Source organism: Dipodomys ordii, unplaced genomic scaffold, assembly GCF_000151885.1.
Source record: "Dipodomys ordii isolate 6190 unplaced genomic scaffold, Dord_2.0 Scaffold204, whole genome shotgun sequence".
Lineage (NCBI taxonomy): Eukaryota > Metazoa > Chordata > Mammalia > Rodentia > Heteromyidae > Dipodomys > Dipodomys ordii.
The window spans coordinates 2,899,335-2,971,423 of NW_012267420.1; positions in this window are offsets into that span (position 1 = coordinate 2,899,335).

Consider the following 72,089-nt stretch of genomic DNA (forward strand, 5'->3'; position numbering starts at 1 on the left):
TTTCTCTCAGAAGCAAAGAGTGGCATTTTTGCTACTAGGCCTTTGAGCAGTCATGGCAGTTGAGAGAGTCTGGAAATAGGATAAAAGGTCCCTTTATATATGTGTTGGGGTAAGGCCAGCAGTTCTGTCTTCTGGGGACTGGACGGAGTTAAGTGCACCAGAGTATGTTATTTAGAAATTTTATGTTGCCCTTAGAAATCTTTTGACTAAATCTTAATTTAGTCCATTAAGTGGATTTCTCTTTTTCTGTGCTTAGTCTTTAAACTCTATAGATAAGGGGAAATTTTATGGCTATATAAAACAGTTCTTTCCTGCCTGGACAAGGCAGTATACTGATGAACAGAGTAGCTACTCCTAATGTGGTCACCACAGACCTATTTTCTCTAGTGTGCATTGTTCAATTATCATCACAGCAAATGTGCCAATTATCATGAGTGTGGTCTCCTCAGAAACCCATCTTCATTATTTTTAATAGTATCAAATGTGGAATCCAAGTACTTTAAATATTTTTGTCTTATCTTTGAGAGTATTATTGCTTTTTCTGAATGTATATAAATCAACATGACATTTTGTGTTTTAAGTAATAAAGTATACTCAGGGATGTATTGATTAAAGTTAACTTAGACCATGAGAAATAATTAAATTTTTACCAGAACAATAACAAAAGTGTGTTAATATTTAAGTTCTTTTCACCAACTAGGGATATTCTAACACCTTAAAGCACACTTTTGTGTTTAGATTTCTGTTATCATGTCCTTTTTACAAACAACTTAAGAAAATATTTTTACTATTGGCATTGTCATTTTATTGAGTCATTGAAAAAACATCTTTCAGTTTACATGTATCTATTCCCCTTAATAGATTCTATGGTAGGTCTCATTCTGTCCATCACCAAACTGATGGATGTCTTCCAGAGCTGGTTATGTACATTGCTAACCTGTACCATGAAATAGCGAAATGATACCGGGTTTTGATGGAAGACATGAATCTTCAGATTCACAAAATAGATGCTTCATCAGCATAGTTTAAATAAGCAAATACTCCAATTGGTCTGTGTCCTAAACAAATAATTAATATCTCACAACTTAAGCTAGATGTAAAACAATACTGTAATAAATAGAAAATAATTAGTTTAGCAAATGACTTCAAAATAAGAATAAATAAGGTAATAGTGATATCATCATAACAATTTTTGCTGATAGCAAGAGCATTAGAATTCAGAAAGTACTGAGTTAATGTCTTAAAAGCACTGTAGCAAAATAATTATGACTCTAAAATTATATATGACATTAGCTTATTCAAAAGAAAGGATAAAACTAAATGATTTAAATAGGTAAAGTATCACATAAAGAACTAATAATAATAATGAAACTACAAAGAAATGAGAGATGTAGAGGAGACTATTGCATAAGGAAATTGACAAACATCAATAAATCAATAAAAGTGTTGGATATTATAATTGTAGTAATTATGGGTACTTTTAGGTATACAAAATCAAAATAAAATAATATTTTGGCAGTATCATACAAACTGGAAGATTAGTGATAGAATTTAAAATATTTATAAGTTTTTAATTTTTCTAAAGGAAGATAAATTAATAAACTAAAAAGCTGTGGATATTTTTTAATTTATTTTTTATTGTGAAAATACTGTACAGAGGTGTTACAATTACATGGCAAGATCATGAGTACATTTCTTATCAAGCATTGTAGCCTCCTCCTTTGTATCCCCTTCCCATCCCTTCCCATCTTCCCCCCCCCCCGCGCCCCCTACCCAAACTTCCCCGCCCCCCCACCAAAGTTGTAAAGTTCGTTTTCAACATAACGACTTGTACTTCTCATTGTTGCAACGGGTCCACCTGTATCCCTATTTAAACTACTTGTTTTTCCCCTTCCCTTCCACAAATTATACCAACATCAAATACAGTAAAAGCAGGGGTTATACTGTGGGGGAGGGACATACAAAGCAACAAAGAAATAATCTTATAAATGCATTAGAAACAATCGCATGAAAGAAAAAAAGCATTTGAATACATATCTTAGGGTTCATTTCCCTAACTTCACCTTATCTGACCTTTTCTGCTTGACTCCGACATATACTAGATATTGCAGCTAAGGGAAACCATGGAACCTATGTTTCTTTGGGCTTGGCTTACTTCACTTAATATAATTTTTTCCAAGTTTTTCCATTTCCTAACAAATGGGGCAATGTCATTCTTTCTGATGGAGGCATAGAATTCCATTGTGTATATATACCACATTTTCTTGATCCATTCATCTACTGAGGGGCATCTGGGTAGGTTCCAGATCTTAACTATGGTAATAATGCTGCAATAAACATAGTTGTGCTGGTAGCTTTAGTGTGGTCTTGTTTATAAACATTTGGGTAAATGCCCAAAAGTGGGACTGCTGGGTCATAGGGGAGCTCTATGTGGAGTAGCTGTGGATATTTTTAAAGTATACAAATAAAACAATGTGGACTTTGCCTACTATACATCTTCAGGTTACAGTGATTGACTAAAGTTAATTGCTTGATTACCAAGATAGATACATAAGTTAGGCCATAGTATACATATACATTGTTAGAGTGCTGTGTACTACATAGAATGACTGTTTTAGACCAAATTTATCACCCATTTAGGAAGACCAGTTTAAACCACCTTACATTTATTCTCTTGAATATAAGATAAAGGGACCAAAGGAATCATCCAAACTTTTAGTAAGCATATAAAAGAAGGTTTTTGAATTATTACTGGTAGAAACATCTTAAATATCATATTTTTTTCAGTACTGGGTTTTGAATTCAGAGACTTGTGTTCAGTTGACATTTTTGCTTGGCTTACATTCTAACACTTCAGCCATATTTTTAACCCAGATTTTGTTATGGTTATTTTGAAGATAGAACTCATGGACTCCTCTGCTTGGTCTGGCTTCAAAGCTAAATCTTCCAGATCAGTATTACAGGTGTGAGTTATAAGTGCCCAGAAAATATCTGTATTATTAAAATCTTCAGAATGGCAAGTGAAACAACTAGTGGAATCAGTGAAATGTCCTCCATTAAACCAAAATGACATTCTTCACAAAAATTTAAAAATAAACTGTAATAAACATGTATATGGAAAAACAAATCTGAATAACAAAAGCAATCTTGAACAAAAGGGGCAATATCAATGGTACCACAATACCTGACTTTAAGTTATATTATGCTGCCACAAAACAGCATGGAACTAGCACAGCAACACATAGACCAGCAAAGCAGATGATCTAGAAATAAGCACACAGTTTCAGTTACATGATTTTTAAGATAAGGAAACTGGCAAACGTAACAATAAATATAAAATAATATAAATATAAATATACACTGGAGAAAGGGCAGTCTCTTTAAGCAAGTGGTGGTGTGAAAACTGCAAATAATTCCTGTCTCTCACACGTTACAAAAATCAAATTAAAATTCATCAAATACCTTAATTTAAAATCTAAACTTTTGAAACTGCTCTGTCCAGATAGACATAATAGAAACATTTCAAGGTGTAGGTACAAGGAATGTACTTCTGAATAGAGTTCCAATACCTCAGGAAATAACAGAGTTGACAAATAAGATTGCATCAAATTTAAAAGGTTTTGTATAATGAAAGGACAGAAGTGTCAGAGTGAAGCACAGAGAATGGGAGAAAATCTTTGCCAGAAGCTCAAGTGAGAGGGAATTCTTAACAACAATATATAAAGAACTCAAAATTAAACAGCATAAAAGGTAATTATCAAATCAATAAGTGGGACAGTGAACCGAATAGACATTTTTTTAACAGTTGTTAGAAATCACGGAAACGGTGGGACAAAGGGTGAACCAATGCAACAGTGATACTCACTGGACACTATGTTGGAAATAAACTTTACAACTTGTGGGGAAGAGGGCTGGAAAGGTGGCTCAGTGGTAGAGCACTTGCCTTGCATGCATGAGGCCCTGGGTTCGATTCCTCAGCACCACATAAGCAAAAAGAAAAAAGCTGGAAGTGGCGCTGTGGCTCAAGTGGTAGAGCACTAGCCTTGAGCTGAAGAGCTGAGGGACAGTGCCCAGGCCCAGAGTTCAGGCCCCATGACTGGACCCCCCCCCAAAAAAAAAAACACAGCTTGTGGGGAAGAAGGGTCGGGGAGAAGTGGAGAAAATAAGGGAGGAGCTAACACTGTTTAACAAGAAATATACTCATTATCTTACTTCTGTAACTGTAACCCGTCTATACATCATCTTAACAATAAAATAAAAATTTAAAATTGTTGATAAATGCGAGGAAACTCTTCAATATCTTTGGCCATTAAAGAAATATAGTCAAAATAACATTGAGATTCTATTTTACCCCAGTCAGAATGGCTATTACTAAGAAATCAAAAACAAACAAACAAAAACTAATATGGGTAGTATTCAGAGAAAATAAAGAATATTTATATTTATATACTGTTGGTATGAATATTAGGATATCCACTAGAGAAATCTGTATAGAGCTTTCTCAAAATTAAAAAATTCATCTATTATACAATCTAGTTATATCACTTTTGGAAAATACCCTAATGAATCAAAGTCATTTTATTATCTACATCCCTGCTGACCCATGGTTATCATGGCAATATTAACAATAGTCAAGTAAAGGACTTATCCTAGATGACCATCAATAGATGAATGGATAAGGAAAATGAGGTATATATGCACAATAGAATGTTATCCTGCAAAAATGAGAAAACTATGTTATTTTCAGGAAAACAATTGGAAATGGAAACTATTGTGTTGAGTGAGATAGTCAAACTCATTAAACAAGTATCACATACTTTTCTTCCATATGTGGAATTTAGGGGGAAGAAAGAGCAGGGGATGTGGAAGGGTAAAGGGAAGAATGAGGATAAGAGAGAGTAATAGGTGGGGTGAATATGACCAAAATACAATATATGCATACATGGAAATGTCATAATGAAACCCATTGCTTATACAATTGATACAAGCTAGTCAAACAAGCAAAAATAAATGGAAAATTATAAGAAACAGATTTGTTGCTAAGTTGATTTAATCATTCTACAATATGGGCAATAAAAACATTGTATTATACATATCATATTTATATTGTTAAATAAAAATTAATAGCCAGGAGCCCATGGCTCATGCTTATAATCCTAGTCAGTCAAGGAAGTCCATGAGACTCAACCCCCCCCCCCCACTCCCCCTGCTCAGTCATGGGGCTTGAATGAACTCTGGGCCCCACCTCTGTCCCTGAGCATTTTCACTCAAGGCTAATGCTCTATAATTTAGAGCCACCACACTCCACTTCTGGGTTTCTGGTGGTTAATTGGAGACAAGAGTCTCACAGACTTTCTTGCCCAGGCTGGCTTTGAACCGTGATCTTCAGATTTCAGCCTCCTGAGTAGCTACGATTACAAGCATGAGTCACCAGCGCCTGGCTTCCATGAAATTCCTATCTTCAATGACCACACCTCCTCTCCCCAAAGTCAAAAGTGGAGCTGTGGGTCAAGTGGTCGAGCAGTAGCTTTGAACAAAATAGTTCAGAAACAGTGCCCAGGCCCTGAGTTCAAGCCCCCAAGATTGGCACATGTACGTGCGTGTGTACACACACACACCTTTTAAATTTAAAATGAAAACAATGCGGAAGTATTTTCCTTATTACCTGGTACATACCTCTTAAATATTGGGAATTTTCACGTTTTTCAGATTGTGTTTGCTAAAGGAAACATTTTAAAAATAAGGAATTGGAGTCGAAAAAGTACAGAATGCATTTTCAACTTTTACTGTGGCCAGAAAATGTTTAACTTACTAATGAGTCAAGAGGAATTATTCTATGCCTCAACATTTTTCAAGCAGTAAAATCAAGAAAGCTGAAAGTATCCTCTGCAGTCATGGGGGCTGACGAGCACTGGATGATGTCAGTGTGGAGACAGATTTCCTACATTAAGAAACAGCTTCCCGCCAAGATGAAATAAGCTAGACTGTATTTACCCTCCTGCATGAGACAAACAAAGTCACGGCAAAAAAGCATGAAACAATGGTTTTCAGACATTAAAAATCAGGTAACTCAGGATAGCAATCACTGGATTAAAAACAAAATAACGAACTTAAAATGTCCCATCTTTATTGCCAGAGAGATATTCTAGACCACAGAATATGAGGAAAACAACAACAACAACAAAAACAGGCAGTGCCCAGAGTTGTCTCATTTGGGATCTTGACCTCTTGACTTCGGGGTTTTTGGACAACTGTCAATTGCTACTTTATCCTCAGGTGTATATCACTAATTCTGCCTTTTTAAAATTTATTTATTGAGATTGGATCTTGCTAAATTTTGCCTTGGCTTCCATTCTCCCATCTCTACATCTAGGATAACTAGGGTTATCTCTACATCTAGGATAACTAGGATTATAGGCATGAACCACATGGCCTGACTTTAATCTCATTTGTTTTAAATATTCATTCAGTGGTAGCTAAGCTAGATTAAATGTTTCCTTACTCTCAGGGGAAAAAAAATTGAGTGTAAGACCCACTTAACCTTAGTTTACCAATGAAGGTCAATAATAATTTTGTAATATTTTATTTGAAATACTCAGTCTGGAGGAGATTAAAATACTTAATTTAAGACTTCATTGCTTGGTAAATAAGTATCTTTCCCTGACTCCTATGAATGAAATTACATCTTAAAACATGTCCCTATTGGCCAGGCACTGTAATCCTAGCTACTTAGGAGGCTGAGATCTGAGGATTGTGGTTCAAAGCCAGCCTGGACAGGAAAGTTCATGAGAATCTTATCTCTAATTAACCAAAATAAACCTGGAAGTGGCACTGTGGCTCAAGTGGTAGAGTGCTTGCCTTGAGCTGACGAGCTTAAGGACAGCACCCAGGCCCAGAGTTCAAGCCCTATGACTGACCAAAACAACAACAACAACAAAAAAAAAACAAAAACGTGCCCCTATGTCACAGTTCATAACTTCAGATTTCTTATCTGCTTCCCTACCATTTTTTCAATCAATTTTGTATTTGCACTATAGATCAATTATGTTTTTCTTTCCAATTTCCATCCTTTTGAACAGGCTTATCTTCATTTATAGTTAACATAAGTCAAGAAAATCCTACCTACAAATATAAGAATTCACAATAATTGGGAAATTTATTTTTCTCATGAAAAAACAAAGACTTTATTTACATCACATGTTATTCTTGATCAGAGTCAAAAGTTCATGACATTTGAACATGTCATTCTTATGCCTGGACCCTGATGTCCAAACAAATGCTATATGAAGAATAGAAGCTTCTATCTTAGGATATTGACATTTGCTTTTACCCACACCTGAACTTTCAAGATCATCCTTTTGCAAAACCATTCTTGCAAACACTCAAGGAGATCTTTCACCAGCAATTTCCAGTTGAAGACAGAATGTCTTGTTTGTGCTCCCATAAAAGTTACTCTTTCGAGTGTAACAATGTAGCTTAATGAATTTTTAGTCTCAATTCACTGAAACAACAAATTATAATCAGCTCAAATAATACAGCAGTTCCACATTTTGAAAATAAAAAATAGTTTTTAGACAACTGTGCAAATCTTCAGACTCAATTATGGAATGAATGCTGTGACAAGGAAATCAGTATTTATCTCAGGCTACAATTCTCCTAACTATTTTAAAAGATGTGTGAGGGATTGCCATACCTTAATTACTATCACACAGTGCATTCAAGTGTAATAAGAAAATATTAAAAATGTAAATGTTACCTAACTGAATAAATGCTTAAAATAACCAAATAACAATACAAAAGGCACCTATCAGGAAAACTTCCTGTCAACAATGCCACTTATAATTAAATAGAATACCAAATGCATACCTGAGAAATAGGGACCTTGTATTTATGTTATATCACCTAAGGGGAGTTGGTTTTCTGAATCATGAGTCCTAGTTCCATTGATAATTCCTACACACCACTGAGAATTTAGACTATGAGTCATTAACATGATTTAAGTAGAGAGCTCTTCATAAAGAGAATATTTGAGTTATAACAAGCTATGCTTTTTACTAGTTTCCTATGAATATACAGAAAAGTAAATTATAAAGTGCTACTGCTCTCATGACTCTCTTAAATTCTCTATGAAATCACAAGATTCTTTCAAGGGCTCTATTTTCTTGTTTGCCTTGAAAACACTGATATGTTTCACCAGACATTCTGTCCCTCTTCATTCTGTGTTGTAATAATTGCTCTGGCAAATTTCATCCACAAAATCACAAACAGAAAAAAAAAACAACTTTAATTATTGTTGATATTGTGTGAGGCCCAACTTTTGAGTAATGGACTACCTTTAGCCTTGTATTGTTGACATTACAAAATTACCAACTTGCCTTTGTTTATTTTCTCCCTTTATAAAGCCAAAGCCTGCACCTTTTCTTCTTGGCTTTCCTGTTACAGTGTATCAACAAAATTTGTGCTGTCATTCAGTTTTCCAACTACAACTTATCGCTCAATATCTCCCTTATATCCATCCAGCTAGTAACCAGTTCTATCTCTTTTATTATTCAGTGTTTTCAAACTTACAAATAAAAAATTTTAAATGCTGTTATCTAACTGGTAAATGTTGAAAATGAACAGAAGGTTAAATGGTACCTACTAGGAAAGATTTCATCCACAAATGCACTGTACAAATCCTTATTTCTATTTCTAGTTGTAGTGTCTTGATACACATCCCTTTCCTCCCTTACATGGGTTGTAGCAATGGGAAGTAAACTGTGTCTGTGCCAATTTATTCATTTACGTACCATGAGTTCAAGAGGCACCTATATTTCTCTCTCACAATTTGCACAAAATGGGTGAAGAAAATAATAAAGCCACATCTGTATCCATTGTTAAAGCTAGTGTTTTCTAGGTGAAAACAACTAGCATTTACTGTCTAAGCAATCAAAACTGGGCACCTTACATTTGTGTTAATCATCAGGACAATGATCACAATCATGATTCAACAACTAGCCATTATTAATCTTTTCCTAAACAGTATTCACTGTTTGAACAGTCAAACCCTTATCTGGCTCCAGTGCCTTTGTCTTCACACTATACCCTTCAAGTTCAATTTACAACATGTGCACATGCATTTGTATTTTTAAATGAAGCATGAAGGCATCCTGGGATCCCTAGCATCCTATTGTTCATCTCGTGGCATCTGATTGTCCTTCCTAGCTTAGGCTATATGTCATGTGCTCTAATTAACCTTCCATGATTGCCCCAGGATAATTTATACATATTCTTCTAAGTGTGTCCTTGGAATTTGAGCTTGCAACCTAGAAGAAAACAGTATCTGGTGTTAAAATTATGCTTTTGTTTCTCTCATTTGCAAGCCATTGAACTCTAGGAAGAAAAAGGCATTTATAGATTTAACTCTGTATTCACACCTCCTGTCATGGAGCTCTTTAACAAATTCTTTCAATTGAGTTTGAGCCAAGTAAAGGCATAGTAAAATGCCCACATTTTGCTTTGTGTCTACTCTATTGTTTCTCTCTCATCTCTGGCTCTCTTCCTCTGCTCACCTGACCCAGCTATCTCAGCCCTTTAGTTCCTAACCATGACAAAGTCTCTCTTCCTCTATGGCTGTAGCATAGTCATCTCCCTATAGTATTCTCCCAATTCAACCTTTTCAGTCCATTTCCCTTTATTATTTATGCAGATCTATTCATGCTAACTTGGCAGAAAAACCCCACCAAATACCTTCCACATTGCATCATATACATTTACTTCCATCTTGCTGTAATCCAATTCCAACACCCTGCTATCACATATAGTGATATATATATATATATATAGTTTTTATGAATTTTTCACCTTTCTAAACTACATGTAGGCATGTCCCCATGCCCCTCTGAGGCAAGTGCCCATAAGGTCTTTGTGTTACAAGAATGTCAGCACAAATAACCAAACTTGGTCTTCGTATTCTACAATAAAAGAATTCAAACAAGACACAAATAAAAATGACAGGAAAGTTATGTAGGAAAGAAATCTGACAGAAGATCATGTGGACAGGAGATTATATGAAAGTAGGTTATATAGCATGATATTAATGGGAAGATGCCACTTTAGTTCACCTTTAAGGTACATAAATGATCATTCACTTAAGTGGAGGAAGAATTAGGGACAGGGAACAAAGGTATCTATAGTTTATCTGTTCCAGTTACTGGTGTGAACTCACAGGTGATTATCTTGGTTCTGGTTCTCTCAGTCTGGAGAAGTTGTAGTTGTCATCATTTGAGGAGAGTATCTGGTTCCTATGAGATTATTTCTCTAGCACCAGTGTACAGCTAGATCATTATAGGTTAAATATCCAAAGTTAGGGGTGGTCTGTTTTTCAAGGCTCTGCTGTTTCTTGGTTCCTTCTAATAAAGAAATGTTACCAATCAGTCTTATCATTCCTGGAATCCAAGATGATTACAATGTGACTTTGGAGAGACTGGCTTAGAAAAATAACCAACAGAATCTGGAAACAGAGATGCCAGGCTTTTCTCCTGCTTTTGGTTAATCAATGGCAACACAAACAGCTTAAGTACCGGTTACAAACACAATTTCAATAGACTGAAAGTGGGTCATCTCTAGCCTGAGAACAATAGCATTAGCCCTTAGAGTTTGAGTACTTATTGAGATTGTGAGAAATTGAGTTTAATTAAAATATTATTCTTTCTCAGAGATCTTGTGTCATTCTTCATTGTAGGCTCCCTGTTCATTTCACCATTGCCTCTGACTGATTGCTAGCTATCTTTTGGTCTTATTGTTTACTTTTCGATTGTTAGAATTGACCCTAGCAATAGTAATCCTCAGTAATAATTGTCCAATGAATGCTGAATAACCATACATGATACTCAGGCAGTGACCATACATTTTACCATGCATGGTTTACATGGAAAGCTCCACCACACACACACACACACACACACACACACACACACATATATATATACATACATACATATAAGGATGAGTTTTAGAGGTGTGGATGTACTAAAGGGTAAGTCATAAACATTCTTCGTATTACCCAGATTCTACCAAAAAGTAGACTTAAGTTGAAAGAAAGAAGTTATGAGATTAAATCCTTGGTTTTTAAATCCTCTTTGGTCCACAATGATATACAACTGCTCATATACGACTGCTTTCAAACAAGAGATCCAAAGTTCTTTATAGGAAAACATTCTGGAATTCAAAGGTCTCCCTTCCCCCACAGGGTTTCCTTATCTATATGCATGTTTAAAGTTTTCATGAGCTCTTTAGTAGAACAACTCTGTGGCTCCAACATTTATCATCTACAATCAGAATACACTAATCATGTATAGCCATTGTGCTTTTTTGTTACACATTATTTAGCATTTTTCCAATGTACTTCATAAGATTAGAAAATCCAATTGGAGAAAAATAAATATGAATCTTGACTCATCTTGCCAAGTGCTTTACAAATACAGGAACAGTGTGACCATGGGGCCTGTGCCCAGTCCTCTGTTTTTCTTAATTCTACTTCAGACGTGGAGAAGTAAGCAGATGAGTTTATAAATGTAACCTTGCTTTGAAAGGTTAGAGTTCAGGAAATGAACATGTAATATTTTTCCCAAGGAAGTATTTATAATAAAACCATTTGTGCCTAAATTAGCCAACATGTTTGACAAGTATAGAAAATTGTCTGTTCAGTTATGTCCATCTTTCTCCTTGGAAAATCATTTTTGCTGTTCCATCATTGCTCTGACTGATAGAATTATTAAGAAGTTTCCTAATTGCAAGTCATCTGGACTTGCCCCTAACACATGACCCTTGGCTCAAAATTCTTGCCTTTTACACAGCGCTTCATCCCTGTTTTAAGGAATGAATGACAGAACTCCTCACATTTTGTGCAATATCCTGCACTGATTACTTGAACACAAATTGGATGTTAACTATTGATTCTCAGAGCTATCTTTTGTGTGGCTTTGTTGGAGCAACTAAAGTAGTAAGTACTTGTCATGCCATTTCGTTCATGCAGGTACTATAATAGCAGTGCAGGTGAGATTCCCTTTTCGGTTATAAAATACAGGGTGAACTAAAAAGAGTCTGAAGGACATTTCTATGGTAAAATGAATGCAACACATATAACCTCTCTAATTGCTTCAGGGCTGAAAGCAAGGACAAATAGCACACATCTGTAATTCTACATGAAATGTAACTCATGGTGCAATGTAAAACCAAAGTGGCCACACATTATTTCCATTGAGAGGATTGGCAAAGACAACAGAGAGCACTGGCCTTTTTTTGTCCATGATAACTTCCCCTGGAGTAGAGTTCACCGGAGGAGAGTCTCCTCTAAAGCACAGTGCCTTCTCTTTGCAGCCAGAGCTGGAGAAGATTGCTCATGCTGGGTTGAAAAGCATTCACACTGGTTGCTTTCTTCATCTCCTTCAAAGCGTTATTCATTTTTACTCTTCACAAGCAAAGAATTTCCTCAACTTGATTTATAAAGAAAATGTGAGTAGATAAAAATGTATGGGTACAAAAAAAAAGAATTGAGTAAAATGAACTTTTCTTTCTGATTTGAGAGATCTTTTCACTTGGCATTAAAAGAAAAAGGGCTTTGGAAATCTATTTTGTCTGTCAAGGGTGAGTGCAGTTTCTTTTATTTTCTTCTCTCTCTTTTTTTCTTGTGGGTTGTGGGACTTGTACTCAAGGGTCTGGGCACGGTCCCAGAACTTTTTTGCTCAAGGATAGGGTACTACTACTTTAAGCCGCAGCTGCCACTTCCGGTTTTCTGGTGATTAATTGGAGATAAGAAGCTCACGGGGACTTTCCTGCCAGGGCTGGCTTTGAACCACCATCTTTAGATCTCAGTCTTCTGAGTAGCTAGGATTACCGGTGTGAGCCACTGGTGCATAGCTGAGTATTGTTTTTAAATTTCAAAATACTCCTTTCCTCTGCTTCAAGAAGACCAGATACAACAGAGGCAGACCAGGTGTGAGACAGCATCACTCCTTGTCTCTGTTAGCCCTTTTCTGTACCTGCGTATCTGAGGAAACTGAGGAACTAGAGATGTCCACAGAGGCTTGCAATGACATATGTAAAGTGGCCTCTATGATTTCTTGGTTGGTGCTACCCAGTCTTTCAAAATGGATCTGGAGATTGATATTTTCATGGAATAAATTGTATGGATATTTTTGATAAAAAACATATCAGGTAATACATCTTGGGCTTTCCAATTTCCCTCACCAGTCTTTGTATCATGTGCAATAACTTTTGGAAGATTTTCTGAACCATCATAACCATTTTTTTCTCCACAATAAAGACCATCTCATATATATGGAAAATAACATCATAAATAGAAAACACTTCTACCATTGAACAAATATGCTATATAAAGTGATATAGTGAGAGTGGTGCAGTGGGACTGGTCTGCCATAAAGTTGAAGGAAATAAAGGACTGAGTTGCTCATAGAAACAACAAACAGACCTACATCAGTATTCTTAAATTGTTAGCATTGTAAACAATGCCAGTGATGATAACATCTTCCCTTCAAATATTTAGGAAGTAACAGCACTCCAAGTTCCAACTCCAAATGGGATGTGATGTTAACTCTAAGTTCAAATTCCAAATATTTAGGAACTTGTGATCTACCTGCATTGGCATCCCAAGTGCTAGGCTTGTAGGAATGACCATATCTGACACATACTCTAGATTTTGATATGACATCAGAAACCAAAACACAAATCATAGATGCCCTTAGGAAACGTACACTATTTTGAGTGGGAGAGGAAAACAGAAATACTAAGTGAGAAAACACAATAAGGAGGAAATGATATCTCACTTATTAAGTAAAAGCCACTGTATAATAATGTGAAGACATTTGGGAGAATGGCTGTAATTCCAATGTGGGAAAGCAGATAAATGGAAATATGAGCAAAGTTTAGGAAAAATCAAGAGTATGGTTGTGAAGGCTGCATCTGAAGGATACAATGAAGCATTTACCAGTTTGCAGGGCCATGGGTGACATTTATCTGCTGTATTTAAATCCAAGGAGGTCCTATACTTAAAGCAGAATGAACAACAAAGGAAAGAAATTGATTCAGAAAATAGTATTTAGCCAGGTAATACATGGCTACTTAAGATTTTATAAGAATGTTTATATTTACCCTGTGTAAAATGGAGAGGGTTGGAGGGTATAATTATTCTGGCTTATCTTCAGGATGGGCTCTTAGGAAGCTTGGAGGCACAGGAGGAATACATTGAGGTGATATAGGCAAAGGATGAGCTCTTTAGAATAAGAGAGAGTGCATTTGTTTTCATTTCTGAGAATGTTTTCTTTATCTATTTTTCTATTGGCAAAGATAATATTAGGATGCCATAGACTTCTGTCATCCAAAATAAGAGCTGTAATTGAATAACAAATTATTGTTACCTCCACCAATGAGATTACAAAAATGGGAACAGGATTGTTTCTAAAATTATGGGAACTCTATATTGTTGCTATTAAAACAAAAACATGATTAAATACGCAACTTTTAACTAGTAATATTTACAGCAAATAATGGATGTTTCTAGGACATATTAATTAAAAAAACACTTGAGTGTTCCTTTGCAGGATTTAAAGAGCTATTTGTATAGCATTGAAAATATGCAAAATTAAAGTTGCAATCTTGTTTATTAATATTTAATTATATTGCAATTTTCAAGCCATGTCTCTTCTTTGTAGCTGACTTCCACATCTAACAGAAAATAAAATGATGTTTGAGACACATATACTACATAAAGATGTCATATTATGAGATACAGATATAAATTTATTTTGGGAAGTTGATTTACATATTTTCAATGTAGATTATTGGCATAAACAATTGAATATATATGTGGCTAAAATAAATTAGAATTAGCTTTCAGTTTTCCAACATTAATCAAGTATGTGATAAATGCACTAGCCAGTAAACATGGACAACAAATACCTATGCATGATATTTTGGTTATGACCATGGTAGTTCTGAGACTTAGGTGGTGTTTAAGGAAAGTACAGTGTAAGGAACATGTTGCTGTTGAGAGCTATATGGGATGTAGTTAGAGAAGTGATGAAGAAGAAGTACATGGAGTGATGATCAGGGCATTCCTGTCTGATCAAGCAGCCTACAAAAAGGGTATAGACCACACTTTGAAGTGCAATATTGCAAAACATTTTGATGAGTATGAATTGGAAAGACACAGCCAGTTTTAATGATTTTATTTATCGATGTGAGAGTCTTGGTCATCCCATTTAAAATAATCAGAAGATACTGAAAGATTGGGTAGTGTGTAAAATTATAGGTGAAGAGACTAGAGAGCACTGTAAGCTAACAAAACAAGTAATGTTGATGGGACTGTAAAGTTTTTGAACCACTCTGGAAAGCCGTATGGAGGTTTCTCAAAAGATTAAACATAGCGCTTCCTTATGACCCAGCAATCCCAATCTGGGGCATTTATCCAATTGACCATAAACCAGGCCACACTAAAGCTACCAGCACAACTATATTCATTGCAGTATTGTTCATTATAGCCAAGATTGTAATCAGCTCAGATGCCCCTCAGTGGGTAAAAGGATCAAGAAAATGTGGCATATATACACAATGGAATTTTATGCTTCCATCAGGAAGAATGACATTGTCCCATTCATAAGAAAATGAAAAGACTTGGAAAAAATTATATTAAGCAAAGTAAGCCAGACGTAAAGAAATATAGGTTTCATGGTTTTTCTCACTTGGAGTAATTAGAATGTGCCTATAAATCTACAAGTAAACCCAATGGATGGTAAAAGAAAAAAAATTACACCTACACTTGTATATGATAAATAATAATAATAATAATAATAATGTGGGTTCACAAAGTCCCAGGATTTTATATGTTTCATATAAAATGCTTATCAAAATGAATTCCAAGAAATGAAAAAAAGAAGTTTTTTAATTTTATTTTTTGTATTACATTTTGCCTTTTGTTGCTGTTTTTGAATTCTATGCTTTTTATTTTGTATGCATGCTTATCTGTTTGGGAGAGAGTAAGAGGGGAGTACAGAAATAGTGTTAACTGATGCGGCAGTGTTACTCACTAGACACTCAATTGAAAATGAACTATACAACTTGTGGGGGAGGGTGGTCAGGAAGGAAAAAATTGGGTGAAAAATGAGGGAAAAGATAACACTTCAAAGAGAAATGTACTGTATATTGAAAGTGAACTTCACAGTTTTGGGGGGAAGGAAGAGTTGGGGAGGTGGGGAGGGAAGGGATTGTAGGGGAAAAACAAAGGAGGGGATAACAATGCTCTATAGGAAATGTACTTGTTACCTTACTCGTGTAACTGTAACCCCTCTGTACATTATTTTTACAATGAAAAATATATTAAGAAAGAAATGTACTTATTACTTGACTTATGTAACTCTAACTTATGTAACTCTTTACACATCACCTTTTCGATAAAAATAAAATTTAAAAAAGTGTCACTATGCCCAGTAAAAACAAACAAAATCAAAAGAAAAACCAAAAAAAAAATCATGGAGTAGGCATTATGATACAGAAAGAGCAATCCTGAGTTTGAAAGGTAATAGAAATGATGGAATAGAGACTAGATGCAGATAGTAAAGGGAAAAGATTATAGCATAAAGAATAAGTTTGATTGCAAATTACAGAAAAGCTGACCAACTATGTCTAAAAGAAATAAAGATTTCTTTTTCTCATATAATGTGCCTAGAGATAAGGATTATTGAAGTTCAGCCATGCCATTGGGGATCCAATTTTCTCCAGCCTTGAGCTTTAATGATCCTTGTCATGATTACTCTCTTCTTTTAGGCCTTCTAATCACATGCTTGCTGCATTCTAGTCCCTACAACCCCTTTTGAAGCTGGAAGAGGAAAAAAGTGAGAAGTGGCACCTGAGAAGTCCTTCTTTATCTCACTGACTGGAACTAGGTCACATGAGCAATTGATATTGATAAGGAAGGTTGGAAATCAGCACTTTTAAAGCCTAAAAGAAATATTTATGGGGGCTGGGAAGGTGGCTCAGTGGTAGAGCGCTTGCCTTGCATGCATGAGGCCCTGGGTTCGATTCCTCAGCACCACATAAACAGAAAAAGCCATAAGTGGCACTGTGGCTCAAGTGGTTGAACACTAGCCTTGAGCTGAATAGCTGAGAAACAGCAGCCAAGCCCAGAGTTCAGGTCCCATGAATGGAAAAACAAAAAAAAAAAGGATGATCAAAGAGAGTAGAATTGGAGATGACATTTGCAAACTTATAGTATCTTTCCCAGAGATACACAGGAAAATGGCAATCTCTGAAATGCCAACAATGAAGACTGGAGAAAGGATGAGTGAAGATAAGCAGATCAATCTTAACATCATGAAGAACTCATGTTCTATCAATGACTAAGGTGCTAAGAAGGCAGGCTAAAGAGACAAGAAATCTAAACCCCATGCATGTTACAACCTCTAACTACACTGAACATCTACATGTGTTGACTATTAGTTTTGTCATTGCTTAGGGAATGAATTTATTGCAAAGCTTCTATCCTTGTGTTGTTTTCTCTACAGTTACAGTGCAGTTGTGCTACTCTCCGCAGAGAAAACTAAAGTAATACAACTTGTTTTCACCTCATTACACATGTAGAGATTATGCTTCTAATATACAGCACTTGCTGTGCATAAAACCCATTTTATGCAAATTATTACATACAGAACATAAAATGTATTTGGAGTTGGAGTTGAAAAAGGTCATACAAGAGCCCAATGTGCATTTCACTCCTTTGCTGTAAGCACAATACACATAGCCCTCCAATGAAAAAAGATCCTTGCCTTTAATTCCAAGAATTTCAATTTTCATTTGGCTCAGCTCTTGTTGTTTGATAATATTTGTATTATTCTCTTCATTTTTACATGATAATTGCTAGTATTATGCTCACCTTTGGTCCTCAGCTCCACCCAGACCTGTGGCCTTCTCCCAACCTGGAGTTCCCTCCGTACAGCTGGCTCCTCCCTCTCTCCGCCCAAACCCACCTGAACTCCCATCTACCTCACTTCCTATCCCTCCCAGACCCTTCTGCTACCTGAATGGGGATGGGGCCCATGTGCTTCCTCTTAGGGGAAATATGGCTCCTCTAATGAACCTTATAATCATCTTTCTCCTCTGCCTGCCTGCCTCCAGGTGGTCCCTTTGTATGGATGTGTCCGATCCTCTTTCAATAATTACAAGAAGAAATCTGTTTAAAGACATAAAAAAAAAACCATAGTCCTAATATAATGGATATTCACAAGCATGCATTATTCCAAAGATTTAAAGATCCTACTAATGTTTGCAACATAAAAGTACACAGGGACATTGCTTGGTAATATGAACAGGAAAGTATCTTTTTGAAGAACATATGTCTGAGAATGTTGTTCAATTACTCTCACATGTGGCATATGCTTTACTTTTCTAGCATCAAGGAATATCTAAGAAGTAAAATATATTTGGGGTCTCTAAGAAATTAAAAATTTCAAAACTGAAATGGTATAAGATATAGATGGTGGGCTGGGAAGGTATCTCAGTGGTAGAGTGCTTGCCTTGCATGCAGGAGGCCTTCGGTTTGATTCCTCAGCACCACATAAGCAGAAAAAGCCAGAAGTGTGGCTGAGGTTCGAGTGGTAGAGCACTGGTCTACAGCTGAAGAGCTGGGGGACAGCATCCAGGCCCAGCTGTTCAGGCCCCATAACTGACACACACACAAAAAAAGATATAGAAGGTCTACAATAGATCTTAAATTGATATTACATATGTAACATATATTTATACATATTTATATATGAGCATATATTTTGTTTCTTCTTTGAAGAAATAAGTTATAAGTGTAATAAGGGACAATTATTAAAAATGTATTAAATTAGAATTATTCTACTGTTTTTAATATTATATTTTTGTAGTATTCTTGAACTGTCATATATTAGTATAAGTCACAGGATATTACTCTGTTTCTTTACACATTTTAATATGTGTAAGTTGAAAGTTATACTTAATTATGGATTTCCAGGTATGTTATAATGTTCATGTGTTATTATTGCAATCATTTATTTACAAAGGCTTCTGAACTTGGTTTTGGGTTCAAATTCCAGGAAAAAAAGACTCAGAGGTGAGAGTTTTGTGTGAGAAGAATTAGTGCTGGTTGAGGAAGGAAAGTAGCCTGATTAGGTAGAGGCAAATGTGTCTGGGAAGCAGTTACCAACAGTAGACTCAGCTGACTGTATGGAGCTCAGGGACTGTGATGATCTCATAGAGCCGAACTGAGTTCAGTGACAAGGACCTTTATGTACTCCTCTCCCCCAAACATTGAATATGACTCCCTGGGAAAGAGACCTTGGATAGTGTAGCTCTATCAAGCTGAGGGTTAGTCTTACAGCAGAGTAGTTTTGCTCTCAATAACACCAGAAGCTGGGGATGAGGACTTTATTCTGGGTTGAGGTTCTGGGACTTCAGATTCAAACCACAGCATTAATTTTAAGTGTTAAAATCTTTGTGCGGTCAAAATAAAATAATAACAATCCCTCCCCTCGTGGTGTTTTCATTCTTGCATTTCTTTTCCCTTCATGATTAAAAATCTCATTATTTCATGCAATTTGCTTTGCAATGTTTCACTTCATTTCTCTACATTAACACTGCAGCTATTTGGTTTTATTAATTATTTTATCTTCTATATTTATGGTATACCTTGTTGTGTTTTTATTTTGTTTAAGGCCAATTTATGTATGCATATAATAAACATAATATATTATATATATTATAGCTAAAATATAGTAATATCTACACAATATAAATTATATGGATGTAAATATGTATTTATATATATTTATTAGATAGGACTCAGTTTCTAATAGAAAGTATACCAGGGAGTTACATCACTGAAGTATACTTTTGTGTTGATCTATATGTATATGTATACATACATAATTACGTGTATATACATATATGTATATATAAGTATAAATGTATGTACATACATATCCATATATATGTTTGTCATTGTGAGACTATTTGAAGGGATTAGGGAAGAGAATAATTTTAGAGGACTAACGATTTCAAAGCACTTCATATCTGTGAATGGAAAAACCAAGAGGAAATTCAGTGAAATCTGTGGGATGATGAGCAGCAGGGGTGGGGGAGGGAGAGTGAGTGATGGAATCCTTCTGAAACCACAAACATGTGAGTCAAATACCATTGGTAAATCCTTTGGAAAACTTAACATGCACTAAAATTAAGTAACAGTAATGCAATACAGATTCTTTCAGGATGTGGGTCCTTGTGGGGATAAGGAAGGCAAAACTTTTCAAAATGATCCATGTATATGTGTGCAAATAGAACAATGAAGTTGTTGAGATTGTTTTGAGAAGAGCTGGGTAGTGGGATGAAGAAGGATGATGGGGATATGAGTGTGATTAAGGTACATTGCACACACACACACACACACACACACACACACACATATAAAGATGTCAAAGTGAACCACCTCCCATAAGTAACTGATACTGATAAAGTTTATTTGTGTTTATCATCTGTAAGATTTGTAACATCAAAGTCTTGTTCTTAAGCAAACATAGGAATATTTAGAACTCAAATATAGGAAGTCTTAGAACTCAATTAATCATATAATCATATAAAGTATCTATAGATACTCTAAGATTCCTACATAGATACATTGAACAAATTTTAATGATTTTGTCACATTAGGACAAAACAAAAGTTACACATGGCACTTTTTACAGGAGGTGTGTCTTCATCTGTAATTTGGGTGTCCTTGAGTACACATGATCATTTCATCACTTTCTTGATGATCATATTACAAGCCCAATTTTAATAGAATAGGAAAAATCTCATGTTATTCTATTTCATATTAATTTTATTATAGAAAATTGTAACCCAGTAGCCAGTGGAGCTATGAATGTTTCTGAGCTTTTAAACTTAATTCCACTCTGTTTTCAAAATCACCTTGATATGTGGTCTTGGTATTTGATGTTCATTTTGGTGATTAACACTTAACTTCCTACAGCAATAAGCAATCCCAAAATGAAACAAATATATTAATGATTAATATTTTCCACAATTTTCTATCATTTAATGAGCAGATACTTTTGTAAAGAGATAACAGAAAAAAGAGAAAAAAAATTTTCCTATTAAGACATGCTTTTGAATAAGACTGGAAGATGGAATTTTTTTAAAGATGGAATTCATCAAACTACACTGCAGGCCAGTAGTTGAATATTGTAAGTTATCTATACAAAGTTATAAGTGAAAATAATTTATATATGTGTTATGTAACATACATAATAGTTTGTCATTTTTTATCCAAAATATTAAGACTTTTCAGATAATAATGTATCTATAAATAGCACTAATGGGACCACAAGTTATTTCAATTTACTCATTTAACTTGCTTAGTCAACAATGTTTCTCTCATTAGGCCGATATTTGTATGCATCTAAGAACATCTGTCCATACAGAACAAAATTTTTGGACCAGGATTAAGTGATTATGCTTAATTGATGGAATTTATACTCTAAATTAATGAATAATAAACAATGTCACTACAAAATCTACTAAAAATCAAATCATCATGGAAAAATTCCCATATGCATTTACTTAATTTCTTGGTTTATGAGATTCTTAATTATCATTTATCATAGACTAGAATAATGAAAACATGTGTGTGCAAGAGAGTCGATAATATTAAATTTTGATTACAAATTTGTCATTATGTAAAGAGCTTGGAAGACCTCTTTGTCTAATTTAAAATAGTCAAATAAACAAATATGGTTGATTACTATGTTTCTCTTCTGCCTGATCTAATTATTCTTGAAATTCTGTTCTTTCTGTTCAAAATCATTTGCATATTTACAAATGTGATTCTTAGTCTCCATTCACTCTGCAACAACTTTCTTTCAAGCTCTGGCTGAAAATATTCAGATATTTGTCGTAACTGTTCAGTCTTCTTCATGACTCCCAGCTCTCTTTGCTTTGTCCCCCACAGACAGATTTAATTTCCTAAAAGTTTCTGGAGTAAATACTATCTGACTCAGAAGCCTTGAGTACTTTTCGTTTCTCTTAATACAAATTTATTCCCTTATTCTGATAGAAATCCTTTCTCTGGGATTTTGATCTTTTTTTTCTGATGGATTGGTAACTCAGTGTTTTCCTAGCATGAATTATTCTGAGTTCCCCCACATAATTAATGAAGTTAGACTACTTGTTCTTTCTCTTTCATTTTCTACCTTCAGGACCATTCCCTCCATTTTCCCCCAGAAATATAGTTCCTGGCTTATGAGAATATCTGCCTACTTTAATTCTACTAACAAGTTTTCCTATAAAAATGTCCATCTTTGTATATGAAATGTTTTTATTCTTCTAAAAATGCATGTTTCAAATTGCATGTTTCATAATTGTAGCATCATTGGTCATATATTGAATACATTAAAATTTAATTGTATAGCCTATTTTATCTTTAAGCACAGTAAGGTCAAATGCTAAAATTTATATTATTTATATCCTCCAGTGCTTAGCACTAATATATATATATACACATACATATATATATTATATTATATATGTATATATATAATGCGAAATACACTATTGTTTTCAAGTTTCATGTTACAGATAACCATTACAAGGTAATTAAAACATTTTTTAAAAAGGTCTTTAATAACTTTTCATACTAAAGAATATTTTAAAAGTATATCCCAAGGATATCCATGTTCGATGCATATATACATGTTAAAGGACAAAATTATACATATGAGAGAAAATACAAGGCCTTTGTTCTTCTAAGTCTATCTTATTCATTGGATCTGATGAGCTTAGGCTGCATCTGTTTTTGTGAAAATGTCATTATCTCATTTTTCCTTATGACTGAATAATACTGCATTGTATATGTACATTATATTTCCTCAATCTACTTTTCAGTTGTAGGATATCTAGTCTATTTTGATAGCTTAACTATTATGAATATTGCTGCAATGTTGTGCTTATACATGAAGATGGCATGCAGAAACTCAGAAAGTTATTGAATCATACAGGATTAAGGAGACTTGAAAAGTAAGCTTTAGAAGGTATTAATCTAAAATATAATATATTCATCCACAAAATATCACAGCAAAACATCTTAGTATCATTAATATGCACTAAGCAAATGAATGACAGGAATATATAACAGATTCTCCTAGGAGTGAGTGGAGAGAAGAAGAATGGAAAGGGGAAATGAAGGTAAATATGGTCATAGTACCTTATAGCATGAATGCAAATAGGACAGTGAAACCTGTTAAAATTGCTTTAAAAATAGGGAAAAGGGAGGAAGGAAAATGATAGAAAGGATAGGATATTGTATCTACACATAAAAAATGTCAGAATGAATTCTCCGCACCACAGATACATGCTAACAAAAATAAAAATAAGTCCATAAAATCTGTGTTCCCATTGTTACGTTTGTATCTTTGAGCAAAATGTTAGCTTCTAAAACAGACTTCCAAATTTCAGATGTGTACTATAATAAATTGTTGTGTCTTGCTCATGTAGCATTTCCATTTAACAATACTTATAACTTAGTGTAGAACTGAAATGGAGAAGAATTTAATGTCTTCTTATGGGTTTACCGTGGCCCATCATAGTAGACCATTTTGGATACTGAGCTTCTCAAGTTTCTTTGGGTATTGCATTGTAGCTAGTAGAAGTGTGGGGCTGGGGGATGATGTAGCAAAACACTGAGGACATACTTACAGACAAAATCTAGAAGTTGTGGACAGAAATTCTGCTCACATTATTTTGTGCTGGGCTCAGACACATGGCTATATTTTGGTCTGAAAAAATATATATCCTTTTGAGATATTTATCTCCAGAAGAAAATCACTGCACTTCTACCCACGGAGGCAAGAATTTTTGCATAACATTTTTTTCTCTGATAACTTCTATCTTGTCTAAACCATCATCTTAGAATATATATATATATATATATATATGTTTAAATATCTAGGAATATTTTAAAATTAACAGTTTTATAAAAAACAATTCCACAGGTGCAAATATACAAACGTTATACCAATACCATACATTTTCTGCCATTGTTACAAGAAAACTGAAGAATAATTATTTTGATTTTAACTTTCTCAACCTCCTACAATCAACAAACTTCGCTTTGTTAGAACTGTTTTATTTAAAATAGGATGGAGCATATTTGTGGACTTTTGCTAAAATAGATTTAGTTACTGAAGGGTATAAAGTACATAAACTCCCACTTGGATTTAACCCACCTCCTTTAGAAATCAGAAAGAAAGCTCTATAAACAGTCAATTCTCCTGTATACTCAGTGGGGGCTCATTCTTCAGCCCCTTGGGAAATTACTTTCTTGTTCTGCACTGGCTTCTTAAGCTCTGTTAAAGTTAAAATAGTATGTGGCTCTTTAGAAAATGAAGTCTAAAGTACAAATACAACTACTTCTAAGACATAATTTGCTTTATGAGGGTGGTTTGATATACTTGGCAAATAGAGTGAGATAAATTAGATTTTTATTAAGCTTTTGACGATCAAAGCTCACAAGCACACAGTCTTGTAGAAGACCACAGGAGGTCTGTATTTGATATTGGACACTGTTCTCCACACACAATTCCAGATAACAGCTGGACAAGCATGGTGTTCAAATTTGACAGGAAACATGAATGTGCCTTATTTGAATACTTCAAATAACTGAGATTCTGAAATCATACATTGAGATTTTCTGATAGGAAGTCCAAATTAAATTGAGGAAGATTAAATAAGGCAGATTTGAGATATTTTGAGATACGATTATATACAATTATTATAAAGTCAAAGTGATAACTTGTAACAAACTAAACATTCCAATAGATATTATTACATCAAGTCTGATTAATGATGTCTTTACTTTTGGACTTAAAAAAAATCAACTTTGTTTATATTTATTGACAGCTAGTTTCACAAAAAGAGGCTCTATAGACGCAGAATACATGTTCTAAGATGACTTGTTTATGCTTCGGGTGCTTCAAATTTCTAATATGTAAAATAGTAATAACATTAGTATTGCTTACAGGTTTAATATGTGGATGAAATGAGTGATAATGGCATATTTAGAACAGTATTTCTTTCATAATATGCGATCTGGTGTCATTTGATGCTGCCATAGTTTATTCCATGTCTTTAGAGGAACAATCAGTTTCTCTCCTTTTGGACTGGGTTTTGCACCTTTATTTTTTCTTTTTCACTTACAGGTATTGAAGTATTGAGCAACATAATCATCCAGTTTCATTCCTGCATTCTTCAGTGCATCCAAGTCCCATTCCTCGAAGCAACTGAATTTCTTTGACCTTTTTGGCATTACTGGGGTTTGAACTAAGTACCTTTCATTTACCAGGCAATTCCTCTCCCATTTGAGCTGTTGTCTCAAGCCTGAAGTAGCTCTTTGAAAAAGAAATTCTAAAAACTCAACCCTTGCAAGTTAACTCTTGTCAATTGTACTGACTGAGTGTGGTGAAAGACTTATTAGATTGATTAAGGGTAAAACTCTAGTAAGAACAAGAGAGAAAATTCCCCAAACTACTGTGGGTTTTTGTTGTTGTTTATGTATGAATTTGGGTTACATTTGTCTTAATTTTTCCCCTGTGTAAAACGACTTGAAAAATTGATTCCTGTAATTTGCAAGGTTTAAACTCCATCCAATAAAGGTTAGAAGGTAGGTTATGTGAAAATTAAACGATCCTCATAATGTTCAGAAATCAATTTTATAAACCTCAGAAAAGGAGATTATTCTTACATTTTATTCAGAAAATAATTGGGTATGGAGCATCTCCAAAGAAACAATGATTCTTGGGAAAAAATCATTGTTATGTAATGAACATTTCTGTATCAGGCATGTGTAGCTTATAACTAGATTCCTAGCTATTCAGGTTACTCAGTAGGCTGAGATTATGGATTCCTGTTCTGAGCCAACTGAGGTAGACAAAGCAGAGAGAATCTTCTCTTTAATTAACCAGTGAAAAACCAGAAGTGGAGATGTGGCTCAAGGGATAGAGCTCCAGCCTTAAGGGAAAGAGCTGAGAGAGAACATGAGACCCAGTACCTGAACAAAGAAGAAAACAACAGAACAAATCTCTAGAACATCATTCAGGGAGGTCCTGCACAGTGCTGGAACGGGCACATTGTCCAATGTCTCTCATGTCTTCCATGGAAATCTGACCCCAATCTATCCTCTCATGCCTAGGCACCAATATATGGGACTGAAGAATCCAGTACAAGGGCTATCAGATCAGAGACTGGCTTTTGATGCACTGCCAGCAGGAGCTGACAATTGAGTATATGAAAATAGGATCAATTATCTGTGGAATTTGCATTAGAAAGTTCCAATTCAATTGTAGGCTAAGATGGAAAGCTGAAGTTGTCGGGAGAGTTTCCAGGACCCACTTGTCCCATGATGATTGGATGTTTTGTTCGGTTCCAATGCCCACCTCTCCTTAGAAATGAGCTTCCAATGGGTCCACCTGTATCCCTATTTACGCGGTTTGTTTTTGCCATTCCCCTCCACAAATTATACCAACCCATTGCAACAATGAGATGTACAAGTCGTTATGTTGAAAAACGAACTTTACAACTTTGGCCCGGTGGGGGCAGGGGGGGAGGGTTGAGGCGGAGATGGGAAGGGATGGGAAGGGAAAACAAAGGAGGAGGCAACAATGCTTGATAAGAAATGAGAAACTTCTCTGAAGACGAAAGAAGGATGGCCAATAGACACATGAAGAAATGCTCAACCTCCCTAGCCATAAAAGAAATGCAAATCAAAACAACATTGAGATACTACCTCACCCCAGTTAGAATGGCAAAAATCAAGAACTCTAATAACAACAGAAGCTGGAGGGGATGTGGACAGAAGGGAACCTTACTGCATTGTTGGTGGGAGTGTAAACTTGTTCAACCACTTTGGAAAGTAGTATGGAGGTTCCTCAAAAGACTCCACATAGAGCTCCCCTATGGCCCAGCAGTCCCACTTTTGGGCATTTACCCAAATGTTTACAAACAAGACCACACTAAAGCTACCAGCACAACTATGTTTATTGCAGCATTATTTACCATAGCTAAGATATGAAACCAACCCAGATGCCCCTCAGTAGATGAATGGATCAAGAAAATGTGGTATATATACACAATGGAATTCTATGCCTCCATCAGAAAGAATGACATTGCCACATTTGTTAGGAAATGGAAAGACCTGGAAAAAATATATTAAGTGAAGTAAGCCAAGCCCAAAGAAACATAGGTCCCATGATTTCCCTTATTTGCAGTATCTAGTATATTTATGAGTCAAGCAGAAAAGGTCACATAAGGTGATGTTAGGAAAATGAACCCTAAGATATGTATTTTAAATGATTTTTTCTTTCATGTATTTGTTTCTAACACAATTATAAGATTCTTTGTTGCTTTGTATGCCCCTGCTTTCACTATATTTGATGTCGGTATAATTTGTGGAGCGGAAGGGGAAAAACAAGTCGTTTAAATAAGGATACAGGTGGACCTGTTGCAACAATGAGAAGTACAAGTTGTCATGTCGAAAACGAACTTTACAACTTGGGGGGGGGAGAATTGGGTGGGGGGGGGAGAGAGGATGGGAAGGAATGGGAAGGGTAAACAAAGGAGGAGGCTACAATGCTTGATAAGAAATGTACTTACTATCTTGCCCATGTAATTGTAACCCCTCTGTACAGTATTTTCACAATAAAAAATTTTTAAAAAAGAAATATACTCATTACCTTGCCCATGTAATTGTAACCCCTTTGTATGGTATTTTCACAATAAAAAAAAAAAGAAATGAGTTTCCAGCCACAATAGTGGACTAGAAATCTCCGCTTCTTCTATAGCTGTTTTTACTAAACTGGATACTCTCTGCCAAATCAGAATTAGAACGGAGGGAAAGACAGGTTATTTATCTTGTCAGGCTGTGAAGGTGGGCTTAGGAACTCAGGGAGGACATATTTCATCTTACAGACAAGAGAGCACAGAGAAGAATTGTCTACACAGAGAAAAAAAGAATAAAGGAAGCATACAATGAAAAGCAAGATGAATGTTCATGGAAAAAACACTTTGTTTCCTTTCTTGAATACTAGGTGTATCTCTTTCCTTGGGGTCTCATTTTACATATCTTTAATATCTCTGCTCTTCTGAAATTGAAGCTCTCTATAGTTGGGTCTTATATATGTACTTAACATATATGCTAAGTTATAAAAGCAAAAAATGTGGAAAGGGAATTATCAATATCAAGAGTTTAGAGAATTTGTACTGAAAAGCAGGAATAAGTTCACAAATGCCATTCAGTCAAAGGGTGAATAACAGGTCCACCAAGTTATCTCATTGCACCCAATTTTCCTACTGCACTTTTAGCCCAGAGATTGTTCTAAAACATTTGCAGCCTTTTTTCTGAGATAATTTTAGGAAGAATAGTTTCATTCAAGGCAAAGTGAGTAACAAAAATGTTTTCAGCTGTAGAATGATTACTGTGAAAGGACACTTGTTGAAGAGCATTGATCTTTTACATTTGCCTCAGTACACTTACCAAGTTGGGTATATAAGCATTAATAGTATGTATTCCTGATTGTATACATACATCTATACAGAATTATTATGTTTAGATACTCTCCAAGCAAAACATGCCACAAAATGTGGAGACTTTCTCCTAAGAAGACGCATTTTCAGATTAACACAACAGAAACAAATTTTGCCGTCTTGAACCTTGCTCCCTCAGGACTTATTTCATGTACTTGCTCTCGCATTTCTGACTAATAAAAGTGTGTAACACTGTTAACTTCCTTTTACTGTTGGAAAGAAATATTGAAAAGTGTTTTTTACAAGCAATTTGAATTCCTTTACCAAGAAAGTTTATATTAATAAGATAAATATGAATTTTAAATGAGTTGTATCTTTTTCTCTTACAGGTTCAACATTTCCAAATGTTAGTTTCTAACAAAAGAATAATACTCTGTATCTGAGGGTAGATATAATCACATTCAATTGTATTAAAACACAGAGCTAATTAGGTTTCTAATTGTTGAAGGATCTATTTCTTTTCCTCTAAGTCTATTGCACCCTGTTTCACACAATATTATCAACTCAAAGTTTGCCAAGGAAGAAACTTTCACTTAGTGATGGAATTATCTGATGTGACAGCTATGCCTTGAACCTGAACTCATGTGACTTCAGATTTTATACAACATTCAATTTTTCATTGAAAAGTGTTTTTTTTACATAAAACACACATTACTCAATCATTGCTTCACGCCTGAATCAACTTTTGTTTTTGATTTCAGATTTTTTTGTTTTGTTTTGTTTGTTCTTTTGTTTTTGTTTTTACAAAGTATTCTCCAGTTATGAATGTCCCTTTCAAAATCCATATTAAAATTTGGTTGCCAATGTAATGGTGTTGCGAAGTGGGAAATTTAGAGGTGTTGAGGTCACCAGGGTTCTGCTCTGAAGAGGAGAGTTAAGTTCTTATTACAGCAGTGGATGACCTAGTGTGAGAGGGGACTGTTTTAAGCATGTCCAGTCTCCTTGACTTTGTCTGGTTCCTGTTCTCTGTCACACACACACTCTCTTACCAGGTATAGCCTCTGTCTTCTTACATGACAGCAAGAAAGTTCTTGCCAGATGTCAGCAACCTGATAATGGACTTCCCAGATGCCAGAGTGCTGAAAAATATATTGCTTTTGTTTACACATGAATTTATCTCAGGTGCTTTGATATAGCACAGAGAAATAGACTAAGACATTATGTAAACAAAAGTCATGTCAAAGTAGACTACTACTACTTTTCCCCTTCAAATCCAACTTATTCAACTTAACTCCATAGATTACTTTTGACTGGTTTGTTGTTATGGAAATAGAACTCTATACTTTATGCCTTTCTGTATCTGACTTTTCTCCCTTAAAAATGTTTATGAGATTTATTCATTCATGAATTCATGAACTCATTCATTCATCTATTTTTTCCCATTTCAGCATAATAGCTTATCATAGAAATATTCCACAATTTATTACCCATCTACTGGTGATGGGAATCTCTTTTATTCAGATTGGGAAGCTATATGGACATGATAATCCAGAATCTCATTTTTAGGCCCAAGTACAAACTAAAAAAAAATTATTTGGTCCGAAACTGAGACTTGAGGTTGGCACCTGACACTTTTGAACATGGGGTAGCACTTTACAAACTGAGCCATACCTCCAATCCCAAAAATTTCTGAGTATCTTAAAGACTGAGCAGATTTGATAGACAAAAATATATCCATGAAGAGAAAAATATATCCATGATCTATGTGAGTTTTGGTTCAGCTTGCCAAGCGCTCACTCTGACTGTCTCATCAAGCTATTTCTTTCTGAAACAAAGTAAAATCAAAACATCAAACAATGAGCCAGGTGCCAGTGGGTTACACGTGTAATTCTAGCTACTCAGGGGGCTGAGGTCTGAGGCTCATTGTTCGAAGCCAGCCTGGGCAGAAAAGTCAATGAAAATCTTATCTCCAATAAACTACTCAGAAAAATCTGGAAGTGATGCTGTGGCTTAAATGGTAGCACACTAGCCTTGAGAAAATAAAGCTCAGGGACAACATCCAGGCCCTGAGTTCATACCAGTTCAAGGCCTAGGTTCAGCCGGAAAAAAAAGAAGAAAACAAATGAAAACTTGAAAACTCCTGTATTTCAGGACTAGAGGTTTTAATGTGAAAGTTGTTCAGTTTGCTTTTGAAAATTATTAGTGGACATTACTTTTACTTCAGAGATTTGGGCTTTCATTTTCTTTTAGAAAATATGTTCCTTTCCTCTCACTTTCTGAAATGAAATATTTGTTCACTGTAGAGCCTGTGTACCTTCCCATGCTTCCTGAGCATTAAGATCTCCTCATTTATCTCTGAATATCATTCCAAGGCTCCTGTCTGCCACTAGTCTCTCTACTGACAACAGAGAACTTGGCAATCTGAATAGTATTGCTATCTCTAACTTTGAGGAGACAGTTTAGCCAATGTTTTCCTTTTTTTCTGCATGATTTCCTTAGTAGTTCCACCAATAAATGAGGAAAATATATTCACAACCACAGGGAGGGCAATTTCAGGGAGAAGTTACAATGTATAAAGAAGACATATGATGATCCTAAGAAAACCTGGCAATTTCCTCTCTTCATTAATTTATTTCCTGAAAACAGTCACTAACTCCAGAACTAGAAAAACACACCTTCATTCACAAAGACTTCACTGCTTGATTCCATTCAAAACTTCAAATATGACATTTATGATTCATTTAGATTCTCTTTTTGAAGAATTTACCTGGAAGGCAGTGATCAGAAAGTAGGGTAAAGCATCCAGGTTCTAGAAGCTGTTTTCTGGGCCACAGTGGTTATGATATCTTGTTGGCTTTCACCTTGCACTGGAGACAAATAAGGCTTCAGTGACTTGATGTCATGTTCAATTAAGCATGGGTACTCCTTAAGCAATCATTGCATTTGTCCTAGTTGTATACACGTAGAAAATAGAATGCCTTCTTTTAATAAGATGATCTATACATTCTGTGAGCCACAAATCTTCATTTATTAGAAATATAGCTTTGTTTTGCTTCAAGTACAGGAATCTTCCAGAATAACAAATGCACAAGCTATGCCTTTGATTGTTTGTTTGTTAAAAAATGAACATTATTCTCTTATTTTAAAATTTGAATATCTTAATTTTTAGTTTTTCCTGGTGAATTTTAAGGCATGCCATGAGTATTAGTGTAACAACCTCACTATATGTAAAGTGTAGGAACTGTGGATCATATCATGTGAAAGGCAGGTGTTCAGTATTTATTGTTTGATGTACTGAATTTTAGTTTCTCAATAATTCAATGAAATTTTTAGTCTTTATGGAAGTATATGAATTGTCATAAGTGGGAGATTAATAAAAAATTCTATAGAGGCTCAATAAATAAATAGATTCCCTTAAAAAGATATATACACCTTTAAACCTTTTTTGTTCTAATAATCTCACTTATTATTTATTAGATGCAAACATACATCAGTGAATGGACTTGCCTAATACACTAGTTTCCCTTTTGAGTCAAGAATAGAAAGATGTACACAGAAGCTGGTGGTGGTGCATACTTGTAACCCCAGTTATTTTGGAAGCCGAAGTTTGAGAAGATTGCCATTAATGACTGTTACATTGACATAAACATAGAATCTGTAAAAAAAAAAAAAACTGAGAGTAAAATAACTGTGGGAGAGTGGTTCAAATGGTACCCTACTTTCCTAGCAAGTGTGAAATCCTGAGTTCAATCTCCAGTACTACTTTCTCTGAACAAGATTATATATACATATTAGCATGTATTTGTCAAAGTCAATCCTTTAAGTTAGTCATTATGGTAGTTACAGAGGTAGAGAAAAATTATGTGTTATTTCTGATGTCGAAAATATGAAATATGGACAATTTATTTAAGTGAATCTAAATAATGTCACACACTTGTGTTTATTTGTAGAATACAGAAATATCATGGTTTAGTTGACATTGAGCTGAGAATCCTTATTTGTCAGGTAAAATTGTGGAAGAATGTATCCCATATAAAAGAAAAGAGTAAAGTATACAGACATGAGAGACAGTGCTAGGATTTGTAGACTCAAAGAATCATTTGTGGCAAGAATGTAGTCAATTTAACCTCATTCTTAGTAATGCCTAGATCATAATATTACCCAATATAGTATTTAAAAATAAATTTAGGGCTACAGGTTACTTACACTTTAGATAAAAGGTCTTACGTCTCATTTGGCAAGAAATACTTCAGCTTATTCTCCAAATATAAAAATTATGATATGAAAATATGAACTATTCATAGGATATAGGCACCCTAGTCTGAGAAAAAGCAAATTGTTTGGTTTCATTTTTAATGGACAGGGAGCTTGAAACACTATTGGTCAGGACCTAACTCAATCAGCTGGTGATAATCAAATGGCTTCATTTCTTTAAGTATCTGCTATTCATAGCCATAGTATCATGAAAGTTTTAATATCTAATGTACTTATGAAGCTATGTTGGTTTATATTTTGTAAGGCACAACTAGCCAAAAACTAATAATGATAAAGCTCCACTACCACTCATAAATATATTTTTTAAGGAAACTGAATTTGATTCCGGTGCTTTACATCTTATATACATTTTTCTAATTTGAAGAGAGGAAGGGAAATAACAAATACTGAAATAAGGATACCAGCTGACCCACTGTAACGATGAGATGTACAAGACACTATGTTGAAAACGAACTTCATAACTTCAGGGCAGAGAGGAGTTGGGGCGGTGGGGAGGAAAGGCATGGTAGGGGAAATTCAAAAGGGGGGGGTGTAACAATGTTTGACAGGAAATGTACTCATTGCCTTACTCATGTAACTATAACCCCTCTGTACAGTGTCTTTATAATAAAAATATATACTTAACCTCTCTAGCCATAAAAGAAATGCAAATCAAAACAACATTGAGATTCCACCTCACCTCAGTTAGAATGGCTATAATCAAGAACTCTAATAACAGCACATGCTGGAGGGGATGTGGCCAGAAGGGAAATCTTCTGCATTGTAGGTGGGAGTGTAAACTTGTTCAACCACTTTGGAAAGTAGTATGGAGGTTCCTCAAAAGACTCCACATAGAGCTCCCCTATGACCCAGCAATCCCACTTTTGGGCATTTACCCAAATGATCACAAACAAGACTACACTAAAGCTACCAGCACAACTATGTTTATTGCAGCATTATTTACCATAGCTAAGATATGGAACCAATCCAGATGCCCCTCAATAGATGAATGGATCAAAAATGTTGCATATATACGCAATAGAATTCTATACTTCCATCAGAAAGAATGACATTGCCCTATTTGTTAGGAAATGGAAAGACTTAGAAAAAATGATATTAAGTGAAGTAAGCCAAGCCCAAAGAAACATAGGTTCCATGGTTTCCCTTATTTGCAATAACTAGAATATGTCTGAGTCAAGCATAAAAGGTCAGATAAGATGACGTTAAGCGAAATGAACTCCAAGATAGGGACACAAGTGGATTTTTCTTCCATGCTATTGTTTCTAACATATTTATAAGGTACCATGCGGATTTTTTGTTGCTTTTTATGTCCCTCCCCCATGGTATAACCCCTGTTTTCACTGTATTTGATGTTGGTATAATTTGGGGAGTGGAAGGGAAAAACTAAATGTTTAAAAAGGGATACAGGTGGACCCATTACAACAATGACATGTACAAGTCATTATGTCAAAAAATAGACTTTACCAATGCTTGATAAGAAATGTACTCATTATTTTGCCCATGTAATTGTAACCCCTCTGTACAGTATTTTCACAATAAAATAAATAAATAAATAAAATATTTGCTAAATATGGACTTTACAATTTAGGTGGGGGTGTGATGGGGTGGGGGGTATAGCTGAGAAGGTGGGAGGGAAGGGATGGTACGGGAAAAACAAAGGAGGAGGCAACTATGCTTGATAAGAAATGTACTCAGTACCTCGCTCATGTAACTGTAACCCCTCTGTACAGTATTTTCACAATAAAAAGCTTAATTTTTTTAAAAAAGAAAATTGTCCATTATATCTGTTGTCTTTCAAATAAAATATCAGCCCAAAGATTCCTATGCAATGTTGTCTTTATTACATTTTCTTAACAACCTCCACAATTAGAAGTTGACTATGTGAGTTTTGATTCAACTCAAAATTGAATGAAATTGAAGAGTTGATTCAAAGAAGCCTATTTAATAGTTATAGTCATTTTATTTGCGAAGTGTGAGTAGCTGTGGCTACAATTCACAGCTGCCTCTGTGGGAAGACACAAAATTGAACAAGGATTGGTAAAATTCCTCATTAATGTAAGAAATAAGATTTCTAAGGTTTACTGGTATTAGAAGACTTATCCATAAAATTTGGAATATATATAGTAGGAGAGCAAGAACATAAACTCCTTTTTAGATCCCTTAGTCATTATACTCTGTTGGTAAACATCTTTTTAAAGCTTCTGGCACTGAATTTAATGTTTCTGTTACCATATGTTCTGGTCATTATCATTATTGTATTATTATTAACTATTATTACACTGATGGATCTGTATATGTTGAGACTAATGCTTTGTTTCAGTTGTACAAAAAGAAATCATGAGATAAGATGAGCCTTGGATTTTTACTAGTTTAAATTATGGTTTTAGAAGGAAAATGAAAATATTTGTCAATTTCCTTCTCATTCTTTTTGATAGTTTTTCTTTCACAAAAAACATAATGTTTTATAAAAATATATCAGATTATAACAATTTATTTCAATGTCATAGAACATTTTGACAATCATAATCATTATGTATTCATTATTTTATGCTCTTTGTGTACAAACATCATTTAATATCTTTCTTTTCTAAAGGTAATGAAAGTAGCAAACTATCAGCTACTCTCATTTGTCACCTATAGTAACATAATTCCCCACTCCAACTTAGAATGGTTTAATTTTGTTTCTCATTGATCCTTCCTTCTAAAAGAAAACAGGTTTAACTTCACTGAGAGATAGGTTTATATATTTCAATGGTTGTTTACAATTTATAGTTTAAACTTTTGTATTTTGAATGAAAAATAAGTTCTTGTTGTTTCATGTGTTCTTTTTATAGAACTTATTCCTTATATTGTTTTTCTTTTCTACTTTCCTAGTTGAGAAAACATTACCACAGATACACACCAACCCACATATATATATATAGAGAGAGAGAGAGAGAGAGAGAGAGAGAGAGATCATGTCATAGTTTTGCCACATCCTGTAACTCTTCTTATTGAAAGAAAGCATATTTTTTCTTTTAAGTTGAAAAGGTTTTTATTTTTCTCAGAGTATATACTCAGCTCATCAACATTTGACTTTACTTGTCTTCAAGGGTAATCTTTCTAGAATTATAAGATGTGCTTTAGTGCTAAGTAGTTTCCAGTTTTGATTTCTAGATTACTGTTTGTCAAACTTAATTATAAGGCAATCAGTTGGTCAAATGGCTCAACCACATTTTTCTACTTCACTGATGTTCCCTTTATTCTAGCTTAAGTCTTCCCTCCCTTTGATGTATTTGAAAAACTAATTCTAGAAGTAAGCATTTGACTAAGTCATTATTACTCTTTTGTCTGTTTCATGATGTGACTCAAATGGCTTTAAACTAATATTTAGATTTTTTATCACTTCATGATTCTCTTTGCTTATCCTAATTATGTAGAATTATTATTTGTAACATGTAGAAAATACATGGGAATTTAGTTAATAAATTTTAAATGTTCCAATGGCATATTAATATTAAGAAAACTGGTTTGGAGAATGATTTTTGGAGATTTTTGTGTAAACAGTATTAATGAGCATATAATTATTACCAAACAGAAGTTCTTACTGAATTGTGAAGAAACTTTTCCTAACACAGAAGATAGTATAATTTCCCTCTCTTTGTATTTTTGAAAGCAATAAGAAGAAAGTTGTCATTTGTGGGCCTTTCCAAATATATGGGTGTTTGAGCATACATATGGTACATTTGAGAAGTTACATTCAAATAAATAAAGAAAATAAAAAGAGCTGATCATCCTCCTGATAGCACAATGAGATGTTCAGTTTATTTAAATATTTAAACAACTATAGGCCCTGGATAGGTAAAGTATAGAAAAAAAATATGGTAAGAGATTTTGGACAAAGCAGTGGGAGTTGATGTTGTGGGCCATTAGTCTAACAGCCTGAATCTGATGGCAAAGTGGTCGCAGTGGTAACTTTCCAATTACACTGGTCCTAAGCAAAACTCTGGGGTATGCTGAAGTGCTCAGCATCCCTGAATTCCTGGATATTTTCTTTAGACTGTTGCTGTGTACTGCCCAATCCCTTCTAATAAACCCTTCTCCACTTGGATAAGCAGAGTTGGTTTGATTGTTTTCCAACCAGAAACTATGAAGTAATCCTATTATTGGGCTTCCTAAAGTTATAACTAACCTTCTGAATGTTTCATTTTTTTCTCTCTTTGCTGTCCTGCAAACTATTTTTACACTTGTTTCTTTGCTTTCACTCCTTGCTCTGATCATACAGCCTATTTTGCTTTGCTCCTAAATTCTTTTTGTTACAGGAGGTAAACACTTCAAGCAAAAATTCAGATATACACAATAAGCACAGGAATATTCATATTCTACTGTGGTAATGAAGTTGTGTTCCAGGAGATGCTAATGAAAATGATGTAGATAACTAGTATTCTTGTCATAAAAGGGAGGAGATGTTGTTCATTTCCCCTTCATTCTACCTGTTGAACTATATGGTTGGTAATGAGTCATCCTGAAAAGTATGTAAGCCCAATGGGAAAGCAGGTCGTTCTACTAGAGCAATGTAGCAGAGCCTAGGAAACCCACTTCCCACGTTAGAAGGACACATAAATGATACACAACTCTGCCAAAATTTGAGTTACCACCGCTTCCATCTGATAAGACTTTTAACCCTTCTTTGTAGGTTTCCGGTGAGCAGAGATAAAGTTCTATTCCTGATACAATGAAAGTCATTTACTTGGAATATCATTCGCAAGGCATATAATCTCTTTCATCATTCTCTTTACCCTTACTCCAAGCTAATACCTTCTGCAATGTGCTTATCTTCCTCTGAATGGCAGCTTGCACACATCATTGAATTCTGCTTTTCAGTGTACATACTTTTTCTTATCAATAGTCCCCAGTTCTCAGAAAATATTGCATACTTGCTTTATTTTGAAAGTTTCCCAAATACTTTATGGTCTTTTTCTTGTCTTGGTCTAGACTGACTATCCTATTTCTCTTTTTATCTTTTTGCTTTAATTTACTGTGCCTGATCTTTTAATCATTCACTCATGCACCTTTCTATTTTTGGCAGTTCTGGGATATGAACTCACAAACTCCTGCTTGCTAGGCAGGTCTTCTACCACCACTCCATGCCTACAGACCCTTTTTGAGCAGGTTATTTTTGAGATAGGGGCTCCCTTTCTGCCCAGGGATGTGCCTGGACCATGTTGTTCCTATTCAGACATTCCATGTTAACTGGTTGACAAATGTACTCCCACCAAGCTTAACTTCATCCACTAAGGCAGAATTTGTCTACCTGGGGATAGTCTGGAACATCAACCTTCCAGATTTATAATATCTTATAAATCTAGGATGACAGGTGTGCACAACAGCAGCCAGAGATGTGTCAAGGAATATCTCATGAATGTTTCTACTCAGATTAGTCATGATCGTCCTAATCTCAGCCTTCCACTTAGCTAGGATTACAGGTGTGGACCACCATTACTTAACTAAATGTGGTTTTATTTGTTGCTACCTCTGTTTCCCTTGGCAAAATAATGTTAAAAATGGAAGCAGTTTAACATTTGTATGTTTATAAAAATAGTGGAAGGACCTAAAGTTCTAATAAATACAAAAGTTTATCTAGTATTATTTGCTTCCACTCAGACCAAATATATATATTTTTACATATTCCAACCTGTTTTGTTTCCTAGGATGAACAGCACAATCATCCATGTGTCTGGGAGATGAGGTACACTGATAATTCTAATAAGCTCCCTAAGAATCAGTAAGCATGTCTCTGAACCACTAGCAGATAATTACCTCAGATGACATGTGTTTTGTCTTGAGCCATGAGCTAGATTAGTGATGAAAGTCATATCTAACTTGAAGAGGCTTTAATGCTTAATGATGGAGCCTACTTTTGATTACTGTAATCCATCATTGGTGAGTTGTAAATATAATGTCTACAGAAATTTAAGGGTCCTTGCTACTTTAATTCAGATAAGAACATGGTAAAGGCACATAGTTATGTTGCATCAAAATCAAAAACCCACTTTTTGAAAAGAGAGACTCATATTTAATACAGGTAAGAAGATTTTGCAAATATTTATCATTTGCTAATAAACATTTGAAAATACCAATTTCTGACAGTTTAAAAATCCAGTTATTTTGGTGACAGTCTCTGATGAAGTTTGAATGTAGCAGAGAGTTTTAATTTGTCAAGATAATAGTGAATGTGGAAATTCATAGTAAGTTTAACAGTTCGGGGCCCAAAGCTGTTAAATAATTGCCCCTGGATTGCCAATTGGCTTTACCCAAATCTAAAAGGGACCTTTAATGTACTTAATATTTTGCTGAGACATAACTCAGTCTCAATGACTTTGAAAGGGACATTAATAGATTTTTGAAAATATAACCTTGAAAATTAAATCCATTATATAGCTCCAAGATTATGGATGAAACTACTTTTTCAAATAAGTCATTACATTAGCATAATGAGGTCTGAGGGGGGGATATAAGTGAGAAACAGCAAGCAAAGGTACTTTGTACCACAATTTGTCTACATTTAACCAAAATGACCTTTAAAAGCTGAGCTGAAGGGTCAGGTTTATCATCACTTTTTCATCCTTCAAGTAATATATTTCTATTTAGCAGAACAATTTGCTGAAAATTGCTGTCGTAAGAATCATGGTTCATCTAGTGCCTACATATAATACACAGGCTTTGAAGGGAAGTAATGTCCAAGAGCAGTAGTTTGAAGTCATCGCTGCCCTGAAGCCAAACACCTTAAATATACACAGCGCTCCCAATTCCCCCTGAAAAACAGGTAGCTCATTAAAAATGTATCTGGAAGTGCATATAGACCAACAAAGAAAGAAGAAAAACATTAAAAAAGCTACAAAGAATTAAAGAAGTAGCTTTTCTGAGCCTGACTAATATCAGATATTTTTGGACATGAAGTTGGTCCCTCAATAATATGGAAATAAAATCAAGAAAATATTTAACTGAAGACCATAAAATTATCAAGTGCATTTTCCAACTGTGGAATTTAAAAACCTATTTCCCCTCATTGGCTTAACTTTTTTTGACTTGAGGAAAATTTCTTCAGTTCAAGGACAGCTGAAGTAAAGTACAGAAGAATGTATAACCCACAGCAGGCATTAGTATTTGGTGAGTGAATCTTGAATATATGTGCACTGATTTGCTTACATAACAGGCCTTCGTGTTCACAGATTGCTTTGGTTAAATAAATGATTGACAGAATCCTCTCAGGTTTTTCACATTATTTTTAAGGTTTCCACATTCTTTACAAGTGATATTAGGAGTATCTTTTCCCTGTTTGGGAGCTTCTGTGTGATATGCTTGTCAAAACAGCCATTTCTTTGCTCTGTCAGTAACTTTTAAGAGGACAAAATCAGCACACTGTAATGATGATAGGGATAAAAGAGATCCAGTGAAGCTGTTCTCCTTGACCTGTATTAGCAGGTTTCTCAGGTAGATATTGAATAAATATTATCCCAATCTTCAGAGAACTCATAATCAGGAGCAACAGAACCCAGGCTGTTCTTAGATATAATGTACCAACATGATATGTCACCTTTCTATTTAATTTGTTCCTACTTTAAAATTTCATCATGAGCAGGTATATTAAATATCTAACTGCAAAATTTGACAATGAAGTACAAACTGGGTGGGAATAGAAGTAGTACACAATTTAACTGTGACTCAAAGGAGTTGTTTCTAGATGACACTCTTCCCTGGGTAGTATAGCTCAGAAGAACAGCGTTAGGTAAATGGAATGTAGTAAAATCAGAGGGATAAATTCACAAGGTATGAAAACTTTGCAATTCATGGTACTATAATAAACAATAATGACTAAACAAATAATGCAAATATAAGCTTTTAAAAGAATGTTCTTAAAATTGTGCACTTTAAAAATATGTTCTTAAGGGCTGGGAAGGTGGCTCAGTGGTAGAGTGCTTGCCTTGCATGCCTGAGGCCCTGGGTTCGATTCCTCAGCACCACATAAGCAAAAAGAAAAAAGCTGGAAGTGGTGCTGTGGCTCAAGTGGTAGAGTGCTAGCCTTGAGCTGAAGAGCTGAGGGACAGCCTCCAGGCCCAGAGTTCAGGCCCCACGACCGGACCCAAAAAAAAAAATATGTTCTTAAAATAGTTATACTTAACTGTAGTACTTCATTGTGGGTTTGAGCAGTTACTATATTAATGCTAGTTAAGTTATTGAACTAGGTTTTTTTTAAAACTTAGATTACTTCTAAATTGACTCATATACTAACCCTATTTAAACTCATGCAAACTTCTAATGTATTTTTCAATGGAAGAGGAAAAAATCAACAGGTTATTTCATAATAACTTACAGTCCTTGTAAATTCTTAATATATCTTTTAATCTGCTGAGTTCATAGGTTGATTTTATTCATTCTTGTAAATGTTTGGTTAATATGTTTTAAAAGAAAAAATGAAGTTCTTTATGTTTTTTGTTTATGCTGTTATCTTAAATCAAGAAGTGGATCTGACTTATTTCACTTAATATAATTTTTCAAAGTCTTTCCATTTCCTTATGAATGGGGCAATGCCATTCTTTCTGATGGAAGCATGGAATTCCATTGTCTATATATACCACATTTTCTTGATCCATTCATCTACTGAGGGGCATCTGGATGGATTCCATATCTTAGCTATGGTAAATAATACTGTGATAAACATAATTTTGCTGGTAGCTTTAGTGTGGCCTTGCTTGTGGCCAGTTGGATAAATGTTCAGGAACAGGATTTCTGGGTCATAGGGGAGCTCTATGTTTAGTCTTTTGAGGAGCCTCCATACTGCTTTCCGGAGTGGTTGAATAAATTTACATTCCCACTAGCAGTGTAGTAGCATTCCTTTTGGCCAATGCCCTGCCAATAACTGTTATTATTAGTTTTCTTGATAATGGTAAGTGAAGCAAGCCAGACCCAAAGAAACGGTTACCCTCATTTGTAATAACTAGAATATGTCTATGATATTCTTAGCAGATAATCACAATGGGTCAATAGCCAAGTTTATATGACCATATAAAATGAAGCTTATCAAAATGAACTCCAAGAAATGGAAACAAGAGTTTTTTTTTATAATGTAATGCTTACAACTATTTCTTTTTTCTCTGTTTTTCCCCCTTGGTTTATGCCTTGTTGTCACTGTTTTTTTAATTTCTGTAGCCTTTGTCTTGTATATAAGTTTATTCTGATTTAAGGAAGGGTAAGAGACTTACAGAAACAGTGGGACAAAGCAAGAACCAATTCAACAGTGGTACTCACTAGACACTATGGTGGAAATTAACTTTTCAACTTACTGGAGAGGGGAGTGAGAGGGAAGCTGGGAAAAATGAGGGAGAGAGTAACACTGTTCAAAAAGAAATGTTTTCATTACCTTACATATATAATTTCAACCCCTCTGCACATCACCTTTTCAATAAAAAATGATGTGGGTGTACCAAGTCCAACTGGTAACCCATTGGAAATCAAGTCTACCTACCAGCTTCTTTATCTCTGCCTTGTCATTTTAGAAATCATTTTCTCTACATTTGGATATTACTGTCTTCTTTTAGGTTGAGAGTGTTATAAACCTTCTCCTAAGTTACAACAGAAAGCACTTATTACAGCCATTATACAAAGTACAAGTGTATGAGTTAATTAAATGCTTCTTCAAAAATTATTTTTCAATATTAATCTATGTGTAGGGCTTTCAGCCACTTTTGAATTCAGCTTCATGAGCATATGAGGCAAATATTCAACTTGCTTTTAGTTGAAAAGTGTTAAACTCAGATTTATCTACAGTCTTGAAACACTTACCAACTGGGTATTGGAATGACATTCTATGTAGATCACAGAAGCCTAGCTCTCTCCCCAACAACCACAAGTCCAGAAATGAAAGATCCTTTGAACTTTTCTTCCTGATAACTTTTCTTTGCAAACATAAAAGTATACACATTGAACACTTTCTAATCATTATGAGTAAAAACCAAACTACAAGTATAGTTCTTCTAACTCCGTTTGCAATATTAAATTGATCTAATATTGTATCTGTAACGAAGTGCTAGAAATTGAAAATCTTTTACAAAGCTATCAATTAAAACTTGTAAATGAATATAATGGGATTTTATTTTTAGTTCCCTAAGATACAGACTGAGATTTACTTCTTTCTGGCAATGGACAAGAGTAATGAAACAGTGAGATTAATGGAATCATCAAAGTAAAGCTGAACAAATCCTGAACAAACAACAGCTAGTGGAAAATGTTTTATATCTAGAATGCTGAAATTAACCTACTTAAAGGTTAAAATGGATGCTTATAGTATAATACATTTTGGTATTATTTCTATATTTTCCTCAAATGAATTCAATGAATTTTATACTGCATTGTACAGAGACATGGCAAAACATGAATTGGTCAATCTTACCTTAGTGATAGGCAATATGAGAACCTGTATCTCTTCAAGGCTACTCTAGTTTTTAAAGGAAGAAACAGTTTTGACATTTAATTTATAATTGTGTCTTTTTAATGATTTTTTTACAAATACAGACAAAATAAATCAAATACATTAGTAAGAAAAATATTCATATCAGACCTTACATGTAACTTTTGCTTCTACTTTCCATCTCATTCAGATTCAATTAATGATAAAACCAAAAACCTTAAAATTCATGAATGCCTGTTGCTTGTATATGTAGTTTCTCACTTGCTAGGAATGAAGAAAAACATCTGGTATTTTCCTTGTCTTTGTAAATGGAGAGTTTTATTTGAACAAATATGTTATGTTTGGAATATTAGAAACAGAGGAAATCAATCTAACTAAACTTTAATCCATGGAAATGTGAAATTTCATGATGAAACAACCTTTAAAGCTCATTTGTACAATAAAGTTAGACTCAAAACTGAAGAAATTAACACAAGGAGGGTAAAGCATGACCTGTGATGGATCAGGTACCAGCAGGACAAGAGAAGGCCAGTGCAGAGGGAATATGATCAAATAATAATCTAAAAACACGTATGAAAGAAAAACATTGAAACCTGTTGAGATTGTTTAAAGAAGTATATAAGAGTATAAGGTAGATAAGGGATAGTGAGAAAGGGAAAGAATTGGGTGGCATATGCATGGATAGAAATGTCAAAATGAATTCCTTTCAAATTAATAGATGTTAATTAAAATTTTAATTCATTTAACAATGTAAACAATGTTCTGTATCACACTTAACCAGCTTTATAATATTCTTTTAAAAACACAAGTAATCTTTCATGAAATGGAATTAATGTAAGACACAATAAGGAGGACTGTAAGAACATTGTTAATCATTTGTTAATAGTTAATAACTGAAATTAATCATTAATACCTGAAATTAATCAGCACATTTTTGTTTAAGTATAGTGCTAGAGGAAATACCAAGAGAAAGAAGGAATTATTTTGATGTAATCAAAAATAAAATTCAACGTATCAAAATTTGTGGAATGTATACAATATTGCTTATAAAGAAATGTATAATATCAAATACCTACATTACAAAATAATATATATTACAAAGAACAAAAATAAAACAAAGTTAATTCTAAATTTAGTATAAGAAAGAAAACAGGAGAGAAAAGAAATCATTGTAATTATAAATAGGTATACATTAGAGAGAAACACATGGAAAGCACACTATTTTTATATTATATAATATATAAATCTCTAGAAAGAAGATTGCCATCACAATTGTGACAATATGTAAAGCTCTAGACATATGCACTTGGCAATTTAGATGAAGTAGATATATTTCTTTAAACCACAATCAATCTAAGCTTATGAGGAAGAAAAAGTCTATAATTATTAAAACTTTAACATGTAACGCCATTAAAATTGCAAAATGTTCCTAAAATGAAATCATCAGGTCACATGTGTTCACTCATAAAAACCAGAGGTTTCTATGCAATGTCATCGTCCATCAAATACATGATATGACACCTATCTATTATAATGACTAACAAATACGTATGGCCACAGAAAATAACTGAAAGGATACGGAGAAAGCAGAGCTATCATATGTAAGTATGAAGTGGGAGGGTCATGCTGGAAAGCGGTTCAACAGTGCATGAGTAAGTATTTCTATATGATCTAGGAGTTCCATTCCTAGATAGTTAAGGAATAAAAACTCGTACTCATCTTCAAACCTATATAGAAATATCTATAGCAGTTTTATCCACCCAACAATCCTAATGATGTTTCTCTCAAAGGGGAAATGGATGGACCACCAACCATTCAAAACAACCACAAAGCAAATGATCTTAAATGTTTACTTAATATATCATTTGATTTGGCTTGATTTGATTTATATGACACTACAGAAAATTATAGTGCTATTAACCGCATCAATGAGTAAAAGACAAGGAAAGACTATTACCACAAACAGATTATACAAGGTAGATTTTGTGACTCTGTAGCTGTTGAACATACTAATTTTGGAACTGTATCAATTTTACCATATGATAAACTAAAAATATATAAAATTTAAATATCATCTATTTCAATAATGTACTCTACACAGTGGAAACCCATTTTTGAAAATATCTACATTTGTGTTAAAACTATCCTAGATTTAACCTTACCTCCGGGTAAGGTTAAAAAAGATGTTGGTTTTCTGTTGTTTAAAACTTGTAACTTGACATTTGAAATGAGATAATAGTCAGTATAGACATGGTGCAAATAAATCTCAAATTGGCATTTGGACAGCAACACTAGAATCTGTTCAATTTTAGGGAAAGTAGAATTTGGATTGCTGTCTTTTAAAATGCTTTTCTTTCTCTCTCCTGCCTTGTAAGCCTGAAGCTGACATATTCATATATTATCAGTAGGTTTGGCAACTTGATTTTCCTTCTTTTGTAGCTGCAGACTTCTTCCCAAGGCCATAGAGCATATTGATAGGATCTTTTCTCAAAGGAATGCTCGCTAAATTAGCATCATTTAAAGAGATGGTGAGACATGTAAGAATTGCAAACAGCAGTTTTGTTCCTCGGATAGGACTAATTTTATTTTGTATTGTATTGATTAGTCAATGGTCTTGATTCTTATCACAATTTTAATTAACTTGAGAACAGAAATTATTCATTACATTTCAATATCTAACTATACAATATTATGCCCTGTAGACAGTAATAAACCTATTGAGGGTAAATAAAGGTGCTTGGAGAAGAATTTAGTGTACAGTGTTTCCTATGACTAGATGTTTATAACATGGGAATTTTCTATATGAAGAGTCATAGAGATATTTTCTATTTTCCTTGCTATAATATTTTAAAGTAGAAAGATAACACATCAAGTGAATTATCCATTTTATGTGTGTCACAGAAAGGAATTAAAAATTAATAGAAGTTTCAAGCTTGTTCTTTCGTGTGTGGCTAAGTTCTGTCTGTATTTCTTTTCTCCTTTTTTTTAAAAAAAATGAATTATCTTTAATTAGTTGTACAAAGGAGGTGCCATTCACAGAAGCAGTTTATGAATACAGTGCATCTTGATCAATGTCACCCTTTTCAACATTATAACCCACCCATCCTAACCCACCCCTTCTCTCACTTTTCTTAATTTTATGGTTATGTATTGAATTTTTGCCATTAATAAAGCAGTATATTGTATATAATGCATCTTGATCTGACTCATCTTTTCAATATCTTTATCCCCCTTCGACCAATCCCTGCTCTTATATTTCTCAATTCTGTGGTATAATTAATGAATTCTTGGCTCATTCTCCCCTATTCCCCCTTCATTTTTCTACCTATCTTCCCTTGGCCTCCCCCTCCCCCATACCAGTACCCATTTTCTGGTATGAATGTTTCAGAGGGCAGGGCTGTCTTTGTATATGATTTTCAGAGGATGTCTCAGTATCAGCTATAAAAACTAGGAAGAAAGTGATATAATTATTAACAAAATTTCACTTAGATAGAAAGAACAGCTTAAATTTTTAATGTCTTTTTTCCATTAATATTTTTCAAACTGTCCATGGAAATTATTTGTGCAAGGCTTACATTCAAAACCTTTCATAGATACTAAAAAGGTGTGTGTGTGTTAAAAAATATAGTATCTTGTCACACAGAAAAGTTATATGTATGGACTAATTTTGCTGTATTTTTACAATCAGATCAACCTCTGGTCTCAAGACCAAAAAGCCTAATTTATACTGCCGTCTTTCATTCTTGCTTCTCATTTATTCTATTCAGTGGAAGATAATATACAATGGCACTCTACTCAGTAACAGATCTTAGTGATGACTTAGCCGGAGTTGTATTGCTTTCCTTGTCATCAGAGCCCCCGCCATGAGGCCCTTATCCCAATGACAGAGACTTTTGTCCAGTTCAAACTGGATTCTTGATCCTATATACCTAGAGGTACTAACTATATAGTGTTAGACGGCATCTTGCTATTCTTAGTTACTATATTTTATATTATTTTTTAGTTCTCTTTTTCATATTCCATAGAAAACTGTTATTTCTTTGCATTCTCTTTATATAACCATTTAGGGATGCTGCTTTTAGCCTACATTTGGACTGATAAAGACTGGCAGAGTAAGAGGCATTTAACTCTTAATAGTTTGTACCATCATACTTCAGAGTTATAGTATTTAAAAGTTAACTACATTTTAATATGTGGTATATAATTGTGAATATGATCCAACTCTTTTGTATTATGTCAAATCTTTTCTATTGGGAAAATTTGCAACAAATCTTGAAATACAGATACTTCTCACAAACAAGCAGTGGCTTTACATGAATTGTCAGCATTTTCTTTTGCACAGGGGTAAAGCTGACCTTTCCTCAAACCTTTCTCTAATGGATGACATTATGAAGAAAGGCATCTTCTGCCTCAAAGGGCACTGCTTGGTCTGGTGTTCATTCAAATAGTATAGAGTCCAAGATGAAAGTAAACCTGGCACTTTTACCTGAGTCATTTGGGAGAAGATGCCATTTAATCTATTGGATAATAATGGGAAGAAGTCCCAGAGTCATTTCCTAGAATTAATGAGAAAATGTCATGAGGGCACAGCAAGTTCCTCCCTTATTTATTTTGCTTAATTGGCGTACATGTTTATTTGGGGAACTTTAAAAAGAAAACTGGCAATAGATATGTAACCACATCAAGAGACTGGAGCTTGAATTGCTTATTCTTTCATGAGAGACACAGCTGGCAAAAGCAATAAGCTTATTTTACAGCAATTATTTGGAGGCCAACAAAGAAAATAAACCTTCCCTCATATATTTCTAATTTAGTGCATTCCTCTACTAATAAGTCCCAAAGACTAGTTCTGCCCTCGGGCTAACGACATAAACATTTAATTTATGTTATAAATTTAATTGTTCGATAAAACAACATTGAAACAACCCATAACTCATACAGTAATATTTCAAAAAGAGTGATATTTTAATGTGAGTTTTCTTATCTAAGTGGCACCTATTGAAAAAGGAAGACTATGAACTATGTTACATATCAGTATAACTTTTGTGTATTTAAAAATATTTATGTGTTTATTATTAAGTACTTAGACCAATGGTTTCAATTCCAGAAGTCAGGTTAGTAGTACAATGTATCTTGAGCAATGTCACTCTTCCATTGTTCTCCCTCATCTTTCCCCAGCCCAACCCTACCCTCATGTTACATAGTTCAATTTTTCCGTATTATAGATTGAATATAATGGCATGGATTTAAAAAAGTATTCTAACAGCACAGGTAATTTATAATGAGAATATTCAGGAATAAAACTAAACAGTAGGCAAGAATTTATATAATTTTAAATACATTCTTATTAATGACCAAAGTTTCTATGCTATAATATGTATCTATGTTAATTAAACCGACACATATGAGGCTAGTATAGTAATGCTAATGGTTGAGGTATATGTTGGTATGATTAAAATATTCTGTCAGAAACTAACCCTCACATATTAAGCTGGGGACTGCCTTCCAAAGAAATGATTGAGATAAGGCTCCAGGAGAGAGAGAGAAACAACAGTAGAATAAAAGTTCAACATGCCCCTAAGGATTCTCACAGTGCCTGATGACTAGAGGCCTAAAAGCTAATAAAAGATAAACTTTCTACAGAAGGGCTGTCAAGAAGAAAAGAAAAAAAGAAAAATGGCTAAGATCTAGCCCCAAGAAAGGAAACTTGAGCAAGCTCTCTTTTCATAGCAAAACAGAGAAAAGATTATAGTAAAGATACATTCAACTAGCATACTATTTTCTGCCATTTAAAATGCATTTCCTAGAACTGACCTTTACAAAAATTATTTCTAGTTGGGGGCAAAGTGGAGAAAAAAAGAGATTATTGATAGATCTATCTGAATTCTTCGGCCTTTTGTAAAGGAGGGAATGACATGTGCAATTTTTCTTTATTTGGAAAATACATTTATTTGAGGCCATAGTGAATGGTAAGGGAACGAATGGGTCAACTTAACACTGGAGTACTCATTCTAACAGAACCTCCTGAACAGGATTGGCCTGGGACCAGGAAAGAAATGTGCTATTCATTTGTCATCTATATATGTATATTGGGTCAGATCCATGAGTCTAACTTAATGTGTCTTTCAGAGGATGATGAGTATTTCTCTGATATCAAATCTTAGTAATAACCAATTCCATAGATAATAGAAATATCCAGTGTTATTCAAATGGAAGAGAAGGCAGGACTTCAGGAAAAAAATGCCTTAGAGCTGAGTGAGGAAGTCCAGTCTGATACTCGTATTTCAGCAAAGAGTAACATTACAAAATGGTTGTGGAGCCAGGCCAGTTTCAGATAGGTAAAGCTGGTACAAAACCTTTTGCCTAAAAAGACCCCATGCTTAGAAAGGTCTTGTGCATAATTTAATGCCCTGTTTCTGTGTCTTGAAAGTCTTACTACTTTATGACTAATGGTGCTTGCATTTTAATTTTGCAACTGATCCTTCCAACTATGAGGAAAGATTCTGCGTGGAAGAAGTATAAACTTTTGTTAACTTGATATATCCTAAACACTCATTCCTTTTGTCACGTGCAGACTCGAATATAGTGCATTACTTCTTCAGATCTTTTTCCTTCATACTTTGCTCAGTGATCTAACACCTAACTCAGTGCTGCACTAGCCAGAGATACCGTAGAAGATAAAGTCTTTACACATTTGAAATGAAACCAGATGGTATAAGACTCTTGCTTTTTGCCTCGATCACACTGTTAAGAGGGTAGCTGATAAGAAGTTGATAAATCACAACATCTGCAATGGAAAGACACAGTCCCTTTAAAGCTAAATGAGAGAGGAGGCAGTCGATAGGAATTTATTGATCCCAATGGGCTGTTCAGCAGTATAGTAAGTGTCATCTCCACCTGTTGATACTTTTTTATATTATTCTTCCCGAATATTTTATGATTCCTTAAAGGTTCCTTTAGGCAATAAAAGAGTATAATGATCAGGTTCAGAGGGACTTGTAAGCTGCAGGACTTGAGTAAAATTCCTTAATCCAAAATTTTTTAACTATATAACCTTGATAATATATCTTTTGCTCTGCTTCCAATTCCTTAGATACTAAAGAATATAAGTGTCAATAGCTATTTTATGTTTATTGTGAGACTTAAAACTGTTACAGTGCTAACTGGATTTAAGGATGTCTGTTCAGTTTTAACTGCTCTAATAATTATCTCTGCCATGGAAATCTCAGACAAGCTTTGCATATTTGCTTATCTATTAAAAAGTATCTCTGGCTGGGTGCCAGTGGCTCACACCTGTAATCTTAGCTACCACAAAGGCTGAGATATAAAGGCTAAAGATATAAAGATATAAAGCCAGCCTCAGCAGGAAAGTCCATGAGATGCTTATCTCCAGTTAATCACAGAAAAAGCCGGAAGAGGAGCAATGGCTCAAGTGGCAACAGTGCTAGATTTGAGCAAAAGAAGCCCAGGGGGACAGTACCAAAGCACAGAGTTCAAGGCCAAGGATTGGAAAAAAAACAACAACAACTCTGATGACTAGGTTGTGTTTGGAAACATCACAGTACTTAGCAGCTTATTACAATATTAAAGATAACCATAGAACTTGAACTTCTTAGAAGCTTTATATGCAAAACTTGGAGAATTATGACTCAACTTTTAACTCATAAACCTGTGAAAGAGAAGAAAAATAGTGCTTCTTTCTCCACTCAGTGGCCTATAAGTGATTGTAATTGCCAGTTTTCCTTGGACTGTATTGGTAGGAAGGTGAGAGATTGCCAAGAACTTCCCCACTGCTTGGTAGCTAATAGGACACAGCTGCAAAGAGACCAAACAGTATAATTAAACTTATCTCCTTTGTTCCTTTCTTTAAGACACATAGTCCCAATTTTCATGTCACCACACTTAGAGACAAAATATTCATATGTTATAGGGAGTATCTTTGTATGAAAAATGTTACTCACCATACTTTACAAAATGACACCTACCAATGGCTTTTGTAAAATTGAAATCTAACCTTAGCTAACCATTCTTTGATTGGGACCTTTTCTTTAGGTACACTAATATTTAAAGGTACTAAGAAAGAGACAAAGAAGCAAAAGACAATCTACTCAAACATATTTTCCCTTTAGTTGCTGTTCAATTTATTTTCCATTTTTAAAATAATATATAGACTTAAAGGTGAAGGGATTCTGTGTGTTAGGCATTTCCTACACCATTTTGTTCTTTTTTTCTGAAGTTATATGAAAATAATGTATTCTAGAGATCACAGAAAATCTTCTCATGTCACTACTAGTTGAAGTACCTATATCCAGTGGGCAAATTATATAATTAGCAACTGACCTTTGTGAATATAATTTCTTTTTATAATCAAATATGATTATAAAACAAACCAGTTAATACCAAAACTGTTGCTTCCAAGATTTCAAATAGTGTCTTTGTAATGAAACACAGTCTCGTTGGTTGTTTATCTAATAACTTTTTTGTGATTTTGAGAGCAATATTTCAGTGATTCTCTACCATTTATTTCTGATAAGAACAGGATTTAAGAAGTTGCAAAAGATGTTTTGATAGTTGAATGTATTTTCTTGCATGCGGATGAACAAACAGAGTTTGGATGTATACACGTGCATATTCATATGCAGGATTTATAGTGCTTATTAAAATGTATAAAATAATGATTCCACTATATATGCTACATATTGTACTTAGAAAGTTATTCTTTGATATAATTATGCCTTTTAGTAACTATGATATATTATATATAAACATATACTAATAAATATCTACCTCATACAAGCTATGCAAGCAGGAGTAGTAATTACAAAATATTTCAATCTAGGAATAGAACATCATGAATTGTTAAATTGGTCTCAGTAGAACTCAAATGGTGTAAATGTCTGTACAGGTCTAATGGTTTAAGAAAAATTTTATTACTCTGGAGATTGCAGTAAAGTCTTGGTAATAGTAAATGAATTTTGTGACTTTTCTTTGTGCCCAACATGGGACTTGAACTCAGAGCCTGGGCACTGAGGTTTTTTTGCTCAAGGGTAGCTCTCTATTACTTAAACCATAGGATAAGCAATCACACAACCAGCAGATTTCCACTGGCAGAAAGCATTCTCCATGAACAGATCCATTCAGGCTTCCTGTTCCCACAGGACTGTAGGCACCCCATAGATCACAAGATATCTGTTTGCCCTTATACTGATAAAATATGGAATAGACATTCAACAAGTTATGGAAAAACAATCTCTATCTTCCAAAGTCTCATATGAACCCAGCTTTGTTTCTCATTTCTATGGATTGAATACTGATGGTCTTAGCAATGCTCAAGCATTGACTTGTTTACAAGTTTCCTTTTCTTTTTTCCTCTTTAGAACATTGCTTCCTTAATTCTCTGTCTCTCTTGCATCATCATTTTATCTCACAATGAGGAACCTTAATTGGGTATAAATATACATTATTTTCCCCTGGTATTGTATATACATTTTTTTGAATTAGGGAAGGGAAGAGGAATGACAGAATGATGAGACAATAGACAAAGGAGGAACCAATGCAAGTTGGAAATTATCTGTACAACTTGTGGGAGGGGAGTTGGAGGAGGAAAAGAAGGAGAAAAATAAGGGAAGGGTAGCAAGTTTGTCAAGAAATATACTCACTACCTTACTTATGTAACTGTAACCCCTCTGTACATCACCTTGACAATAAAAAAAAAGTTAAAAAATCAAGGCATTTGTCTTTCTCTTAAATTTCCTTACAATTTAATCTGTCATTTATTAACAAGTTCCTTAAAACATGCCTCTGTATTCCTTGCCTACATGCAATATTCCAAGTGGTTTTCAACCTACTAAATTGGGACTTAGACACTCCTACTCCATTCACACAGTTTAATCAGTTTACTTATGTCTTCTATGTTTGTAATTTTGGATCACTATTCATCTTGTTGATCAGTGGCATTTGCCTCAGAATGATAATGTTTTTCTTCATCTAAAATTCATTATCCAGGCTGGCTTAGAATATCATTTGTGCAGTCACATCTCACAAATTCACATGTACAGCATGGATTTCTGCAATTATTCAGATTTTTATCTTCACTTCTTGGGGTACCCTTTAATTGGAAGAGTTCTTTGAAGTATATTGGGCATCTGAGCTCTAGATATTTCCTTTCATACATATTATACTTACTATCTTCTCCTCTGATATAGTGGAATTTCTAGCTGTTCAGGTCAAGTTTCAATTTTTATTCCTTTTCTTATTCAATAGTTATATGAGGTATAAAAGACAGTTCGTTGAATGTAGAGTTCAGAGTCTACGTGGAATCTGACAAGTTCTCATTACTTGACTATGGATGACTTCATGATCTCTCTCTTGGGTTATAACAATAACTCCCAATGTGGCTATAACCTGCCCTTTCTCCAATTGCCAGGATAGTGGTCCTAATGACTGGCAAAAACATGAGTCAGATTGCATCATTCATTTGCTTAAAATTCCCCGAAGCTTTCCATTTGAAAAGAAGTCAACTCTTTCCCATGTCACTGTCACTGAAGGTCCTGCATTTTCTGACTCATCATTTCTTTGACCTCATCTCCTAACCTTCTCTCCTGTTTTCACTCCATTTCAAATTATAAGCACAGAAGGCTGGTGCTTGCCTGAGAGCCTTTTCAATTTGCAGTAAGTCTGCCTGCCATCATCGTCTCCAAATAAACATATGTCTCACTCTCTCTCAAGTTTCAAATTTTTACGCAATGTCATTTACTCCAACATTTTCCTCCTTATCACTCTAATTAAAATTAACACACTTCCTTTTCCCCTTCCTGGCTTTATTTTCCTTGATGGTAATTAGCACCACTTTACAGTTTAGTAAATGTAAGTTATTTGAAAAGAAATATATATTTATATGTTTACAATGTATATTTATAGAATATGTGATATATGTTTATATAATATATGGAAAATTACATTTTAGAATATAATTGACAGGCTGAGAATTATGTATGATTTGAGTGGAAATAAACTAGAAGAGAGAAGTTGAATTTAGATAACTGTTTGAGTTCAGTATTCTTGAAGGTACGATTCAATTTTGTAGGACAAAGAAAAAAGAAGGAACTCCACGCTACATTTTACTTTAAGAAGGCTAACACTTAGCTCCACTAGTATACCACCAAGTACAAAATGATGCAGTACAATCTTTCTAGAAAGTCTTTTGCAGGAAATGTTGAGAAATGAACTAATGCTGACATCTGAACTATTGAAAGAGTTTGAGAAAGTGAACTTGTAATTTTCACATGATTCTCCAGAAGAAATGGCAAAAATTGCAAAGCTGACAATGTTTTCAAAAGAGCAGATTAAGTACCTCCCGATCTAGAAAAGCCCTCATAGCCATTCAGAATTCATCTTTATACTTAGTTCCAAAGGCATCTAATCAAGCAAGATCCACTCAGACATATAGATAGCGCATGGGACATTTAGTAAATACAGTGCCATTTTCAGCACCATCTACACTAATTGTGATTATTTTTGTAAATTTTAGCAGAAACAATTTTTCATAACTTACCTAAATGTCTTTAACATAGATAACAGGGGGTTCTTTCTTCATTCGTATACATTTGTCCTTCTTATTCTTCAAAGGGAAAATCACTGCTGAGTAGCTGATATCCACATACTTATGTTTTGCTGATTTAAAAAAGTCAGTGTAGCTTTAGTATGATCTTGTTTTTGATCATTCAGGTAAATGCCCAAAAGTAGGATTGCTGGGTCATGGGAGAGCTCTATGTGGAGTCTTTTGAGGGACCTCCATACAACTTTCCAAAGTGGTTGTACGAGTTTACACTCCCACCAACAATGCAGTAGGGTTCCCTTCTGTCCACATCCCCTCCAGCATCTGTTATTATTAGAATTCTTGATTATAGCCATTCTAACTGGGGTGAGGTGGCATCTCAGTGTTGTTTTGATTTGCATTTCTTTTATGGTTAAGGAGGTTGAGCATTTCTTCATGTGTCTATTGGCCATCCTTCTTTCCTCTTCAGAGAAGTTTCTCTGTAAGTCTTTAACCCACTTATTTATTGGGCAGTTATTTCTCAAACAAGGCCATACTAAAGCTACCAGCACAACTATGTTTATTGCAGCATTATATACCATAGCTAAGATATGGAACCAACCCAGAAGTCCCTCAGTAGATGAATGGATCAAGAAAATGTGGTATATATACACAATGGAATTCTATGCCTCCATCAGAAAGAATGACATTGTCCCATTTGTTAGGAAATGGAAAGACTTGGAAAAAATTATGTTAAGTGAAGTCAGGCCCAAAGAAACATAGGTCCCATGGTTTCCCTGATTTGCAATAACTAGTATATGTCTGAGACAAACAGACAGTCAGATAAGTTGATGTTAAGCAAAATAAACCCCAAGATAAGGACTCAAATGGTTTTTCTTTCTTGCTATTGTTTCTAACATATTTATAAGATGATTTCTTTGTTGCTTTGTATGTCCCTCCCCCTGTTCTCACTGTATTTGATGTTGGTACACTTTATGGAGGGAAAGGGAAAAACAAATTGTTTAAATAGGGATACAGGTGGACCCATTGTAACAATGAGATGTACAAGACTTTATGTCGAAAAACGAACTTTACAACTTATGGCGGGGGAGGGGATGGATTGAGGGGGGAGATGGGAAGGGATGGTAAACAAAGGAGGAGGGAAACAAAGGAGGAGGCAACAATGCTGGATAAAAAATATCCTCATGTAATTGTTACCCCTCTATATGGTATTTTCACAATTTTTTTAAAAAGTCAATGTAATGAAGTTGGAGGTAAGTATACTAGGACTCTTGCAGTTAGCCTCTTGTCTTGGGACTTTGCATCAGATACACAGTTACATTGTTGGTTTTAACAAAGGTCATAAGGCAAGTGACTACAGAACATTACAACTGAAGTAGTTTAGAGATTGTTTTAAACACTTCATGTGAGGCCCAAAGATACAGAATAATGTTTAAGGCCAGTAATGACTCAGGTTCCCATAAAGCACAAATAAAAAACAAGGCTTTATTTTCATCAAGAAACTTTTTTCAGCAAATTTGCTTTTGTGATTCTAAAGCTTTTACTGGAAAAAATTGGTTTTGTAATATTAAAATACATAAAAGGCATAAACAAGGTGGACTGTTTAGATTGAAGGCAATGTATACATTTTATGTGAATCCATTGAGATAATCTACTTCTATACATGGCTGTCCTTGTCTTAGGCATTCTAGTTTATGTCTCTTCCTCTTTTTTGGTGGGGAGAGGTCCGGTCATGGGGCCTGAACTCTGGGCCTGGGCGCTCTCCCTCAGCTTTTCAGCTCAAGGCTAGTGCTCTACCACTTGAGCCACAGCGCCAATTCTGGCTTTTTTCTTTTTGCTTATGTGGTGCTGAGGAATCCAACGCAGGGCCTCATGCATGCAAGGCAAGTGCTCTACCACTGAGCCACCTTCCCAGCCCCTCTCTTCCTCTTTTTGGACTGGAATCTGCCAGGTACAGGTTCTTCTACTAGGAAGATTACTAAGCAGTAATCTAAAAGTGAAGGTAAACAAGCATTGCCTCTTAAGGTGTTGATTCAGAAACAGCTTAATGTTTCCCCTGCCCACATTTCTTCATTTAAGTGGCAGAAAGGAAGAGATAAGTGTAATTGTTTTATAATAATCTAGTCTTTCATGGTATGTCTGGTATTTGAAGTTAACTTTGCTTACTTCTGTAACAATTACAGCATATTATTGTTCTTACAGATTTAATAACTTTTGTGTTTATGCTACTTATTCTAGTCATACTTTTCTACTTGCCTCTTTTAGGAGTGTAACTCTGTTGCATGTTTAAAATAAATAGATCTATACTATAATGTTAGAAAATGCATGCCTGTTATGTGACCTATTGAAGCGTTATGGGATGTAAATCTTGGGAACTCTAAAAAACTTTTCATATTCCATTGAAAGAATCTTCTAATGTTCTACTAAATGTAGAACATTAATGTTCTACTAAATATTCATGATTTAGCAAGAAGCAGTTCTTTATTTTCATCCTCTAAGCTCTCTTCTCTTCCAGCTGATTACTTTATTTACTGCACTTTTTCCTCTTGAGGAAATTTTTCCTTGGTTTTGCCTTCTCTCATCTGTCATCTGGTTTCAGTAGGAAGTTAGTTACTAAATGGGATAATGTCTAGAATTAGTGAGGCCTAGTGCATTTAAGCCTTCTCAATGAACAACAAAAATCTGTGAGGTCTGGGGCTGGGAAGGTGGCTCAGTGGTAGAGCGCTTGCCTTGCATGCATGAGGCCCTGGGTTTGATTCCTCAGCATCACATAAGCAAAAAGAAAAAAGCCAGAAGTGGTGCCGTGGCTCAGGTGGTAGAGTGCTAGCCTTGAGCTGAAGAGCTGAGGGACAGCGCCCAGGCCCAGAGTTCAGGCTCCACGACCAGACCCCCCCCCCAAAAAAAAATCTATGAGGTTACAGTTCATATGCTCAAAGTCCTAAGATAAACTAAATGGAAAATAACTGGAATATGGAGCAATATATTGAAAGCTGACTAAATCTGTTACATATGGAATCTACCTGCCAGGTGCTGGTGATTCCTAGGGTCGTCCTTTGCAATATGTAGTAGAAACTGACCTCGTCATGAAGGCAGGAGCGATTTTTTATATGAACTATGGAGCATAATAAAAAGGATTCTGCAGGAGATCCTGTCAGTACTCTGGACATATACTCTTGAATCCCTAGCACAGTATTATGTGCAATGCACAATGTTGCTCTCATGTTAAAAGTCAACATCAGTATGTCTTTTGCAGACTGCTAGAAAATACTTTACTTTTGCCCACTGGAGTCAAATTTGTCTATAAATTTACATATTATTGAGGCTTTTAACTAGTACCTGAGGGGCACAGGAGTAAGAGCAGAAAATTTTGAGGTGAAATCTGCATTTCCCAAAGCTTTTCTCTCACCGAGCCAATGTTGACATAGGTAATACTTTGATAATGGTGCTATTCATATGTCTTTCCCGGCCTGTTTTCTTCCCTTACTCTAGTGTGTGAAAAATATTATTCAAACCCATTCATAAACACTGTCCCATTGTTTTAGATTATATGTCAGTTAGGTTGTATCATTTTATCAATCAATAATTCTTCTGTTCCTGCAATAAGTCTCTATGTTCCTGTGCAGTAAGCCTGCTGAAAACTAAATTAACAAGAGAAAATCAGATGTCAGATCTTGAGAAATAACCAGTTTTCAAGGCATCAACAACAGTTGAATCTCCAGTGTAATTCTCAGACTAGAAACAAGGCATCCGTACTGACCAACGGGGTCAAATATTCATTTGTGAATCTCCACTGATATCCCTCCTCAAGAGTCCTGCTCCTTTCCTATCTGGACCATGCCATTATCATAGGAGCCTTGTTAAGGAAGTGAATTCAATACTTTGTGTAATTCTGACACTTTCTGTAGAGCTGACTACTAGTTCTATAATTGAGATCATTGATCTCATCAGAATAGCTATTAGGATGACTCTTTAAAGCTTGGAAAACACGATAGTTCATATGAAGGGTACCATTAGTGCTAGACATTCCTTAGCAGCATTCTGTGGAAGGGATACAAAATGGTCCAGGAGAGGTATATGTTCTAAAAGACTAAATGGAGGTTTCATTTAGTTCAGAGTTTTCTCCCTTCTATGCTCAAAATATCATAGATTTTACAATTGGGATTATGTGACATCATTTAAGTACGTGTGTGGTGAAAGTTCAGATATGGTAGAAACTTTGTATTCTTCTAGATATTTCAAGAACTAAATGGAGCTGCAGTCTTTTTCATAAGCCAAGGCAAATTGTAAAGATTAGAGATTATCACACTATTTTTATATGCATATTCAAGTGATTCATGAAACCTCTTGCTTTTCAAATGTCTTTACTACTTCCTTTGCTTTTGGCTTTACTAGCTTCCTATGAATCTGCAAAAACAAAACACATAAACCTTCTGGTACTATGCACAGGGTTTTTGGAATACATTTTTACTGAATCTGACCTCAAACTTGTATAAAAGGTGGCTGTTCCTACTTTGACTTGATGGATTCCTTCTGATTCAAAACACAAATGCCAGGATTTACCCAGGATAGCAATGGCAGTAGTAAATCCACCTTAAAACTATTCTATTGCTTTTGTCATTTTCTCCCAGTAAAGAAAATCCTGATGTTACTTCTAGTTCTGGTAAACAAATGAATTAGGATCATACTTCATATTTATATCTATTCAGAAATACAAAGTGTTGGTAATCGAGCATGAGATTTTCTTTGACAGTAATAATTTTAGTGCCTTCGAAAGTGTTCATTCCAGTGCAAATTTAGAAAAGAAAGCACTGTACTAGTTTTGAGAGTAATCATCACCAGAGGAAATTTAAGAATAGCAAAAGAAAAGAAAACTCCTTCAAAGAAATTCCTTTATGATTGCTGCCACAACTTCAGCTACTGCTACTTTTGTCAGACTCAATGTGTATTTTGTCAGACATAGAGGGCGACCTCTGATATTATTTTAAAAATTCATTAAAATATTTAGATACTTTATCATCCAAAATTTACATTCAGATTTAGTTTAGTTTTTTTTTCTTTTGCCTTTGCCTTCATTACCTTATTCTTATAACCTTGAATGGAAAATGGCTACATCCATATTTCAGAAGAGTTCGTGGAATGCATACTAATAAGCCATGAAAACAGATAAGGACGAGGCAAAGCATGTGATGCCCTCAGCATCCCTCTTTCCAAAAGCTCTCTTCTGCTTCTGCATGAAGTAGAGCATCTGCCTGCACCACAAAATGGGTAAAAATATCCGAGCAAAAACTCATCCTTGTTTTCCTTGCAGATTGCACAATTTATCTCCAATAACACACACATTCATCGTCACCAAAGCTCAGTGGAATAATTACGAGTATTTACTGAATAGACCATGCACAACCATATGCTGTTGGTGGAAAGAATGTGGAAGAGCTACGAAAACTGGCAGAAATAATAAGACTGCAAAGTCAGCCACTTACAGTTGCGCAGCATTTGAAAATCCTATGTTCAAGGAGAGTAGCCCAGGGCTATAAAGACTGTGCTGGATTTCCATACGGTAGAAGTAGTTTGATAGGAGATGATTGCAGTATTTAATTTTTTCTTACAAAAATAGAATTAAAAATAATTATTAAAATGATTTTTTCAATATGTTATGGATGTATACAGATATACATACACAGATATATGTATATATGTATATGTATAGCAATGAATATGTATCGATATTTTAAATTATATTCAAATACTAAAGAACTTAAAAGAAAGCAGGAGTCAAAGGATGTGGCAGAGAAAAGCAAAATTATGTGACTGCTAAGAATAGTTTGGAAGCCACCACAAAGAAACATAGCAAAAAACAAAAATCTTTTATATTTTACATTGCATTTTTCAGTTTTGTAAACATTTCCTTTTGTTGGCTCTCTTTTAATTCTTTCAATAGTTGTTGGATATTACTATCTCCACTTTATGGATAAAATAAATCAAAAGGATTTAAGGGATTTTTTTTCACAGTCATAAGTTAGAAAAAATGTCCGGGAGTCAGAACTCCTGACTTTTGCATAGATTTGACAAATATACAGAAACTAAAATATAAATGGAAGTGTAAACTTTTAGAATCACATGTCTGTATATAGAATAGAAATCAAAACTTTTAGTGGCACCACGCTCAGGAATGATAGCAGAACATTAAGCCTACTAGAGAAAAAAAAAACCCTCAAATTTCAAAGATAGAGTATATGTCGTGGCCCACAGAAGCAGACCATTGGATCATTGGATCTGAAGTAGCACCATTGTGGCAAGTTTTATTTTTCATTCATAAAATTATAATTCTTCGTTTCCTTTTTGTCATGAGTAAGATGTTTGTCGTATTACTATACTACTACTACTACTACTATTCTTTTGGTGGTAATAGAGTAACTAAAGAAAGGCCTTAGCAATGTTTGTCAGATGTTCTACTACTTGGGCCATGCCCCCAGCCCTTTAACATATTGCATGTTTTGCCTGGAGCTAACCTCAGACACCAGTCCTCCCATTCTCTTATTTCCCAAGTAGCTGGGATCCTACATATGTTCCTTCACACCTGGGTATTGGGCTCCATCACACCTGTGCACTGTCTTTGTTTTTTTTTTTTTTTTCCTGTTATGGGGTCTGAACTGTGGCCCTGGGCACTGTCCCTCAGCTCTTCAGCTCAAGGCTAGCACTCTACCACTTGATCCACAGTGCCACTTCTGGCTTTTTCTGCTTATGTGGTGCTGAGGAATTGAACCCAGGGCCTCATGCATGCAAGGCAAGCACTCTACCACTGAGCCACCTCCCCAGCCCTGTCATTATTTTTTAATCACTGTTGTGGCTTTAGTACCTAGAGAGGTACAGTTTGTAAAATTTGTCAGACTATTGTTATCTCAAAAATCTTATTCTATTTTCTGGTTATGGATAACAGTTTGTTCTCTCTCAATTATTTGTCTGCTTAATTATGTATTTTCTACATTTCCTTGTTTTATATTGTTACTTTCCCATAAATAATGAATTTGATAGTAAATATTAATCTATAATTTGTAAGTCTTGAGTTTGGTATTGGCCCATAAACTCTCTGAGCATTTTCTGCCAATTTTCTTTGACCCTTGCTTCATTGTAGAAATGTCATATTCATCTATGGTACATGATGTCCATCTCATTAAGAAATACATTTCCAGTAAAATTTTAATTTTCATGTTTTAATCAATTGTATACTATTAATATCAATACAAGAGAACTTTGTTAACATTTAGAGCTTTATAGGAATTGAAAAATCAATTTCAATTTATAAATATAATTTAGTTGAAGAGACGTCTGTTAGAGTGAGCCAAAAACTGTTCATGCATTGCATATAGTATAATAGGATGTGTTTCTGAGTAGGAAATGCCAAGTAAATATGCCTTGGCAAAGGAAGATGAAAAAAGATCCAATGAAATTAATCCAATTTTCTTACTCCTATGAAGTTGCTTGGATTATGTGCTAGTGGGATTTGTGCCTTCTTTTCTCAGAATGAGAGACTATATGAAAATGAATTTTCAGTTATAGCCATGTCTTTTCCACTCTAAAAGTTATCTACACTTTTTCAATGTTTTTAAGACTTTTCATCATTAAAAGTCTGACCATTATATTGAGCGGCTGATGGGACAATTTCCCATTCACTTCTGACATTGAAATCCAGATGTGCATACTATTCACGTGGCCCTTCATGATATGATTTCTCTCATATGTTCCCCATAAAAGAGGAGACAAATAGTAAAGGTTGGCCATCACTAAAAGATGACCCTTTGCTGCCTGTCCAACAGAGCATGTTTCTTGCCATTGGGACAATGGGAAAACAGGAACTGTGGTCTTAGGTTCCCCAATACAAAGTTTCTTGTTAATCCATGGAGTCTTTGCACATCAGGTGCATAAGCCCATACTTGTTCAACACAGAAAATCATACAATATCTATGAGTGGTAAAATAATAGATGAATAGTTCTATTTTGAAATTTCAATATTAAATTTTGAATGCCATTTGAAATTCAAGTTAAAAATGTTAGATTATACATTTATAGTTATTGTAATTTTAGATGGTTTACAAGCAAGCTTGAAACTTAATAATGAATAATCCAAATATTTAATTTTAATTCTTCATACAAAAAGAATAATTGAATCGAAATTTATAAACTTTTCAGAAAGCTGGAAGTATGAAAAACCCTGTGTTCAATGAATATATGCATCAGAACAACTTATCTCCTGGCTCCAACTTTGTTTCTGGTGTAAGAATATGTATTCTTCAGAATGTGCTGCTCCAGGCTATGCTTCCATTGGTCTTTGAACTAAAAACAAGCTACCAATATACTTCCCAAATGTCCAAGCTGAAGATGCCACTGACAGCATTTACATATTGATAACGTTCCACACACCCCACAGAAAGAAACTGGGGCAGAAGAACTAGCATGTTCTTTAAAACTAGCTTCACATATTTTTTATCTTCTAAATCTATGTAGAAAAATGGTTTTCAAGGAAGTATGATACCAAGATTAAGACTTAGCAGAAAACTTTCAAAATGAAGTGATTTGCAATAAATGAGAATATTTGCACTATCAAAAAATATGCACTAATTAATCGTGAACATATCATGCTTACTATTAATGACTTAGAAAGGTAATTCAAAACTTAAAATATCACTATTAGATTGGGGCAATATATTTATTGAAATTAAATACAAAGTATGGAACTAGAGGAATAATTCAGAGGGTAGAGAGCCAGTTGTGAGCAGAAAAAGCCCATTGATAGCTAAATTCCCTGAGTTCAAGCCTTGGTATAAAAAAAAATAAACAAAACAAAACAACATACAATGGGTGAATTAGAGGGCACATTCCAGAATTTATCACAGAGAGATATGATAAATATGAAAGATCAGTTAGGAACCATAAAAGATAGGGTGAGATGTCGGTTTTTTTTCTACTGGACTTTCATACAATAGACCAGAGAAATAAAATGAAGAAGAAATATTTTGGTTCAGAATGACTAACATTTCTCAGGAAGAAAGAGAGGTGAGGAAGAGAAAGAGAAGTAGAGAGGAAGGAAAAGAGGAAAGAAGGTTTATAGTATCTATAGTTATTATTGAGATATTTTATAGATATTTTATATTACTGAGATTTTTATAGATATCATTGAGAACTGAAAAATACCAAAGAGAGAAGATTTTATTTAGCCATGGTGGGTCACTATATATAAAAAGAAATAATGGGCATACTAAATTCTGACTTATTAACAGAGAAGTTAGATACTAAAGAGAAGAGTAAAATCTTCAAAGCCTGAGGGAATTTAACTATTGATGGCTAATTTTACAAGCAACTGAACAGTTTTTCAGAATTCAATGTAAAAAACTGATAAAATTGACTGCAAAGAGAACCTAAATAAAAACATACTGGGAAATTCACTGGATAGGAAATTGGCCAAGGAAAAAAGATATTAGGAGAAAGGTTATCATATATAAGAGGGAAGGGTGAGGACATAAAAAATATATATGACAAACCGAAACACTTTAGTTAATAAATATTTCCAAAGTCAATTAACTATAACCTATGCACTTGTCTTAGTTTGTATTTCTTCATAAAAAAGACAGAAAAAAATTGAAGGCAAAGAGTTTATTTGGGAGGTAGTCTTAGGAAATGCTTGTGGTTGAATGTGAAACTGAAACAGAAAGGATCTAAAGTGAATACATGGTCTGCTAATAACAAATAACCCCTGTGGCACTGGCTCAATCACTCTGAAGTCTTTTGGGAAGCTCCATTAAGCATGACCCATGGTTCCTCTCCCTGAGTTGTAAGGTAACATTTATCTATCACATTAAACAATCATTGGTTTAAAGCTGTTCCCAGGGTCAGTATCTATTATTTTTGACCTAAGGTGGTCAGTGGTACTTTGGTAATCAGAGACAGCACTCAGTGAAGAGTCACATGTGGTTGCAAATGGAGGCTGTGGATTAAAACACACACACACACACACACACACACACACACACACACACACACACACACACACACACACACACAAAAACTGCTCCCTAAAAGGTTTCACCTGTTGAAGGCTTTGGTTCTCAGATAGTGGCACAACTGGGAACTATGATGGCATTATGATTGCACCTGTGTCAATGGGATCCACTGAGTTTATGCCTATCAGCTGCTAAGAGGTAGAAACTGGTTGGAGGAAATAAGCCACAAGAAGTTTGTGTTTTGTCCCCACCCCTTTCTGCTTCCTGACTGACATAGTGGGCAGGCACATTTCCTGCCATGCCAATCTATGATAATGATTCTGCCTCAAACAGGCTGAAAAGCAATGGAGTCATCCAACAAGGGACCAAAGCCTCTGAAATCAAGCTAAAGGAAAGCTTTCCTCCTTTCAGTTATTTTTATTACTTCTTTTGTTATGGCAACGATAATGTGACTAACAACATGGATGTCTTCAAGTGAGTGTACACAGGAATGGTGAATGCAGACTATACAGTCCAGGGAAACAAAAAGCAGCAAAGGCCTGTGATCTAGAAGAAGAAAACAAATGTGGTGTGCACTAAAGTTGCCCCAGCTTCCTTCCTGGAAAGCAAATCAGTGGGAATGTGTGAGAAATATAGACGAGGAAGAGTTTCACAGGGAGAAAACTTCAGAGCTCTGTAGAAAGGCCTCTCAGGGGAGGAGAATCCCTAAGATTGGGGACAAAATGTGACCACACAGGAAGACCGTGTTTCAAGGCCAGGCCAAGCCCATCCAGCTCCTTCGCACCTGAGCAATGTGGTGTGCACTATCATCTTAATTGGGAAACTGAAATAGGTGGATTGTGGTCCAGGCTGACCAGGGCATACACACAAGACTCTATCTGAAAAACAGCGGGAGTGGTTCTTAAGTGGAGAAGTACCTGCTAAACAAATACACAGACCAAAATCAACCGCCATTATGGTAAAAGAAAACAACAATTCTTACATGTGTTAATAACAGCACCAAAATCAAAAGATATACACATATATGGTATACTGTTTCTGGGAATGGACTTATGCAGGGATGAAATTTAGCAGAACAAATTTGTTTTAAGTACTCATTTTCCTACAATGGCTCTTTTAAGGTAAGCAAACACTTTCCAGACATCTTTATCTTTCTTTCTATCTCTCTCTCTCTATCTATATTAACTATATCTATATCTCTATAAATACCTATCTATCTATCTATCTATCTATCTATCTATCTATCTATCTATCTATCTATCTATCTATCTATCTATCTATCTATTGTTACTTGCCCCAAGTAAGAAATGTTCCATTTTGTTGTTCCCAAGTACATCCATACTAAAGCCTTAAGTGTGTTAAATGTGTCTAGATTGGCCACATCTTCACCTTCACTGTGAAGAGTGGTCTTGCTTAAGTGTCTTTCAGAAAATTACTTTTAAAGAGAAATAGACATTCTGTTAAAATGGTAAGCAATAAGGGAAACCATGGGACCTATGTTTCTTTGGGCTTGGCTTACTTCACTTAATATAATTTTTTCCAAGCCTTTCCATTTCCTAACAAATGGTGCAATGTCATTCTTTCTGATGGAGGCATAGAATTCCATTGTGTATATATACCACATTTTCTTGATCCATTCATCTACTGAGGGGCATCTGGGTTCGTTCCATATCTTAGCTATAGTAAATAATGCTGCAATAAACATAGTTGTGCTGGTAGCTTTAGTGTGGTCTTGTTTGTAAACATTTGGTTTCCCTTATTTGCAATATCTAGTATGAGTCAAGCAGAAAAGGTCAGATAATGTGATGTTAGGAAAATGAACCCTAAGATACGTATTTAAATGTTTTTTTCTTTCATGCATTTGTTTCTAATGCATTTATAAGATTATTTCTTTGTTGCTGTGTATGACCCTCCCCCACAGTATAACCCCTGCTTTCACTATATTTGATGTCAGTATAATTTGTGGAGGAGAAGGGGAAAAACAAGTCGTTTAAGGATACAGTTGGACCCGTTGCAACAAGGAGAAGTACAAGTTGTCATGTCGAAAACGAACTTTACAACTTTGGTGGGGGGGGGAAGATTCGGTGGGGGCGGGGGGAGGCTGGGAAGGGATATGAAGGGTAAACAAAGGAGGAGGTTGCAATGCTTGATAAGAAATGTACTCATTATCTTGCCCATGTAATTATAACCCCTCTGTACAGTATGTTCACAATAAAAAAAAGAATTAAAAAGAAAATGGTAAACAAAAGTAATGAACATAGCATGAATCATCTACATAGTATCAGAAATATGTAATACAAGCCTAATAAAATAAAAATTTAAATGTAGATTGTTTAGAAGTAGTTGAGCAAATCATATATACAAAGGTATTGATGTTCTATCAAACAATGTTTCTTTGACAGGTGTATGGTCTTTGAATAACTAGAATTAGATGGCAACCTCACAAAATAGTGTGGTGTTCAAGCATCTTCCTAAGTCAATTTATTTTTTGAAATAGTTTTGCATTGCACAAGCATAAAAACATCTATCTATAACCTTTTAGATCAGGCACTGTTCACCTATTGACAGTAAGTCAAACTTAAGGATTTCCACCCATTATTAATTACTTTTTTGTTATGGCTGATGGCAACTAAAATAGGATTCTTTTTCAGATTTTTTTTATTTTCAGATGTTTTTGTCAGTTTTGGGACTTGAACTCAGAGCCTGGGCACTGACCCTGAGATCTTTTGCTCAAGGATAGAGCTCTACCACTTTGAGCTACAGCTCCACTTCCATTTTTCAAGTGGTTAATTGGAAATAAGAGTCTCAAGAGGACTTTTCTGCCAGGGCTGGCTTTGAACTGTGGTCCTCATATCTCATCCTCCTGAGTATCTAGGATTATAGGTATGAGCCACCAGCGCCCTACTCAGATTTTAAATAACTAGTATACTTCCTAATTAACCTGTGCTCTCTCAATTGTTGCACTTTGAAAACATATTATAATTATTTCACTCTTAGAAAATTGTCATAAAACATGTCCTCCTCTGAAATGAAGTAATGAATGAATAAATGTATTATATTTCAATGAAGCTAGTTTTATTTTAAAATTACTTGAACCTATAATGTAATTACTAAATTGCTTTATTGATGATTCCAGCAAATGTCAAAGAACAGTTTTACTTTTATAAGTTAAAATAATGCAAATGGAACATTGAATACTAAATGGAGGTTTTTCAGTAGTTATAAGTATTTGGGTTCACTATAATTTATATTGTGGAATAGAGCCATTTAAACCAGATCCCTTGAATTAATGATAAGGCTATCTTTTTCATGGTTCCAAATAATATGACAGGTCATCATTTGTCTTGATAAATTGTTGGCAATTGTGACTGACAAGCATATTAGAATAATGTCAGAAATATACATATACATATCTAATACATGCTTGTGAGTAAAACTGGGTAGTTATTAGGGCATCCAGTCACCCAATGACTAGCTGTTCAGCCTAAGGAGTATGAAGTTCATCATAAAAGCTGTCATTTTGTTATTGCATCCAGAGGCACAAGCCTGTTTGTCCAATGACGGTATCTCTGTGTAATATGAAATGTTGTATAATAAAAATAATAAATTGCTCTGTTGTCTTTGCATCACTGGGTCACTTAGCAAGAAATAAAACCAGAGAAGACAAAGTAAAGAATAAAAACCATATCATTGCAAAGGTCAGTATAATCTCTTTTCACTTTTAAAATTGCTCATATAACAATAAAGCTAATCTGTATAGAATCATTTTAATGGAGAAGCTGAAGTTATGCTTAGGGTGTGTTTTTTCAGCACCATGCAATGCCTTCTTAACATAGACATGTTGTATTTCTTGATTTAATTTACATGTTTCTACCATTACCTAAGATGTTTTCTTCTTCAGAAGATAGCTTTGAGAAGTTTAATGAGTAAACTAAAACCTTCTTTTAGTTTTGCTCTTATTATCTTCTCAAATACATTTTATCATGTGGTTTATGCCATTTACAGGAATAATTTTGGAGCCTAGAGATATTATAAATTTAAAACATTAAATTATCTATCACTTATTAAGTATTTAATATCTATCATGCACTTATCATACATATAGCCTGAAAATATCACAAATTGAGTTTCAATCCTCATTAGTAATATGAATGAGCATTATAAACATTAGCTATAATGTCTCTGTAGCACTTGAAATTGTTTGATACCTACTATCTACATTAGATGATCAGTTTTATGAGTGTTAGATAGTACCTTTTTCATAATATACCTATTACATGGCATATTATTACATAGCCTGTTATTAGTAGATTCTCATTTGAATTTATTTTCATGAAAATTAATTTTTATTTCCTGAAGCTTCATTATGAGTAAGTTGACCACTGAGGACTGTTTCTTGCTTCTTAGACCACATATTTATTCTGCAAATATAATTATTATATAGTTCTGGGTTTTGAATGAGTAGAAATTAGGTTAGAGCATTGCTGAGGGTCCATAATGCATAACTATATAGTATATACTTCAAGAGACAAGAAGTGAACATGAAAAAGGTCAAAAAATCTTCCAGCCACAACAACCTTGGTCCTTTGCTCAGCTGTTCTTCATCTTTGGACTATGAACCACCAATATATACATTCTAGTTACTTTCTCTTAAGTCAGGGAAGGAATAAGTTTATGAAGGTTTAAAATATGTCATTATTCTGTGCCAAAAACTGTGCAAACTACCATTCAATAAATTGTCAATAGATTATATACATGTTAGTATAGGGTGACATTATAGGATTTCTTGATTTTAAACATATTGTTATAAACTACCAGCTGTTACAGCTTTTTCTTGTGTGGGCCAACCAAATATTCCTATGTCTCTATATAGTTCTGGAGAAGTATAGGTGTATCTCAGACTAACTTTCTTACCTCCTTAAAATAATAGCTTCCCATGCTTGTACAATTGCACTACCACAGAAAAAAAAAATTTTTTTTTTGGTCAGTCGTGGGGCTTGAACTCTGGGCTTGGGCACATTTCCTCAGCTCTTCAGCTCAAGGAAAGTGCGCTATCACTTGAGCCACAGCACCACTTCCAGTTTACTAGTGATTTATTGGAGATAAGAGTCTCACATACTTTCCTGCCTAGGCTGGCTTTGAACCGTAATCCTCAGATCTCAGCCTCCTGAGTAGCTAGGATTACATGTGTGAGCCACTGGTGCCCGGCCACAGAAATTATTTTGAAGCCTAACTATCATAATAACATATATAAAATTATAAGGACATTTCATATTCATGGTATATATGGAACCAGTAAAAGCTATATCACAAAACACCTCCAAAGGTTCCATTACACAAGTTTTCTTTCAAGGAATGATTTCAAAAGCCTTTTTTATTTTTTCACAATAAACTACAACACACATGAAGTATTTCTGCCCAGGGACCTAGCTTGAGTTTGAGAGTCTAGCACTTACATGGAAGGCTACTCATGTAGATACACACTGCACATGTGTCAGTTACGATTACTAAAACTCTAAAGCTGGAAGGAAAGCTGATGCTCACTATAGATCGTCTATCGACTAACTAGCTAGACAACTTGGTATCATATCACATGGTTCATTGCCATGGACTTATAATACAACCTAATCCATTAATATCATAGATAATCTTCCAAAGGCCCAGGTCTACCTACATAAGTATTATTTCTACTGAAGATAGGAGACAGGTGAATAACTTTAGGTCAACTTTATTAACTCTTTTCTTCATACCCTGTTATTGGCTTATTGTGTGTACATTAGCTTATTGGTCTCAGTCTACCCCTCCCACTAGATTGTAGTCTTCATGAGGACTTGTTTTCCTTGCTGATATATTGCTTATGCTTACTGCAATGACTGTTGTTGCAGGTCTAAGGAAAAACTGTCATTCACCTCTGCCTGATGAGGCTGGTGTGAGTAACAGGGAAAGAAAGAAAAGGAGGAAATGGATACAGAAGAAGCAGATGTTTGCCATGGTATTTTATGTGTTGGGAATGAGATGTGATTACTTGTTTTTCATGCTGCTCTAAAAAGTAGATTGAGAATTCAGTGGCAGAAAGTAACTACCAGAGTGAGTGACAATAGTAAAATGCTGGGAAAGGAAGGTGATTACAGGAAGAAGGAGAACAGCTGTTCAACATGGTTTTTGAAATGGGAAAATAGGCTTTAATTGTGAGCAAAATTCATATATGACATAGGAGAGACAGGCATGTCAGGCAATGAAAGTACTTACTATGAAAAGCCTTTGAAATTCTCATAGAAACCATGATAAAAGAAAAAAGATCACTTTTTATCCTGAGTTCTTTAGCTCTGATTTTGCCACATTATGAAGCAGCTCTGCTGTCTTTTCAAAGCCTCTTTTGATCATGGGATTGTTGATAAAACATTTGCATCCCCTTCTCCAAAAGTAGCCACAAGTATGATAACTGTCCTTCACAAATGCACCAGGCATTGTGAAGCAGAAAAATACTTAGCTTCTCAGAGTGTAAGATAATGAATGATTTAAATTCAAAAAGACATCTACTTAATCTTGCAAACTCCAAATTTTACCTGCCTTAAAATGTCTTTGCTAAACTTTGAATTTAAAAATGTGAGCCATAAACATTGGAAGAATCTGAATGAGGTAAAATAAAGTCAAATGAATAAGAATCACATGCATTTACAAAAAGATCACAATTTGAAAAAGAATTAAAAATGCTGTATTTCAAGTAATGAGAGAAAATGAATAATCCATATAAAATAGTTGAAATATGATGCATTATTGTATGGACAATTTGAATGTGCTACATCATTGGATATTGTCCTATGTCCAATCAATACACATTCTGGCACGTGTTTGTAATCCCAGCTACACAAGCAGCATAGGGAGGAGGATTGTGATACGAGGCTGGCCACTGGCCAAAAGTACAGGCCCTAAATAAAAAATAACTAAACAAAATTAGGGCTGGAGACGTAGCTCAGGATATAGAGCAACGGTATACAGTACAAAGCCTTAAGTTTAATTTTTAAGAAGTACATTTGAAATAGTCCATAATTAATTAAATAAGAATTAAACAACTACTAAAGCATCATAAAGAATAAATATACTTATTTACCTGGGTGGGAAAATAGTTAATAAAAACCAAACAAAACTTGTAACAAATTTTGGCAAAAGCATGTTAGAAAAAAAGCAAAGCCGGGCGCTGGTGGCTCACACCTGTAATCCTAGCTACTCAGGA